The following is a 72089-nucleotide window of genomic DNA, read 5'->3' as shown; positions in this document are numbered from 1 at the left end:
CACTGAGCCGTAGGCATATATGATATGACTCTCCTGCCTTGGCTCCTCCAAAAGGAGGCATTGTGACCTATCAATAGGCCCAACAACTGGGTATGGTGACTCTCCTCTCTTACCTGAGCCCTGTACACAGGGTGACATATTGCTGTGCCCTGCATGAAGATAATGTGTCTTTCCTGCATGAACCTTGGCCACAGAAGGCATTGCGACATACTGCTGGGACCAGTACCCAGGTTATGGGACTTCTCTGCCGTGGCCCTCCCCACAGAGTGGATAGCGACATGTTTTTAGTCCAGCATTCAGGTGACACGATTCTCTTTTCTGGTTTATTCACACAGGCTAAGTTTTGACATATAGTTTTTCCAGCTCACAGGCATTACGATTACACTCATATGAGAACCCAGACAATAGGAATGATTTTGACGCTCTTAGTTAGACTTTAGGCAATAGGTAAAGTCCTGGGTTTCCTACTTTAGAAGGGTCACAGAGATGTATAAAATTTATGCATATCTTATAAATACTTTGTGTGCTACAGAGAATGTAATAATAGGACTCAGCACACAGGTGAGACTGTGACTCTCACAGGCATACCAAGCCAACAATTGGGATTGTCACTTCCAAACATGAAAGAAGCACACTGGTGAGCTTCTGAACCTCACACGCAGATGCAGTCCACAGTGAAAAGTCTGACTGTCATGTGTACATCTGGAAACAAGTTGAACAGTGACTGATTTCTGGACCCAGCTCAGAGACACAGTGATTAGCTGCATACCTGGATCTAGCCAATAGGAGATATGTTGACTCTCATAGGTAGCCTTCAAGCAATGGGCAAGGTCCTGGGCTTTCTACTTGTATGAAGGTCACAGAAGATTACAAAACTCATGCATATTGTATGATCCCTTCTGATGATACAGAGAGTGTCATAACAGATTCCAGCACAAAGTTAAAATTGTGATTCTCATAGGCATACCCAGCAAACAGTGGGGATTGTCACTCCCACACATGGACAGAGACCACGGTGAGGTCCTGAGTATCACATGTGGATGCCGTCCACCGTTGAAATTGTAACTGTCAGCCGGGCACAGTGGCCCAGCACTTTGGGAGGCTGAGGCGGGTGGATCACGAGGTCAGGAGTTCGAGACCAGCCTGGCCAACACAGTGAAACCCCATCTCTACTAAAAATACAAAAATTGGCTGGGCATGGTGGCATGCACCTGTAGTCCCAGCTGCTCGGGAGGCTGAGGCAGGAGAATCACTTGAACCCAGCAGGGGGAGGTTGTGGTGAGCTGAGATCATGCCACTGTGCTCCAGCCTGGGCAACCGGGCGAGACTCCATCTCAAAAAAAAAAAAAAAAAAAAAAAAGAAATTTTGATTGTCATACATGGATCTGGCCACAGGTGGGATGATGACTTCTTTCTGCACCCAACTCACAGGCACAGTGAGAACTCTCACATCTGACCCTAGCCAATAAGAGAGATGTTAGCTCTCATTCCTGGGCTTAGGACAATGGGTAAGATCATGAGTTCATACCAGCATGTAGATCTAATTGTGGATTGTGACTTTGAGGCATACCATAGAAAGCCCTCGAGTGGCACCAAGAGTGTGGTAACAGGGCCCAGTGCACAGGTGAGATAATGACCCTCATATGCACGTCCAGTTCACAGTAAGAATTTTCACCCTCTTAAATAGCCACAGCCCAGTGTTGAAGTCATGAATCTCACACTCAGAGGTAGCTAAAAGTTGGAATTGTGAGTCTCATACATGGATCAGGTCCACAGATGAGATAATGACTCCAGACCAAGATTTATCACACCTCTGAGGCTGTGACTCTACTACCAGGACACAATCTGAAGGTTGAATTGAGACTCTCAGGCACAAATCCAGTCCGATATCTAGATTCTGACTTGCATACTCGGACTGAACACACAGGAGGTGTGGACTGTCCTCCCTAGAGCTGGACATGTTTGGGATTGTGTATCTCATCCCTGGACTTTTCTGCAGGTGTGATTGTGATGTATGCTTTTGCCCATACCCTGAGTGATTTTAGTTTTCTTCGTGGGCTCAGCCCACAAATGAAATTGTGACATATATCAAGGCCAAGGACCAAGGTAACATGACTCTCCTCATCTGCCTGAACCCATTACTTAGAAGTGATTGTTACATATTTCTGAATTCAACACCTAGGTAATGTGACCCTCCCCTTGTGCCAAGGCTTTGATCACAGAGAAGATTGTGACATACCACTGGGCCCAGCACCTAGGTGATGTGCTTGTTCTGACTTAATTCTCCCCACATGGGACATTATGACATATTTCTTAGTCAAACACCTAGGTGAAGACACTCTTCTCTCCTGCCTGGGTCTCAGCTTCAGAAGAACATGTAACATATTGCTGCACCCAGCACCTAGGTGATTTGAGTCTTCTCTGCTGCCTGATCTTTGCCAACAGTGGGGATTGTGAACTATTTGAACTATTGCTTAACCCAGCACCTAATTTTTTTTTTTTTTTTTTGAGACAGAGTTTCACTCTTGTTGCCCAGGCTAGCGTGCAATGGCGCAATCTCGGCTCACTCCAACCTCCACCTCCCAGGTTCAAGGGATTCTCCTGCCTCAGCCTCCTGAGTAGCTGCAATTATAGGCATGTGCCACCACGCCTGGCTATGTTTGGATTTTTTTTTTAGTAGAGACGGGGTTTCTCCATGTTGGTCAGGCTGGTCTCGAGCTCCCGACCTCAGGTGACCTGCCTGCCTTGGCCTCCCAAAGTGCTGGGATTACAGGCATGAGCCACCATGCCTGGCCCAGCACCTAAATTTTGTGACTCACTTCTTTTGCTAAGTCCTGCGAACAGTGGGAATTGCAACATATTATGGGAACCAGCAACTAGGTGATGTGACTCTCCTCTCTTCCCTGGGCCCTGCCCACATTGGGCATTGTTACATATTGCTAGGCTCATCACCTAAGTAATGTTATTGTTCTCGTCTGCTTGGGACCTGCCCACATGAAGGACTGTGGCATATCACTAGGCCCAGAACCCAGCAATGACTCTTCTTCCCTCATCCTGCTCATAATGAGGATTGACATATTCCTGTCCTAGCATCCAGGTGATGTGACTCTTCTGCCTGGTCCCTGTCTATGGGCGGGATTGTGACATACATCTGGGCTCAGCTCACTGGTGCAATGATGACAATCATACCTGAACCCAGCAAATAGGAGAGATATTGATTCTCTTTGCTAGGCTTCAGGCAGTGAGTAAGGTTTGGGTGTGTTTCTTGTACGAAGGTCAGAGAAAATTACAATACTCATGCATATTGTATAAGGCTTTCAGTTGGTGCAGAGAGTGTCATAACAGGGCTCAGCACACAGATGAGACTGTGACTCTCACATGCACACCCAGCCGACAGTTAGGATATTAACTTACACATGTTAAGATCTCAAATCTCACATGTAAATGCAGTTTGCAGTTAAAATTGTGACTTATACGTGGATCCAGCCACAGGTAGGATGGTGACTCACTTCTGAATCCAACTGACAGGCACAGTGATGACTGTCATTCCTGGATGCAGCAAATTAGTGAGAGGTTGACTCTCATATCTGGGCTTAGGGCAACAGGTAAAATCATGGGTTATACCAGCACAAAACTCACAGAGCAGATTGTGACTCTCATGCATATCATATAAAACCTTTGGGTGATACAGAAAATGTCATAATGGTGCCAATCACACAGGGGAGATTGTGATCCTTAAATGCACACCCACCCAAAAATAAGAGTTGCCACTCTCCCACATGGACACAGCTCACCTTTGAGGTTCTGAATCTGACATCCAGAGACAGTTGACAGTTAAAATCGTGACTCTCATACATAGATCCCGTCCACAGGTGGGGTGGTGACGCTTGGACCAGAATTCAGCACACCCATGAGCCTGTTACTCTCACACCAGAACACAGCCCCTAGGTGGGGCTGGGACTCTCATGCATGGATCCAATTTACTATTGAGATGATGAGTCCTGTACTTGCGCGTAACTCACAGGAGGTGTTGACTCTCATACTTAAAGCTGGGACATGTGCAGAATTGTAAATCTAACCACTGGACCTTCTTGCAGGTGTGATTTTTATGTATACATTTGCCGAGCGCTTGAGGAATTCCACTTGCCTGGGTAGGCCAAGCCTACAGGGACATTAATTAAATCAAGCATCTAGGTGACATACTCTCCTTCCTGGGCACTGCCCTCAAGGGAGATTTTGAAATATTTCTGGGCCCAGCACATAAGTAATGGGATTCTTTACTTCCGCCTGGTTCCTGCACACTGGGAGCATTATAACATATCACTGCACCCAACACCTAGGTAATATGACTCTCTTCTCATGTCTGTGCCCTGCCCATTTTAGGGATTGTGACATAGCACTGGGCCTAGCACCCAGATGAAGTAAATATCCTTTTCTGTTTGGATTCTGCATACCGGGGGCATGATAATATAATGCAGTGCCCATCATTAAGGTGATGTGACTTTACTTCATGGGCAATATCCACAGGGAGCATTGTGACATATCTCTGGACCCAGCACCTAGATGATGTGACTCCCTCCTGCCTGGGCCCTGCATATAGGGGGAATTATGACATATTGCTGAGTCTAGCACCTGGGTGATATGACTCTTCTGCCTAAGCCCTGCTCACAGGGGGCATTTTGACATAACTTTGGGTTCATCACCTAGATGAAGTGACTTCTTCTGCCTGTGCTTTGTCCACAGGAAAAGCCTGGACCATATCACTGGGCTGAGCACCCAGATAATGTGACTCTCTTTCCTGGGCCTTGCCCACAGGGGCATTGTGACATTTCACTGAGGCGATGTGACTCTCTTGCCTGGGTCCTGCCCATAGAGGAAATTGTGACATATTCCTGGTCCAGCACCCACGGGATGTGATGATCCCGCCTTATCCCTGCTCCCAGCTAACAGGGATGAGGATGACTCTTGTACCTGGACTCAGATAATAGGAGAGATGGTAACTTTCATAGCTAAGATTAGGGCAACCAGTAAGGTCCTTAGTTTCTAAATTGTATAAAGATCACAAAGCATCACATCACTCACACATACTATATAAAGCACTTGAGTGGTACAGAGAGTATCATAACAGGACTCAGCACACAGTAGAGATTGTGACTCTCATATGCACACCCAGGCCACAGTTATAACTGTCACTCTCTCACATGGACAGAGCCTGTTGGTAAAATTCTAAGCCTGAATTGCAAACACAGTCCACAGTTGGAATTGTGATTCATATGTGAATATGGCCACAGTTCCAATGGTGACTCATTTATGGACTCAGATCACAGGAATGGTGGTAACTCTCATACCTGGATCCAGCCAATAAGAGATGTTCAATCTCATACCTGATTCTAGGGCAATGAGTAAGATCACAGATCCATACAAGCATGAAGGTCTCAGAGCAGATTGCGGCTCTCAGGTGTATATTTTAAAGCCCTCAAGTTGTACAGTGTGTCATAATAGGGCCCAGCACACTGATGAGATTGTGACTCTTGTATGTACACCCAGGTGATGTAAGAATTGTCACCCTGCCACTTGAATACAGCACACTGTTGAAGTCCTAAATCTCATAGCTGGAGGCAGTCAAAATTTGGAATTGTGTCTCAGACAAGAATCCAGTCCACAAGTGAGATAATGACTCTCTGACCTGGGTTTAGCACCCCTGTGAGGCTGTGAGTTCCCTACTGGGATATAGTCTGCTGGTGAGATTGAGGTCTCATGCACATGCCCAGTCCACCATTGAGTTTGTGACTCATGTACGAGGACCCAACACACAGATGTTGAATCTCATACCTAGAGCTGGGACATATACAGGATTGTCAATCTCATCCCTGTACCTTCCCACAAATGTGATTATGACATATGCCTTTGCCCAGGCCCTTAGTAATTTGACTTTCCTGCCTTGGCCCGGGCCAAAACTGGAATTGTGACATATACCTGGGCCAAACACCTAAATGCTGTGACTTTCTTCTTTTGCCTGGGATCTGCAAACGGAAAAGATTGTGACATATTGCTAAGCCCAGCATTTAGATTTTTTCCTCCAGGACATTCCTCCCTGGAATATGGGACATTGTGACATTCCTCCCTGTTCCTACAGGGACATTGTGACATATCCCTGGGAACATTAACTAGATTAAGGGACTCCCCTCTCATCCCTGGGTCATTCCCTCGGGGGGATTATGACATATCACTGAACCCAGAAGCTAGGTGATTTTTTTCGCCTCTACTACCTGGACCCCATCCACAGTATAAATGGTAACATATTGCTGAGCCCAGCAAGCAGATGATGTCACTTTCCTCTCCTGCCTGGAATCTGCTCAGCGGGGGAGAGTTGCATATCGCTGGGCCCAGCACGTAGGTAATGTGACTCTCTCCTGTCTGGGCCCTCCCAACAGTGGGAAATGTGAGATGTCACTGGGCTTATCACCTAGATGATGTAATGCTTCTTCCCTTTATTGACCCACCCACAGTGGGTATTATGACATATTACCATGTTCAACAGCTAAATGATGTGACTCTTTTCTCCTGAGTGAGCCCTACTCATAAGCCTTGAACCCAGATGATTTAACTCTCCTATCTGGGCTTCACCTATGGAGAACACTGTGACATACCTCTGCATCCATCATCTAGGTGATGTGACTCTCCTCTCCTGCCTGGTTCTGGCTCACAGAAGGGAATGTAACATATCTCTGGATCCAGCACCTAGGTAATCTGTCTCTATTTTTTTCTAGGCCCTGTTTTTTTGTGTGTGTGACATGTATTTGGATGTATCACCTAGATGATGTAACTCTCTTTTCATGTCTCAGCAATGCCCAAGGGGAGATTGTGACATGTTGCTGAGCCCAGGACCCAGGTGATGTTACTCTCCTGCCTGGCCTTGCCCACCTACAAAAGGCATTGTGACACATCTTTCTGCTCATCACCCAAGTAATGGGATTCTTTTTACCTGCCAGAGCCCTGTTTTCAGGGAAAATTGTGACATATTACTGTATCCAGCATGTAGGTGAGGTGACTCTTCTGCCTCTGTGTTGCCCATAGGAAGAATTGTGACATATCACTGAACCCAGAACCTATGTGATGTGACTTTTTTCCTGTGCCTTACATACAAAAAAATAGAAAATATCACTGGGCCCCAGACCTAGGTGAGGTGACTCTCCTCTACTACCTGGGCTTTGCCCAAAAGGGGCATCGTGACATATCTCTGGCCCCATCACCTGGGTGAAGTGGCTATCCTCTTCTGAATATGTGCCACCCACAGCTGTGATTGTTACAAAATGCTGGGCCCAGCACTCAAGTGGTTTGACTCTGCTGCATGGGCCCTGCCCACAGAGGGCATTGTGATATATGTGTGGGCCCATCAACTAAAAATATGACTTTCTACATTAGTCTGTTCTCATACTGCGAATAAAGTCATCCTCAAGACTGGGTAATTTATAGAAGAAATAGGTTTAATGGACTCACAGTTCCACATGGCTGAGGAGGCCTCAGAATCATGGTAAAAGACAAAGGAAGAGCAAAAAGGCATCTTACCTGGTGGCAGGCATAAGGGCAGGGGAACTCCCTTTTATAAAACCATTAGATCGCACGAGACTTATTCACTACCCCAAGAAGAATGTAGGAGAACCACCTCCATAATCCAATTATATTTACCTGTCCTTGCTCTTAACATATAGGGATTGTTAAAATTTAAGGTGAGATTTGGGTGGGGACACAGCCAAACCATATCAGTGTTTTCTCCTGCCTGGCCCCTGTCCATAGGGGAGATTTTGACATATCACTGAACCCAGCACCTTGGTGATGTGACTCTCCTGGTCCCTGCCGTAAAAGAGAATGGTGACATGTCACTGGGCTCAGTACCTAGGTGATGTGACTCTCCTCTCCTGTCTGGACTCTGTCCTAAAAGAGAATTGTAAGATATCGCTGAGACTAGCCCTTAGGTCATACAATTTTCAGCTCCCACCAGGGCCCTGTCTACAAGGGGCAAGGTGACATAGTGTGGGGACTATCTCCCAGGTGATGTGACTCTTCTGCATTGGCCTGGCCTAAAGGGGAAATTGTGACATATCTCTGGGCCTACCACCTAGGTGATGTGACCTTCCTCACCTGCTTGTGCTCTGCCCACAGGAAGATTTCCACGTATCTCTGGGCCCGGCACCTAGGTAATGGGACTCTTCTGCCGAAGCACTGCTTACACAAGCCATTGTGATGTATTCCTAGGCCCAAGACACAATGATGATGTGACTTTTCACTTCTGCTTGGACCCTACACAAAGGGGGCACTGTGATATATCATGGGGCTCATCACCTAGATGATGTAATTCTTCTTTTGCTTGGGCCTTGCCCATAAAATAAATAGTGACATATTGCTGGGCATAGCACCTAGGTGATGTGATACATCTGCTCTGGCCTGTACCACAAAGGGCACTGTGACATATTCCTGAATTTAGTGCTCAGGAGATGTGACTCTGGGGCCAGAGCTGAGTCCACAGGTGGATTGTGACATATTCCTTGCCCAGAACCTAGGTGACATGACTCTTTCTTCCACCATGGCCCCTGACTGCAGTGAGGATTTTGACATATTACTGGGCCCTACACACAAATGATGTGACTCTGCTGCCTGAGTTCTGTCAAAGGAGGGATTGTGATCTATCCAATAGGCCAGAACCTACATGACGTGACTTTCCTCTCCTTCCTGAGCCCTGTAAACAGAGTTAATTGTGAAATATTGCTTTGCACAGGACCCGGGTGATGTGGTTCTCTAGGCTAAGCCCTGCCCACAGAGGCATTGTGGCATATGGCTAAGCCCTGCCCACAGAGGCATTGTGGCATATTGCTAAGCTCAGCACTCAAATAATGTAACTTTCTTGCCAGGGCCCTGAACACAGGGGGTTATTGAAATATTCCTAGACCAACATTCAAGCAATGTGACTCTCCTGTCTGGTCTTCCCACAGGTGGGATTATGACATACCTAGGCTTAGTTCACGGGCGTGATGATGACTCTCATATGTGGACCCAACCAATAGAAAAGATTTTGACTCTCATGGCTAGAATTAGGGGAATAGGTAAGGTCTTCTGTTTCCTACTTGTGGTAATGTCACAGAAGATGATGACACTCATGCATATCCTATAACATCCTTGAGTGACACAGAGTGTCCTAACAGGACTCAGCACACAGGTGAGATTGTGCATCCCATAGGCACGCCCAGCGGACAATTAGAATTGTCACTCTCACACATGGACAGAACCCACTGGTGAGGTCCTGAATCTCACATGTGGACATGGTCCACAGTTAGAGTTGTGACTGTCATATGTAAATTTAGCAATGTGTGAGATGATGATTTATTTCTGGATCAAGCTCACAGATGCAATGATGACTCTCATATACTTGGATTTAGCCAATAGAAGAGGTGTTGATTCTTGTAGCTGGGCTTAGGGCAATGGGTAAGGTCCTGAGTCTTCTACTTGCAGAAAGTTCTCAGAAGATTACTACACTCATGCATCTAATATAAAGCCCTTAGTTTCACCAAGAGTTTCATATTAGGTCCCAGTACAAAGTTGAGATTGTGACTCTTCTATGTACACCCAGGTGACAGGATTATCACCCTCACACATGGACGGAGCCCACTGCTGAGGTTCTGAGTCTCACTTGTGGATATAGCTCACAGTTTGCATTGTGACTTTTATATGTGGATCTTGCCACAGGTGGGTGTCTTATTTCTGGACTCAGGTCACAGACACAGTGATGACTCTCATACCTGGACCCAGCAAAGAGGAGAAATGTTGAATCTTGTATTAGGATGTTTGTGTGTGTGTGTCTGTGTGTGTGTGTTTTAGTTCTTTGAGCTTTGGAAATTGATTCTACAGTATCTTATACAGATGCAAATGCATCAGGCTTTTTTTTGTAAAGCTATATATATATATTCCTCCTGTTTATTAAAATATTGTCATTGGTGTTATGTAGATATATTTGTAGATCTCAGAACAGAAAATAATATTGTAAATATTACAGCTTAATAAACGTTTATGGTATATAAATAAAAAATATACATATTTAGAAGGTAGTTATTTACAATTGCTTAGAGCTCACCTGGTCAGCCAAGGCCTGCCTTCTTCAAGACCATGCTGAAATTGCACCTGCTTGGTTACAGTATCTCCTGGGGTGGAATGACCCTCCCTGAGAATGGTCAAAATAAGAAAAAAAATTTTGGCAGATAAATCTTATGTGTAAAGAAACAGAGATGTGGAAAAAAATGTTCAGAAAAGCATAAATAAATCAATTTTGCCCCAGTTATTTTGTATTATTTATTTATTTATTTGAGACAGAATTTCACTCTTGTTGCCCAGGCTGGAGTGCAACGGTGCAATCTTGGCTCACTGCAACCTCTGCCTCCTGGGTTCAAGCAATTCTCCTGTCTCAGTCTCCTGAGTAGCTGGGATTACAGGCATGCACCGCCAACACCCGGCTAATGTTGTATTTTTAGTAGAGACCATGTTGGTCAGGCTGGTCTCGAACTCCTGACCTCAGGTGATCTGCCTGCCTCAGCCTCCCAAAGTGCTGGGATTACAGGCATGAGCCACCGAGCCCGACCTACCCCAGTTATTTTTAAGAAAATAAATGCTTCAAGCTAGGCGTGGTAGCTCATGCCTGTAATCTCAGCACTTTCGGAGGCCAAGGCAGCGGATCACCAGGTCAGGAATATGAGACCAGACTAAATATACAAAAAATTAGCCAAGCATGGTGGCGGGCGCCTGTAATCCCAGCTACTCAGGAGGCTGAGGCAGGAGAATTGCTTGAACCAGGGAGGCAGAGGTTGCAGTGAGCCGAGATCACGCCACTGCACTCCAGCCTGGGTGACAGAGCAAGACTCTGTCTCAAAAAAGAAAAAAAAAAAAAAAGAAAGAAAGAAAAAAGAAAATGCTTCAAAGTCAAATAAAATTCACTTAATTAAAAATTGCAAATATTATGGTGAATGAAATTAAAGGCCTTTGACTTCACAAAGTTTACACTGTAGGGTTTAGAAAATAAAGACAATTAGATAATATATAATCCATCCTGTAGTGCTGGTAGTATAAGTTGGTACTACATTCTGGAAGAGGGCTTGCCAATGCCTACACAAGCTGAAGATATAAATATATTTTAATTATATTTGTGGTAAAATATCTACATAATTGCAGAAATTTATCTTTAAAAATGCACACAAGCGGGCGCGGTGGGTCATGCTTGTAATGCCAGCACTTTGGGAGGCCGAGGTGGCAGATTACCTGAGATCGGGAGGTCGAGACCAGCCTGACCAATATGGAGAAACCCCGTCTCTACTAAAAATACAAAATTAGCCAGGCGTGGTGGCACATGCCTGTAATCCCAGCTACTCGGGAGGCTGAGGCAGGAGAATTGCTTGAACCCGGGAGGCGGAGGTTGGAGTGATCCAAGATCGTGCCACTGCACCCCAGCCTGGGCGACAAGAGGGAAACTCCACCCAAAAAAAAAAAATGCACAAGATGGTCTATAGACGCACTGAAAAATCTGGAAAATTAACAAAGTGTTCATGAACAGTTGAATAAATAAATTGTAGTGTATTTATTGATGTCACATGGTAGATCAATAAATATGCAAACCACAGACAGCAACAGAGATTAATCTCACAATGTTGAACAAAAGAAGCTGGCCAAAAATGAGAACTTATTGTATTAATCTATTTATTTAAAGTTCAAAAACAGACAAATATTATTTATTGTATAAAAAGCCAGGATATAAGTTTCTCTTGGCAGAACAGTGATTGAAAAGGAGAATAGCTGGGTGTGGTGGCTCACGCCTGTAATCCCACCACTTTGGGAGGCCGAGGCGGGCAGATCATGAGGTCAGGAGTTCGAGACCAGCCTGACCAACATGGTGAAACCCCGTCTCTACTAAAAATACAAAAACTAGCCAGGTGTTGTGGTGTGCACCTGTAATCCCAGCTACTCAGGAGGCTGAGGCAGAATTGCTTGATCCTAGGAGGCAGAGGTCGCAGTGAGCCAAGATCACACCACTGCACTCCAGCCTGGGGCAACAGAGCGAGAATTCGTCTCAAAAAAAAAGAAAGAAAAGAAAAGAAAAAAAAAGGAGAATAAAGGAGGGGGAGTGTCCAGGTTGTTCATACTCTTCCACCGCTGGGTGCTGGGTTCATGGTATATATCTTTTGTAAACATTTATCAAGCTGTTCTTTTATAATACATGTACTTTTTAGGTGTGTAAAATTAAAAACAACATTTTTTCTTTTTCTTTTTCTTTTTTTTTTGAGATGGAGTCTCGCTCTGTCACCAGGCTGGAGTGCAGTGGTGCAATCTTGGCTCACTGCAACCTCCGCCTCCCAGGTTCAAGTGATTTTCCTGCTTCAGCCTCCTGAGTAGCTGGGACTACAGGCGCCTGCCACCAACCCGGCTAATTTTTTTAAATTTTTATTTTTTTAGTAGAGACAGGGTTTCACCATGTTGGCCAGGATGGTCTCGATTTCTTGACCTCGTGATCCACCTCCCTTGGCCTCCCAAAGTGCTGGGATTACACGTGTGAGCCACTGTGCCCGGCCTATTTTTCTATTTATCTTTTTTAGTTCTTCCTTAATGAGTTTTTGTCACATAGTTTTCTGGGGAAAAAAAAAAGGTAGTTTTATCTAAATTTTCAAATTTAATAACATAAAATTGTTTAAAATATTATCTTATGTTTAAGTCTTGAATGTATCTATAAATACTCTCTTTTGTCTTTTGTAATGTTTTTATTGTTCTCAATATAACTTTACCTACTTTATTATTACATTCAAAGAACAACACGGATTTAACTGCCATGTTATTATCTCTAAGTAACAGAGGAATCAGAGAGGTTAAGATACTTGCCCAACGTTACACAGGTAGTCTGAGCCTGCTCTTCTAACCGTGGAAGACACTGGTCTAACCCAGGAAACATACATACAATACTACTTCTAAAGGTACATAAAATCACTATTGCTATACAAAGCAACATGGAAAAATAGGAAAATATACATATAAATTAAAAAGCAAGGCACAGATGAAAACTTATGCTACCATATATATACAAAAAAAAGAAACAGGCAACACTAAAATGTATATTGTTCATAAAATTGCATAAAGTGAATAACACAAAATTCAGATAGTGGTCACTTTGGGGTAGCAGGCTTATAGAAGACTTAAGAGGTATATACTTTATGAGAGTGTGTGAGGATTTTATGAAGCCAGACTGAAAGTTTCCTGAGAGAAGAGATCAACACTTTCTTTTTTTGTTGTTGTTTTTTTTAGTCTCGCTCTGTTGCCCAGGCTGGAGTGCAGTGGTGAGATCTCGGCTCACCACCACAACCTCCGCCTCCCAAGTTCAAGTGATTCTCCTTACTCAGCCTCCTGAGTAGCCAGGACTACAGGCGCGTGCCACCATGCCCGGCTAATTTCTGTATTTTTAGTAGAGACAGGGTTTCACTATGTTGGCCAGGCTGGTCTCGAACTTCTGACCTCGTGATCCGCCCGCCTCGGCCTCCCAAAGTGCTGGGATTACAGGCGTGAGCCACAGCACCCGGCCAATGCTTTCTTTTATTAATTTTATCTCCCAAGGCTAGCAAAAAATATAGCACAACGTGTAGCTCAACGCACATTTATCGGTTAAACGAATGAATACATGCCCTTTGTAAACTGTTAAGCCCTATGCAAATCAAGAATTTATTATTATTACTTACTACAGTTTAGTTAATAGACTCAAATAAAAGGTAATCAACGTTAAGATTCAGAAGGCACCATTGAAAAATTAATGTTACCCCAGCATTCTTAGGCAAAATAGTAAATACAGTTTCTAAATTTGTGACCATTATGATTACATTTAAATTTCCATGTGAGGATGGAACATAAAATCTTCCGTCAGGCGAGCATAATATAAGAGAAAAAGACATTAAAAAAAAGAAAAGGAAAAGGAAAAAGAATGAAAACTTGGTTGGGTTAGATCTGCAAGTTCTATTCCATACTTATCATTATTATTATTATTATTTTAAAATAGTTTCCTACACTCCTGGTGCAGAGGGAGGCTGGGGAGCCTGGGTCCTTCTGTCCTCCCCGCAGTGGCAGTAGCTGATCTCTGCTCAAGCGTGAGAAGCGCTAACCTGCGCTGGGCCTGAGGCTGCCCGGCCCAGCCCCTCCTCATTCCCCTGGACTCTTCACAGTGTCTCCAGGCCCCTGCGCCATCCTGAGCGTCCCTCTGATGGAAGCCAAGGTGGCAGCAGGAAGCTGGTAGGAGGAACTGGCCCCGCAGGCCGAGAGGTCTCGTCCAGGAAATGCTCTGGTTGGCCTCCGCTTTCTGCGCACGGAGCTGGGCCTCGACGCAGGGTTGCAGCTAAGGCGTTCCTGGGCTAGGCGACCCCGGGCGTGGGCGCTCCGGCTGCTACTGCGGTTCCTGCTGTGCTCAGCTGGGCCGCGGCTGGAACCAGCGCCGGTCAGAGGCGCAGGAGCAGCCCTCCAGGCGGGAGGAGGCGATAGCCAGGCATGGTTCCTGAAAATCAGGCCCTGCTGACAAATCTCAGACGCCAGGAACAGAAGAACCAGGAGAAACTGCCTAGAGCTTGAGCCAAATGGACGGACTGTTGGAGCGGCTGAGGGTGAAGCTGCCCGAACTCCTCAAAGTGGAGCAGCAAAGCAACCACCAGAGATGGACAAGAAAAATCAAAGTCAAAGAAAATTAGTAGAAATCAAAGGCAGATGCTAAAGCAGTGAGAAACAGTTCACGCCACGATGGAAACGGAGTTGATGAAGGAGTCTGATGAAGTTGTCTGTCTGAGCATATTTTGGACTTTGTATATTAAATGTAACATAAGACAAAAACCCTTCATTTTGTTTTAGAAAATCTAAGATTGGCGTACACAAACAAACTTTACAAATTACTGTAGGGTTCAGCAAACTATATAATGTGAAACTAAATTCTCCATTTTCGATGTCTAAATCTTTTTGTAGAAAAGATCGGTTTCTTTAAAAATGTCTCCACAAATTCAGGCTTATTTTATAAAATGGCAAAATAGTAAACAAATGGGTGGTTTGGCATACTATATGAATACTGGCACTCAAAATACAGAATACTTTAATCAAAATTATTTAGAAAGTAGATTTAAATAATTTGATTTTTCACTACAGTGATACACATTCACAAACATTTAAAAAATCAAATCTGGCTGGGCGCGGTGGCTCACGCCTGTGATCCCAGCACTTTGGGAGGCCGAGGCAGGCAGATCACTTGAGGTCAGGAGTTCGAGACCAGCCTGGCCAACATGGTGAAACCCTGTCTCTACTAAAAACACAAAAATTAGCTGGCCATGGTGGCAGGCACCTATAATCCCAGCTACTCAGGAGTCTGAGGAAGAGAATTGCTTGACCTCAGGAGGTGGAGGTTGCAGTGAGCTGAGACTGCACCACTGCACTCCAGCCTGGGTGACAGAGCGAGACGCTGTCTCAAAAAAAAATGTGTTTCAATATTGTTTAAAGGGACGTAGGTCTACTCTAATCTGCTCAATCTGTTAATCAGTGTCAGGAACCAGATTCCAATTTAGTTTCAGGGTGCCTGAATGACTTTTCTTTGCATAGTCTTTGAATTAAATTTCCATTAATAAGGACAGATTTCAGTACATTTAACCAGCTGCTTTTAGTACCTCCAAAGGTAGTATACAAAGAATTCTCATGTTACTGTCTAAGAAAACAGATTCTACTGTTACCTAAGAAATCAGCTGGAAGGCATTTTTATAACCTTGCACCACATAAAAAAATGCAATGTAGTACTAATAAATGCAGACTACATCACATAAAAAAATGGTAATCAAGAATGTCACTTTCAATATTTAAGTATTTGAAATTTTGGTAAAAAGTGTGGTAAATTATAGCTTTTGGTACACTTTGTGTAGCTTAACATCAGCATAAAGTAGGAAAAAAATCTTTAAAAATGAAAACCAACACCAAATAACTAACATCCACTAGTGCACACATATTGATCTTTGTTTCGAAAAAGTCTGAAGCAGAACATTTGGTGAACTTCATGCAGTTATTTTCACCACATTGGAATACTGATAAAATCATTTATATTTAATTTGAGTAAAACATGTTCACATCTTAAAAACACTGCTTTGTGGCCGGGCATGGTGGCTCACACCTGTAATCCCAGCACTTTGGGAGGCTGAGGCCGGCAGATCACGAGGTCAGGAGTTCAAGACCAGCCTGGCCAACATAGTGAAACCCGTCTCTAATAAAAATGCAAAAATTAGGCGTGGTGGCATGCGCCTGTAGTCCACGCTACTCGGGAGGCTGAGTCAGGAGAATCGCTTGAACCCAGGAGGCGGAGGTTGCAGTGAGCCAAGATCATGACACTGCACTCCAGCCTGTGCAACAGAGTGAGACTCCATATTAAAAAAAAAAAATACTGCTTTGTACTATGAATAATAAATGTAAAGTCTATTTATTTTATTTATTTATTGACGGAATCTTGCTCCGTTGCCCAGGCTGGAGTGCAGTGGCGGCAATCTTGGCTCACTGAAATCTCCGCCTCCCAGGTTCAAGCGATTCCCCTGCCTCAGCCTCCCAAGCAGCTGGGACTACAGGCACACACCACCACACCTGGCTAATTTTAGTATTTTTAGTAGAGACAGGGTTTCAGCATATTGGTCAGGCTGGTGTCAAACTCCTGACCTCCTGATCCACCCGCCTTGGTCTCCCAAAGTGCTGGGATTACAGGTGTGAGCCACCGCGCCCGGCCATAAAGTCTTTATACTCAAGAGAATCCTGATTTTCAACTCAACATATATGGGCAACCCATTCTTCTGGTTTCCTTAAATGGAAGCCTCATTAAGGCTCAAATATGGAGTGAAAGGGACTCAATAACAGCATTTGAAGCAAAAAGGATGAGGTAGGATGGTCAGCTCTAAGGCTCAGGGATTGCCTGGGGGACCCCAATATAATGATGTAACCATGAAGCTTACTGGGTACAAGTAAACATTAAGAGCTGAAAACACCATAGCTTGAAATTGGTGAGATAGAATCTCTGAAATCATAAACAGTTGCACCAAAAAGATTGAGCCAGAATGACAAGTATTTAAGGATTACTAAGGGGGAATGTTTACATGCACGTAAGTTTTTGTTCCAAATCTTATTACAGTAGCAATATGCTTTTCTGTAATGTCAGCTTCCCCAGGCTACAGATGCTATAGACAAGCTACAAGTGCCTAATATGTTGTTTGCAGTCAGTTTCTAAATTTAGAAAACTTGCAATAATTTTTGAATTTCATTGAACTCTGTTTCATGTATAAATCTCACTGAAAGGCATTATTCAGTAGCTATTTTCCTGAGTATTTGGGGGGATTTTCTATTGCTTGATTCCAAACCAACCTTATTTGAATCCTAGTCATTTCTAAAGCCCCAGATGTAATAACAGAAGGACAGCAGAAATGATGCCAAGTTACCCCAAACTGTTCACGTCTAATATATTTGGTTCCCCAAATGAACCAGAAGCCACACAAGCTAAACAACAGTGGATTTGAAATTCAACCTAAATTCAACAGTAACAGTCAAAACCCTATGCAAATATCAGCACAGTCACAATGTAGAAAACCTTAGTCTTTTATTCCAGAGAAAATAAAAAATTCTTACTGTGGCATTTTCTGGAAAGGATAAATACATTAAACATGACAAAATATACCAACTCACATAATCTTTGAAATATGAATATTTATTCTTAAATATTTACTATAATATTTACACAAGACTTTCAGTTAAAAATACTTATAGCTACCATGTGTTAAAACAGCCCTGAGGGAGATAATATTTTTAATTAATAATGAAGATTGAAGCTTCAGAAATGTAAAATAATTTTTCCTGGGCACACAGCTAATTACCCAAATCAAACTCAAATACATTTGATTTTAAAATTTTGATTTTCCTACTGTTGACAATGTTGACATAATAGCTAAATCTTAAGTCTTGGAGTCAGTCGTTGGGAATAAATCAGTACAAGTACTATTGAGGCAGGATGGGTATTCAAGAAAGTGACTACTACAGTATACCACTTTGGCATACTGATAATGTCCTCGGGATGCAGCAACCACGGTGAATGCATGGCGATTGCATATTGTCAACCCAGTAAGCCCCAGCATTTGCATCGTATTTCAACTCATTCAAGCAAAGCTCTCTCATGTAGGGAAATACCCTTGTAGAGAGCATGCACATTTTGATTTTACCTGTCCGTAAAGTGACCTTTTACTCATTATTACTATTATAAATAGTAAAAAACACACCGTGGTTGAGATTTAAGATGCTAACACGTGACATATAAACAAGCGTGTACAGCCACTGTGTATGTGCACCAAGACGACCACCCAGAACATGCTTACCAGTTAACACCTCTTCCCACCTCCTTATGAATAATTATGTAAGATTCCCATAAATGGAGTGCTCCTAGTTCTAGTCTTCTCGTCTCATTCCTGTAAGCTGCCCGCCCTGAATCCCTTCTCGCTCAGGGTGTACTGGGTATTCTGCATCTAACTTTTAAAATAGTCTTTCTCCTTTGCAATAAATTATGCTGCATCTTCTTTGTGGTTTGTCTTGTTTAAATTTTTTGAAACTAAGACAAGAGCCGAGGACTCACCACAGCTATCAACACTATTGTGCTTTGTTTTGTATTCTTTGTTATCAATATTTTCTTCTCTGATATGTCAGTATTCACATTTTCAACAGTCAAAACTGCTAAATTGAAACTTTAATCACAAAATGATTTATCATAAAAGCATGCATATTTCTCAAGTTCCAACTTTATTACACTTTTTATTCAAAAATTTTTAATAATTTGACACATAGTCAAATACATTTATCAATTTTAATATTTTAATAATTTGAATTCAATTTCAAAATGATTTATATTCAAGTTTATTGTTGTATTCATTTTTGGCCAAATTTGGCTTTCCAAACGAAGGTAAAACTAAAGCATGTTTTCAAGTTTCATGAAACTTAAGCTTACTGGCATGAAATGCTCTGTAGTAAAATAAATAAAACCTCATCTTTTATCAAGAATATTTAAATAGTTTTATGTCTGAGCAGTTAAACCTCAAGGACAGAACTCTGGATGATATTGACTGCATATTTAAATTGATAAATTAGAAAATGATCATCAGAGCCTGATAAGTGATGGATACAGCAACATACTACTTGAAAAAAGCATTAAGGGCATGTTTGGCAAAAAGAAGGTTGCATAGGACCTGCACTGTACCCCTCATGTAAAGTGTGCTCTCTAACTTTAGTCTTTATTGTAAACTTTACGACCACCACATACTCACATACAAAGAATAAAAAAAAAAATTTCTTTTTTTCTTGAAAGTCAGTGATTTACATTTTACTCTATTAAATCTGTTCCACATTCCTGTAATAAGGCTGTTGAAGTGAACCCTCTTTCCCCAGAAGGTCACCTGTGTGAATGTGAATAAACTGACACTGGTGAGGACCAGCTCAGCACACTCACTTGAACTTTCGCTCTGCTTTTCAGGGAATGAAAATGCCCTTGAAGAGTAAAAATAAAGTGACTGCTGATTAAGCAGAGTTTCACATGAAAAAAGGTTGGTCAACGGTTTGAAAATTACATTGCATGAATTACAACTTTTAAAATGTAAAATGTCCTCTCCCTTTCCCTCTCCACGGTCTCCCTCTGATGCCACCAAAGTTGTGAAAGCCGAGGCTGGACTGTGCTGCCGCCATCTCGGCTCACTGCAACCTCCCTGCCTGATTCTCCGCTCACTGCAACCTCCCTGCCTGATTCTCCTGCCTCAGCCTGCAGACTACCTGGGATTGCAGGCGCGCGCCGCCACGCCTGACTGGTTTTTGCATTTTTTGGTGGAGACTGGGTTTCGCCGTGTTGGCCGGGCTGGTCTCCAGCTCCTGACCGCGAGTGATCTGCCTGCCTCAGCCTCCCGAGGTGCCGGGATTGCAGACGGAGTCTCGCTCACTCAGTGCTCAATGTTGCCCAGGCTGGAGTGCAGTGGCGTGATCTCGGCTCGCTACAACCTCCACCTCCCAGCCACCTGCCTTGGCCTCCCAAAGTGCCGAGATTGTAGCCTCTGCCCGGCCGCCACCCCGTCTGGGAAGTGAGGAGCGTCTCTGCCTGGCCGCCCATCGTCTGGGATGTGAGGAGCCCCTCTGCCCGGCTGCCCAGTCTGGGAAGTGAGGAGCGCCTCTTCTCGGCCGCCATCCCGTCTGGGAAGTGAGGAGCCTCTCTGCCCGGCCACCCATCGTCTGAGATGTGGGGAGCGCCTCTGCCCCGTCACCCCGTCTGGGATGTGAGGAGCGCCTCTGTCTGGCCGCGACCCCGTCTGGGAACTGAGGAGCGTCTCTGCCCGGCCGCCCCGTCTGAGAAGTGAGGAGCCCCTCCGCCTGGCAGCCGCCCCATCTGGGAAGTAAGGAGCCCCTCCGCCCGGCAGCCGCCCTGTCTGGAAAGTGAGGAGCCCCTCCACCCGGCAGCTGCCCCATCTGGGAAGTGAGGAGCGTCTCTGCCTGGCAGCCGCCCAGTCCAGGAGGTGGGGGGCAGCCCCTGCCCGGCCAGCCGCTCCATCCGGGAGGGAGGTGGGGGGCAGCCCCCGCCCGGCCAGCCGCCCCGCCCCAGAGGGAGGTGGGGGGCAGCCCCCGCCCAGCCAGCTGCCCCATCCCGGAGGGAGGTGGGGGGCACCTCTGCCCAGCCGCCCCATCTGGGAAGTGAGGAGCCCCTCTGCCCGGCCGCCACCCCGTCTGGGAGGTGTACCCGACAGCTCATTGGGAATGGGCCATGATGACGATGGCGGTTTTGTCAAATAGAAAAGGGGGAAATGTGGGGAAAAGAAAGAGAGATCAGATGGTTACTGTGTCTGTGTAGAAAGAAGTAGACATGGGAGATTCCATTTTGTTCTGTACTAAGAAAAATTCTTCTGCCTTGGGATGCTGTTAATCTATAACCTTAAAAAAAAATGTAAAATGCAAAACATAAATACTGCACAACTAAATAGGATAGAAATGACAGAGTTGGCCACAAAGGACAGAAAAGCTGTGTTATAGCAATATAAAAAAAGTATCTACTGTCAGAGGAAGGTAACTTAAAGTATTTGAAAGATGTTTTCTAAGAATCTAAAACTATTTTTAGTTTGTATAAAAAATGTTTAAGCACTTTTAATTTTCAAAAAAATTTAAGTGCATTCTATGTCAGGATTTTCTGAAGAATTTAAATAGAATAGAGTAAAATTATACTTATCAAAAGGTAAACTTTTCTAGTAATAGAGCAGTTTGATTTTCACACCAAAAGAGTAAAATTTTACAAAATTTTATGCCAAACAATTTAATCAGAAACGTCTTTCTCACAACTGGGAGAGATGACACAAAGATACAGCTTTCATGTTGGGTGAGAGAGGAAATGATTACCAGGGGCTAGACAATTGTTGTTTCACTAATCAATGTTTATTTTTATCGCTATTTTGTCTCAAATTATGTTAATAATGCAGTAATAACCTTGATCCAAGAAATTTTTTTTTTCTTTTTTTTTTTTTTTTTGAGATGGAGTCTCACTCTGTCACCCAGGCTGGAGTGCAGTGGTGCGATCTCAGCTCACTGCAACCTCCGCCTCCCGGGTTCAAGCGATTCTCCTGCCTCAGCCTCCCTAGTAACTGGGACTACAGGCGCGTGCTACCACGCTTGGCTAATTTTTTGTATTTTTAGTAGAGACATGGTTGCACCATGTTAGCCAGGATGGTCTCTACCTCCTGACCTCGTGATCCGCCTGCCTCGGCCTCCCAAAGTGCTGGGATTACAGGCGTGAGCCACGGTGCCTGGCCCCCAAGAGCTTTTTAAAAAATTTATTTTTAAAATTAGCCAAAATATTATCCAAAAGAAGGCAGAAAAACAAAGGCATTTAACAGTCAAAATTTGTATTTTAAATTAAAATACTTTTAGAAAGAAAAAAAAAGATATGAAAACAAATGAAGGAGAAGGAAGTAGGTTACTCACAATAGCTAAGATAGAGAATCAACCTAAGTGTTAACCTAAGTGTCAACAGGTGAATGGATGAAGAAAATTTCGTGTATTTACACAATGGAATGCTATTCAGCCCTTAAAAATAAAGAAATCTTGTTATCTGCAACGATACTGATGAACCTGTAGGACATTAGCCTAAGTAAAAAGAGCCAGCACAGCTCTCCATCTCCCTCTCCCTCATTTCCTTCTCCCCACGGTCTCCCTCTCCCCACGGTCTCCCTCTCCCTCCCTCTCCACGGTCTTCCTCTGATGCCGAGTGGAAGCTGGACTGTACTGCCGCCATCTCAGCTCACTGCAACCTCCCTGCCTGATTCTCCTGCCTCAGCCTGCAGACTGCCTGGGATTGCAGGCGCACGCCGCCACGCCTGACTGGTTTTCGTATTTTTTTGGTGGAGACGGGGGTTCACTGTGTTGGCCGGGCTGGTCTCCAGCACCTAACCTCAAGTGATCTGCCAGCCTCGGCCTCCCGAGGTGCCGGGATTGCAGACGGAGTCTCGCTCACTCAGTGCTCAATGTTGCCCAGGCTGGAGTGCAGTGGCGTGATCTCGGCTCGCTACAACCTCCACCTCCCAGCCGCCTGCCTTGGACTCCCAAAGTGCTGAGATTGCAGCCTCTGCCCGGCCGCCACCCCATCTGGGAACTGAGGAGCGTCTCTACCTGGCCGCCCATCGTCTGGGATGTGAGGAGCCCCTCTGCCCGGCTGCCCAGTCTGGGAAGTGAGGAGCGCCTCTTCCCAGCCGCCATCCCATCTAGGAAGTGAGGAGCGTCCCCGCCCGGCCGCCCATTGTCTGAGATGTGGGGAGCGCCTCTGCCCCGCCACCCCATCTGGGATGTATGGAGCGCCTCTGCCTAGCCGCGACCCCATCTGGGAGGTGAGGAGCATCTCTGCCCGGCCGCCCCATCTGAGAAGTGAGGAGCCCCTCCGCCCAGCAGCCACCCCATCTGGGAAGTGAGGAGCGTCTCTGCCCGGCAGCCGCCCCGTCCGGGAGGTGGGGGGCAGCCCCCGCCCGGCCAGCCGCCCCGTCCGGGAGGGAGGTGGGGGCCAGTCCCCACCCGGCCAGCCGCCCCATCCAGGAGGGAGGTGGGGGCGCCTCCGCCCGGCCAGCTGCCCCATCCGGGAGGTGGGGGGTGCCTCTGCCCGGCCACCCCTTCTGGGAAGTGAGGAGCCCCTCTGCCTGGCTGCCACCCCGTCTGGGAGGTGTACCCAACAGCTCATTGAGAACGGGCCATGATGACGATGGCGGTTTTGTCGAATAGAAAAGGGGGAAAGGTGGGGAAAAGATAGAGAAATCAGATTGTTGCTGTGTCTGTGTAGAAAGAAGTAGACATAGGAGACTCCATTTTGTTCTGTACTAAGAAAAATTCTTCTGCCTTGGGATGCTGTTAATCTATAACCTTACCCCCACCCCGTGCTCTCTGAAACATGTGCTGTGTCCACTCAGGGTTAAATGGATTAAGGGCGGTGCAAGATGTGCTTTGTTAAACAGATGCTTGAAGGCAGCATGCTCGTTAAGAGTCATCACCACTCCCTAATCTCAAGTACCCAGGGACACAAACACTGCGGAAGGCGGCAGGGCCCTCTGCCTAGGAAAACCAGAGACCCTTGTTCACTTGTTTATCTGCTGACCTTCCCTCCACTATTGTCCTATGACCCTGCCAAATCCCCCTCTGTGAGAAACACCCAAGAATGATCAATAAATACTAAAAAAAAAAAAAAAAAAAAAAAAAAACCAGCACAAAGAAAAAAGAAAATAAAAACATACCACATGATCTCATTTTTTTTCTTTCTCAAAAAAGTTTCACTTTTTATTTAGCTGCAAAGCTAAATAAAATGAGTGAGAAGACTCTGCTTGTGCCTTCAACACTTTCACAACGATTTTCTGCTCCTCGATAAGGAAAGCACGCTTGATCCTGCCACGAACACATTTAGCATGGAACCACCATAGGCCCTGCTGACATGTTTCTTTGTTTTGGACAATTTCATAAGAACTTTAAGTCTTACAGCACGAACCCCTCGAAGTCTGCCTGGGCACACGCCACAAGCAGATTTTGATGCTTTTCCAACCTTCTTGGTATAAAGGTATTCTATTACCAGGGGTTCGGAACAGCCTACTTTTGTTAGAGGCTGTATTGTAGGAAAGCCTACATTGGTATGTCAAACGCTGGACCATTCTGAGTGCCTGCAGACAATGTCTCGGAAGAGCCACATGATCTCATGTCTAGGTAGAGTAGAAAAACAATTCTAACTCGGCCGGGTGTGGTGACTCACCTGTAATCCCAGCACTTTGGGAGGCTGAGGCAGGTGGATCACCTGAGATCAGGAGTTTGAGAACAGCCTGGGCAACATGGTGAAACCCCATCTCTACTAAAAATACAAAAATTAGCTGGGCGGGGTGGTGGGCGCCTGTAATCCCAGCTACTTGGGAGACTGAGGCAGGAGAATCACTTGAACCTGGGAGGTAGAGGTTGCAGTGAGCCAAGATTGCACTACTGCACTCCAGCCTGGACAAGAGTGAGACTCCGTCTCAAAAAAAAAAAAAAAAAAAAAAAAGGCACAGTGGCTCAAGCCTGTAATCCCAGCACTTTGGGAGGCTAAGTGGGTGGATCACCTGAGGCTGGGAGTTCAAGACCAGCCTGACCAACATGGAGAAACCCAGTCTCTACTAAAAATACAAAATTAGCCGGGTGTGGTGGCACGTGACTATAATTTCAGCTACTTGGGAGGCTGAGGCAGGGGAATCGCTTGAACCCAGGAAGCAGAAGTTGCCATGGGCTGAGATCGCCCCATTGTACGCCAGCCTGGGTGACAAGAACGAAACTCTTTCTCAACAACAACAAAAAAAAAAAAAAAAAAAAAAGGCTGGGGGTGGAGATATTGGTCAAAGGTAATAGGTCTTTCCTGTATCTCTTACTTTAATAAATTATTCTTTTCAGTTTTGATTCACCAGGGAATTGTGTCATATCCTGAAGCATCAAAACTGAAGGACTGAAAGCAATGCAAGTTGTATACTAAAATTTCAGAGGCTTAGCAAAATAATGTATTTTATGGTCACACAACCATTTTTTTCTCATTAAGAGGACTTCTATGTGATCTTTCAGGGATCATATCTTCTTTCATCCTTCTGCATCTTTCTCTTTCTTCAGCCAATGGATGAAAAAACAGATGAAGAGAAGACACATTTGGTTCTTACTTACACTTCACTTCCACTCACTATTAGTCAGTGTGGATAGAGCTGAGAATAGCAGTTTCCTGGCAGGACAGCCACTTGTCAGCAATAAACAACACACTGAAAGAAAAGTACAAATCTTTCATCAAAAGCTAATGGATTTTTAAGCAAAATAAGCATATGCATCAATAATAAAATGCTTGTGGTAAAATAAAGATGAATTTTGTTGATTTCTATTGAGTTCCGGTAATATTTGGACCAATAGCTAGCAAATATACAGCAAAAAAAGGAATATTGTTTGAAATAAGAATATTGTGAATCAAGTTATCCTGTCAGTAGAAGTAAAAATATTACGGCCTCATACTAATAATTTCATCTGTAGCTGTACAACATCAAATGCTTTTTATTAAAAACTGTATTTAATATAAATATTCCATTTATATCACCCTCGTTCACTATTTCAATGCCGTCTCCACTTTATATCAGTGGAAACAGGCCGGCCTGCTCAAGGAGAGCACGTGGTGCCATTGCTATGTTAATGATGAAGAGCACTTGTTTGGATGGTGCTCTCATGCCAAACACTGTTATTTAGCTCAAAGTACTGGTTTTCTATTTTTCTCTAAATTTACGAATAAAATAAAATTCTTAGCTAAAAAGACTCATCTCATTGAAATATGTTTTATGAAATTTGGTTGACATTTAAGTGCTGCTGATTTACCTGGAATATTGAAATTTTTATGAATCCAAATTGAGTATTACATGCAATCTTTTACTAAAAGCCTTTGTGAGGCAGAGTAGTATTCATTTCTTTTTTTTTGGGGGGGGGGACAGAGTCTCACTCTGTCGCCAGGCTGGAGTGAAGCAGCGCGATCTCGGCTCACTGCAACTTCTGCCTCCCGGGTTCAACCGATTCTCTTGCCTCAGTCTCCCAAGTAGCTGGGAATACGGGCACGTGTCACCATACCCAGCTAATTTTTGTATTTTTAGTAGAGGCGGGGTTTCACCTTGTTGTCTAGTATGGTCTCCATCTCTTGACCTTGTGAGCCGCCCACCTAGGACTCCCAAAGTGCTAGGATTACAGGCGTGAGCCACCACACCAAACTGATTCATAAAATTTTTATAATATGAAATAAATTTGTTGATTATGTTCCCGGTAATAAACTGAATACAGCATTCTCAGCTCCTAGTATTCACCCTGAGTCACTCGGGAAATTGTATCTCTGTAAAGGGGCAGAAGAAGGTGCTGAGTGGAGGGGCACCACATTGCCCATAAATGCTTTCCACACGCACCTGTTAGGATCTTGACTTAATTGGGCTGTCGTTTGCGTGGCTAGATACTTAGTGAATCTGGTCATACTATTTTTTGGCAGCTAATGACAAATTGTTACCTATTTTGTTCAATTATTTGCTTAGCTGAAAAATACAACTTTTATCAATTTACTCTGACAGACTAGATTTGAAATCTTCAATCTTTTAATGTTAATGCAAACTAGAGAAGAGCACTGTGTATATATGTAGAATGCATTTTTCTGCCTATCAAAATTCTTTTTGTACTGCCTGTGAAACCCTAAGAAGCCACTAAAGAATACAGCCTTTAAATCCTTTAGCCAGAATTTTAGATTTTAAATGGTCAAGAACTTAATGATTGAACAAAACCAAAATTGTCTTTGCTACTTGTTAATAATCTAGCCACTTCAGAAAGCATGGCAATTATGCCAAACCATTGAAAAGATGTGATTTTGATAAATTCTATCCCATTTCAAATGTTTTTTTCTAATTGTTACTTTTATCGTGTTAAACTATCTGCATAGTTTATGCATTCAAGACATATTAATATTAAAGTGTTTAAAGTTTAATACATGACAACATAGAATCCTCTAAAATGAGCAGAAGTTCATTATTAATAAATTCATTATGTTTTCGAGGTTTTTCAATTGTGAAAACAAATAATGAGATATGCTTTTTCATGATAAGCTCAATTCTAGGAAGTTACCCACTGGTCTCCGTGTTATTTTTGTAATGTGTAGTGTAACACTGGGCCACCAGAATGGTGCAGATATGCTGATTTAATGAGAATAAAAATGAGTTCAGCCTCCTTGGCTGACTATTGCTATCCCAGAGGCTGATCATTCACTACAACTTAGTAAATGCTGCTCCATCATGCCAGTGAGCCCTTTCAACCAGGTTGCCCTTTTCCTCCCATTGATTTGCTCATGTTGTGGTCTCCTCTCTTTATCTTAAGCTATCCCAGATGAGAGGTGATTATTTTTGCATGAAGAAGACCCCCTTTTTTATCTCTGTCATGGGATCCTCCCTATTGGAAGCAACATGTGGAAGGCAGGAATGATGACAATATACAAACGTGTTTCCTGCCATGTGGCCACCAAGAGCAGCTTACAACCTGTTCCACCTAGAAGTCACTTACTTCCAGGCCAGCAAGGGTGTTTTTCTACAATGTGTCTTTTTATTTTTTGGGGAGGATAGAGTCTCGCTCTGTCGCCCAGGCTGGAGTACAGTGGTGTGATCTTGGCTCACTACAACCTCTGCCTCCCAGGTTCAAGTGATTCTCCCATCTCAGCCTCCTGAGGAGCTGGGATTACAGGCGCATGCCACAACGCCCGGCTAACTGGTTAATTTTTGTATTTTTAGTAGAGATGGGTTTCACCACGTTGATCAGGCTGGTCTCGAACTCCTGACCTCAAGTGATCCACCCGTCTCGGCCTCCCAAAGTGCTGGGATTACAGGCGTGAACCACCATGCCCGGCCCGTGTCTTTCTCTTAAAAGCACCTCTGATTAAGTTTAGCCCTTTCAGGATAATCTCCCTTTTGATGAACACAAAGTCAATACATCAGCAACCTAATTTCATGAGTGATTTCCCACGACAGTAAGTCATGTTTTCTTTACACGCCAAAGGAGAGGATTACACAGCAGGTGTGCAACAGATTGGGAATCCTGGCGATCATCTTAGAATTTTGTCTACCCACCTGAATAGACTGTTAAAATAGTCTTATAGTTTCTTTTTTTTATCTAAGTAAACAAAAGATATCATTTGCAAATAATAATTAACTACCTTCCCATTTTATTACAAATATTAACATACTTTTTCTGGCTTATTTTTTTCAAGTATCATTTTATACATTTACACACATATACAACAATGAAAATTATTCAATTATTCAATGTGTTAATTTTTATTAAAAATGATTGTTAGGCTGGGTGCAGTGGCTCACGCCTGTAATGCCAGCACTTTGGGCACTTTGGGAGGCCAAGGCGGGTGGATCACCTGAGGTCAGGAGTTCGGGACCAGCCTGGCCAAAATGGCGTAACCTCGTCTCTACTAAAAAATACAAAAATTAGCCAGGGAAGGTGGCAGGCACCTGTAGTCCCAGCTACTTGGGATGAGGAGGCAGGAGAATCGCTTGAACCCAGGAGGCGGAGGTTGCAGTGAGTTGAGATTGCGTCACTGCACTACAGCCTGGGTGACAGAGTGAGACTCCGTCTCAAAAAATAAAAAAAATTTAAAAATTAAAAAATTGGTATAAATACACAATGGAATACTATTCAGCCTTAAAAAGCGATAAATCCAGTCCTTTAAAACAATATAGATAAATTTGGAAGACATTATGCTAGGTGAAATAAGACTGACACAAGAAGACAAACACTGCATGATCTCATTTATATGTAGAATCTAATAAATTCTAACTCAAAAGAGTAGGAAGTGGAATAATGGTTACCGGAGGCTGGGTGTGGTGGGAAGGAAATAGGAAGTTGTTGATCAAAGGGTACAAGGTTTTAAATAGAAAGGATAAGTAGACTTCGAGATCTATTGCATAGCAGGATGACGACAGTCAACTATAAAGTACTGTATATTTCTTTTTTTCTTTCTTTTTTTTTTTTTTTGAGATGGACTTTCACTCTTGTTGCCCAGACTGGAGTGCAATGGCGTGATCTCGGTTCTCTGCAACCTCCGCCTACCGGGTTCAAGCGATTCTCCTGCCTGGGCCTCCTGAGTAGCTGGGATTACAGGCATGCGCCATCACACCACGCCAGGCTAATTTTTTATTTTTAGTAGGGATAGGGTTTCTCCACGTTGGTCAGGCTGAGTCTCGAACTCCCGACCTCAGGTGATCTGCCCGCCCACCTTGGCCTTCCAAAGTGCTGGGATTATAGGCGTGAGCCACAGCACGGCGCCTGGCCAAGTACTGTATTTCAAAAATAACTAAGAGTAAATTTCAAATGTATCACCACAAAAAAATGGTAAGCAAGTTGATAGATGTTATTAAACTAGACTTAATCATATTATATGCGTATATTGAAACATCACATTGTACCCCATGAATTATACAACTCTGATTTGCCAATCAAAAATACTATTAATACTGGTTTTTATTAATGACAGAAACTTCAAGAAATTGGGCCGGAGAAAAAAGTGTACATTCATCTTAAAATTTCAGAAAACATATACATATTTTATTTCTAATGGCTTGCTCAGTTAGTGATGTAAGCTAGTAAACTTTTATGAATAGTCTGAACCAACACTCAGAAATAAAGTACGTTGATTTTTAATGTTCAAAATAATATAATACCTTAAAAGACAGACTCTAAACAACTGTTTGGAGTAAAACCTCTCTAAATTTGTAAATACATTTCTTTCACTTGTTAGAGAAAAAAAGCTATCTAAATATATGTATTTAAAATACATTTAGGCTGAGTGCAGTGGCTCATGCCTGTAATCCCAGCACTTTGAGAGGCCGAGGCAGGTGGATAGCCTGAGGTCAGGAGTTCGAGACCAGCCTGGCCAACATGGTGAAACCCTGTCTCTATTAAAAACACAAAAATTAGCCAAGTGTGTTGGCAGGCACCTGTAATCCCAGCTACTTGGGAGGCTGAGGCAGGAGAATTACTTGAACCCAGGAGGCAGAGGTTGCAGTGAGCCGAGATTGTGCCACTGCACTCCAGCCTGGGCAACAAAACGAGACTCCATCATCGAAAAAAAAAAGAAAGAAAGAAAGAAAGAAAGAAAGAAAGAAAGAAAGAAAGAAAGAAAGAAAGAAAGAAAGAGAGAGTACTCATTACTAAGCTTAACACACTTTGGTAAATGGATACTAACAATGGTTTTCCTCTCATGATTTCTAAGAGCCACCAATTTTACTTTTGAAATATATTGAATTTTTTATATTAAAAGGATGAGCCTATTATTATATACAATATTTGTGGTATCCATGTACCTTATTATATATTGAGTGGTCTACAGTTTCTGAAAGTTTCAGAAAGAGTGTAATAACTTTTTTTGATTGAATAAGAATATTAAGTCCTCTCAGTGAATAGATTGAAATTACTGATTTAGTCACTTATAAAGTGGCATTAAATGCTATTTAATAAAACGTGAAGTTTTTTAAAACTCATTTTAACAACTTATTTCTATTGCTATTTCACTTTTATTAGAAAGAAATATTAACATTTACATTACTTATGGGGCTATGAATTTTATTCAAATCTAAACATAGTGCTAATTTTAGGAGATCTGTATGATTAGGATTATGGAAAGCCTTTCCTTTATTTACATGTAGAAGATAAAGAATTGCTTTCCAGTAAACACAAAGAAGCAAATTTGATCCACAACTAAAAGCTATTAAAATATTAATACTATCATCCAGATGAAACTTCTAGGTATCTGCATGTTCAAGTTGTTTAACATAACAATTCAGAAACTACTTTTTATAAATTATAATTAACTAAAAATATAAAATTCTCAATTTTTTTTCAGTTTTGAAATACTGTCATTATTTCCAGTTGACATAACATTAAATTTCAGAGCTGTGGCTGTTGAAACTAGAAAGTCATGGTTGACTCTGCTTTACTTGCTGCCTTCTTATTTCACACAAACACAGCAGCCCAAAGATCAGAAATGTTACACCTTTACTGTAAACACAGGAGTACCTTTCTAGGGAGAATATATGTGTGAGCATGTTAACTTGAAATTCATGGCATCTTTTGTTGACATACAGATTTCTATATGAAAAATAATGGGCTGGGCACAGTGGCTCATGCCTGTAACCCCAGCACTTTGGGAGGCTGCGGTGGGTGGATCACCTGAAGTCAGGAGTTTGAGACCAGCCTGACCAACATGGTGAAACCCTGTCTCCACTAAAAATACAAAATTAGCAGGGCCCAGTGGTGGGCACCTGTAATCCCAGCTCCTCAGGAGGCTGAGGCAGGAGAATCACTTGAACCCGGGAGGCGGAGGTTGCAGTGAGCTTGAGATTGCGCCATTGCACTCCAGCCTGGCGACAAGAGTGAAACTCCATCTCAAAAAAAGAATAATAAATTAGTTTTTTCTAATTCTATAAAAAATGGCACTGAGCGTTTGATAGAAATAGCACTTAATCTGTAGGTTACTTTTGGTAGCATGGACATTTTAATTATATTGTTTTTTGAAGTCCATGAGTACATAATGCTTTTTTATTTGCATTGTCTCTAATTTCTTTCAGCATTGTTTTACGCTTCTTGTAGAAATATTTTACTTCCTTGATTGAATGTATTTCTATTATTTTTGTGTGTATGTGGCTATTGTAAATAGGACTGTGTTCTTGATTTTGTTCTCAGTTTGAATATTATTGGTGGACAGAAATGCTACTTATTTGTGTTTGATTTTGTATCCTGAAATTTTGCTGAAGCCATTTTTTAGGCTTAGCAGACATTTGGTGAAATCTTTAAAGTTTTCTACATAGAGAATTATATCATCAGTGAAGATAATTTGACTTCCTCTTTTCCTATTTGGATGCCTTTTATTTCTTTATCTTGTTGCACTGCTCTGGCTAAAACTTTCAGAACTATGTTGAATAAGACTGTTTAAGTCTATATTCTTGTCTAATTTTTATTCTTATGAAGAATAAATCCAACTTTTGCCTGTTCAGTATGTTGGATGAAGATTTGTCACAGATGGCTCTTATTAATTTGAGGTATGTTTCATCAATGTCATTTGTTAAGAATATTTTCATATTTTAACGTTAAATTTTCTTTAATGCTTTTTCTGCATCTGTTGTGTTAATCATGTAATTTTTTGCTTTTAAGTATCTTTACATGGTGAATTGCACTTAATTACTTGCATATGACAAAACATCTTTGCACACATGAAATGAACCTCACATGACTGTGCCAAAATAAACTTTGGATTTGCTTATAAACTCAGTTTACTTGTATTTCATGAAGGATTTTTGCTTCAGTGGTTCACCAGGAATACTGGTTTCTAGTTTTCTTTTGTTGGGTCTTTACTAGATTTTGGTAACAAAATGACACCGGTTTCATATAATGAGTTAGGGCAGAACCCCACCTTGATATTTTGGAATACGTTCAGTAAGACTAGTACCAGATCATCTTTTTATATGTGGTAAAATTTGGCTATGATTTTATATGATATAGGGCTCTTTATGGTTGGTAAGGTTTTTAAAATTAATTTTCATATTATTATACATTTTATACATGTTTGGTCTGTTCAAAACTTCTGTTTCTTCATGGTTTGATCTTGGAAAGTTGTGTGTATCCAGGAGTTACCTATTTTCTCTAAATTTTCTAGTCTGCATGCATAGAGATGTTCATAGTGGTCTCTGAAGATATTTTGTATTTATGTAGAATTAGTTGTGATTCTTGCATCTCTAGCGTTTAAATACATGGAGAATAAAAGCTTGACAAAATTCAACATTCCCTCATGATAAATCTCTGAAAAATTTAGGTACAGGACAAAGGCACCTCAAGGCAATAAATGTCAAATATAACAAAAAATGCACAGGTATTAACATACTGAATAGGGAAATGCTGTAAGATTTTACTCTAAGAGCTAAAACAAGTCAAGGATGTGCACTTTCTTCAGTCTTACTAAACATAGTACTAAATGTCCAAGACAGAGAAATTAAAGAATAAAATCAAAGGCATCCAGATTGGAAAAAAAGGAGTTAAATTATCATTGTATGATAATCTTTTATCTCAGGCTGGGTGCTGTGGCTCACACCTGTAATTCCAGCACTTTGGGAGGCCGAGGCAGGTGCATCACCTAAGGTCAGGAGTTCGAGACCAACCTGGCCAACATGGTGAAACCCATCTCTACTGAAAATGCAAAAATTAGCTGGGTGTGGTGGCGCATGCGTGTAATCCCAGCTACACAGGAGGCTGAGGCAGGAGAATTGCTTGAATGCGGCAGGCAGAGGTTGCAGTGAGCCGAGATCGCACCATTGCACTCTAGCCTACGTGACAAGAGCAAAACTCCATCTCAAAAAATAATAATAAATAATAAAAAATAATCTTTTATCCCTATACATAATCCTAAGAAAAGCCTAAGACTTTACCAAAAACTATTAAAACTAATAAATTTATTAAACATGTGGAATACAAAACCAATATCCAAATGTCAGTAGCATTTCTATGAACTATCTCAAAATAAATTTAAAAAACAATTCCATCTACAGTAACTGTACTAACTATACTTTGAAATAAATTTAATCAAAATTTTGAAGCACTTTACATTATACTCTAAAAACATTCAAGAAATTAATACATGAATTAAAAAGTTAATCATTAATGAATTGCCATTATTAATATTGTTAAATATTTGTATTACACAAAATAACCTAAAGATATAATGCAACCTCAATGAAAATATCAGTGACATACTTAATAAAAATTCTTAAAAAATACATCTACAATGTATATTGTACCACAAAAGACCCTCAATAGCCAAAGCAATCTAACAGAAAAAAGTGAATCTATCACCCTACCTGACTTTGAAATATACTACAAAAGTACAGTAACAAAAACAGTATGGTGCTTGAATAAAAACAGACACTAGGCCAACGGAGCAAAAAAAAGATTCCAGAAATATAGCCATGTACTTACAGCTAACTGATTTTAAATAAAGGTGACAATTTCGTAGGAAAAAGACAGAAAATTATGTTGAGAATACTTTATGGCCAAATGCAGAGCAATAAAAGGAGACCCTAACTCACACCACATGTAAAAATCCACTCAAAATAAATTAGATATTTAAATGTAAGGCCTGAAACTCTGAAACTACCATTACTACTACAAAAACAAACAAACAAACAACAACAACAACAACAACAACAACAAAAACCAGAGAGAAGGCCCCATTAACATTTAAACTCAAAATCCCAGGGAACAAAAGGAAAAAAATAAATGAGTCAGAATACTTCAAATTAAAATGCTGCTGCATAGAATACAATCAACAGAATAACTAAAAAATGGGACAAGGCATTAATATCAAAAATATATAAGAAAATTAAATGACTATACAACATAAAACAAATAACTATTGAAAATGAGCTGGCCAGGCACAGTGGCTCACGCCTGTAATCCCAGCACTTCGGGAGGCTCAGGCGGGCAGATCACAAGGTCAGGAGTTCGAGAACAGCCTGGCCAACATGGTGAAACCTCATCTCTACTAAAAAACAAAAAATTAGCCAGGCGTGGTGGCAGGTGCCTGTACTCCCAGCTACTCGGGAGGCTGAGGGATCACGCCACTACACTCCAGCCTGGGTAACAGAGCAAGACTCCATCTCAAAAAAAAAAAAAGCAAAAAGCATATTTTTCAAGAAAATACATACATATAGCAAATAGATATATTTAAAAATGCTGAATGTCTTTTTTTTTTTTTTTTTTGAGATGGAGTCTCATTCTGTCACCCAGGCTGGAGTGTAGTGGCACGATCTCGTCTCACTGCAACCTCCACCTCATGGGTTCAAGCGATTCTCCTGCCTCAGCCTACTGAGTAGCTGGGATTACAGACGTGCGTCACCATACCCAGCTAATTGTTGTATTTTTAGTAGAGACAGGGTTTCACCATGTTGGCCAGGCTGGTCTCGAATTCCTGACCTCAGGTGATCCGCCCGCTTTGGCCTCGCAAAGTGCTGAGATTACAGGTGTAAGCCACTGCGCCCAGCCGAATGTCAATTCTTATTAGGGAAAGCAAGCCAAAAAAGACTATGAGATATCAACTCACTCATTAGAATGACGCTTACTAAAAATGAAAAAAAAAAGGGCCGGATGCAATGGCTCATGCCTGTAATCCCAGCATTTTGGGAGGCCAAGGCAGGTGGATCACCTGAGATCAAGAGTTCGAGACCAACCTGGCCAACATGGCAAAACCCCATCTCTACTAAAAATACAAAATTAGCCGGGCATGATGGCAGGGACCTGTAATCCCAGCTGCTTGGGAGGCTGAGGCAGGAGAATTGCTTGAACCCGGGAAGCGGAGGTTGTAAGTGAGCCAAGATCGCACCACTGCACTCCAGCCTGGGTGACACAGTGAAACGGTCTCAAAAATAAATAAATAAAAGAAAAAAGTGTTAGTTGGTAAGGATGTCAACAAAAGAAAATGCTTACACACTGTTGGTTTGAATGTAAATGAGGACAGCCATTATGAATAACAAAATAGAGATTACTCAAAAAAACTTAAAATCAAACTACTATATAATACAGCAATTGCACTGTTGGGTATGTATTCAAAACAAAATCAGAATGAAGAAATATTCACACTTCTATGTTGCTTTCAGCACTCTTCCCAACAGCCAAATTATGCAATCAACAGTTCAACATCTAATAAGTAAATAAAGACAATATGGCATATATACACAATGGAATACTATTTATATTTAAAAGAAAATTCTATTTTCAATCACATGGATTAACCTGAAGGACATTATATTAGTTGAAATAAGCCAGTTACAAAATGATTAGTATCTCATTTCACTTACACATGGATTCAAAAAAACTTAATCTCATTGATGTGGAGAACAAAACGGTGACCACTAGATGCCAAGGTATTTTAAAAAATGGAGGAATTCGAAAGATATCTGCCAAATAATACATATAGTTGGATAGGAGGAATAAGTTCAAGATTGTTCGGCATTGCGACTATAGTTTATAATATTGCATTTGTTATGTTTGAAAAAATGCTAAGACAATGTTATGTAATCTCACCATCAAAATGTTAACTATTTGAGATAAAGCATTAATTACATAAAGCTAATAAGCATCTGACCACCTGTATATACTTCAAAATGCTGTTTTACAGAATAAATACACATTTTCTCTTTCAAGTTAGAGAATACATTTCTAAAACCTTATAGAAAGATAACAGTATTTCAAATAATGTCTGTGTCTTTGTCATAAACTTGGCTGAATAGTATAAAAAATAGTTTTTGTGCTGTTTTATCATGTGTCAGTCATAACCACAGGAATTTTGATACTTGACAGCATGGTTTTTGTGGGTTTTTTTTGTTTGTTTTGAGACAGAGTTTTGCTCTTGTAGCCCAGGCTGGAATACAATGGCACCATCTCTGCTCACTGCAATCTCCGCCTCTCAGGTGCAAGCGATTCTCCTGCCCCAGCTTCCCGTGTAGCTGGGATTACAGGAGTGTGCCGTTACACCCAGCTAATTTTTGTATTTTCATTGGAGATGCGTTTTTGCCATGTTTGGCCAGGCTGGTCTTGAACTCCTGACCTCAGGTGATCCACCCTCCTCGGCCTCCCAAAGTGCTCGGATTACAAGCGTGAGCCACCGCGCCCAGGCTTGACAGCATGTTTTAAACCCAGCACAGTGCATGGGAGGAGCCAGTGTACTTTAGTGCTTTATTTTAAGCTTGGGGCAGCTACTAGGGAGGCTGAGGCGGAAGAATCGCTTGAATCTGGAAGATGTAGGTTGCAGTGAGCCCAGATTGTGCCACCGCACTCCAGCCTGGGTGACAGAGTGAGACTGTCTTAAAAAAAAAAAAAAAAGAAAAAATTAAATTTAATATGGTTTACTTACCATAAACTCTCTTAAAATTTTAACTTCTATGATATATTTTCTAGCAAATTTTATATTTGTCACACTTTGGGTAAAAATCTAGTAAGATTTTCTTTTTACAAACAATACTTTTTCTTTTTACAAAGAAAGAAGCACCATGCTAACCGATTTAATCCTCTCTCCTGTGGACAGTGTATGCCTTTTACCTTAATTAACTGATCTGAAAGTTATATTGATAAGCAAACTCTCCAGTTGAAACCAATTTTTCAGTGCATTAAAAAATATCACAGTTCTCATCAAAACCCACAAAACACCGTATGAAATGACATGGCATGAAGAAAACAGTGGGAAAACTGTAGCCATAACACAGAAGAAGAAGGGCTATGATGCATACATGGGTGGAATACACATAAAAAGACAAACAAAACTTAAGATAATTAGAAAATAAATGAAGCAGAACTTCTTTTTAAATTCAGCAAAATTCAGCTTTGCAGCCTGAAAAAAAAGTACTCGCCACATGAAGAATCAATTGTTTACCTTTGATATTTTCTACCTCTGAACATGAAGTTGCAAGTTTCACAGGAGTATTTATGCCTTATTATGGAGCATCTGTTATACAGCAAGCACCGTCATGTTTGTTTGCTACATTTAGGTATAAAAACATTTTCATGACTTATGAAGCTTCCCTAGTACTTACCTGAACAAATTGGCCCAGTCAATGAATAAATTTACTTATATCCATTATAAAAAGTGAAAAAAACAGTAACTTAAGAAAAGTAGGCTTATATAGGGTTCTCCAATTAAAAGAACAAAATGGAATGTTCCAACTAAATAAAATATAATTTAACAAACTAATTTTAGAATTACAGGTAAAAATTATTTTGTGTGCATGACTAAATTTCTTTTTCTTTCTTTTTTTTTTTTTGAGATGGAGTCTTCCTCTGTTGCCCAGGCTGGAGTGCAGAGGTGCAATCTCAGCTCACTACAACCTGTCTCCCGGGTTAAAGCTATTCTCCTGCCTCAGCCTCCCAGTAGCTGGGATTACAGGTGCGCGCCACCATGCCCAGCTAATTTTTGTATTTTTAGTAGAGAGGAGGGTTCACCATGTTGGCCAAGTTGATCTTGAACTCCTGACCTCAAGTGATCCACCCACCTTGGCCTCCCAAAGTGTTGGGATTATAGGCGTGAGCCACCGCGCCCGGTCCATGACTCAATTGCATTAAAATCATTCATATAATCACAGAGCAGCTCACATAATGAAAACTTCATAAACCATAAAACAAAAAATTTATATAAGAAACAAGATATTATGGGTCTAGCATGAGTACCAGGCAAGTAAAAACAGAGAATTTGCATGGCAAGATTCTGAATCATAAGCCATAAGATTGTACAGTAATAAATTCAGAACAAAGCAGAGAGCAGAAATTTGCATTCACATTTTTGAAGATTTTTGTTTTCTAGAAAATTGGACACTTGGCCGGGCATGGTGGCTCACGCCTGTAATCCTAGTACTTTCGGAGGCTGAGGTGGGTGGATCACCTGAGGTCAGGAGTTCAAGACTAGCCTGACCAATATGATGAAACCCTGTCTGTACTAAAAATACAAAAATTATCCAGGTGTGGTGGCCTGCGCCTGTAGTCCTAGCTACTCAGGAGACTGAGACAGGAAAATTGCTTGATCCTGCGAAGCAGAGGTTGCAGCGAGCCGATATCACACCACTGCACTCCAGCCTAGGCAACAGGGCAAAACTCTGTCAAAAAAAAAAATCAAAAAGAAAATTAGACACCTTATTAAAATAATTTTCTTACACCTAAGGTTTATATTTAGACTAACAGATGTGTAAATTTAACTCTATGTAAATCAAAACTAAAAGTCTGTATGTGTTTGCAAGCAGAGAGGCCACATATTCAAAGAAAAATATATAAGAAATTTTTAAAAGTATTTATTCAGGACTCAAAAATGTGTAAATTTTGTTTATACTTGTATATAATTTTTATTATTATAAAAATAAACCTGTAGTCAATAACAATTTAATTATACATTTGAAATTATCTAAAACTGTAGAACTGAATTGTTCGTAATACAAAAAATAAATTCTAGAGGTGGTGGATACGTCATTTATCCTAATGTGATTATTAATATAAATTATATATTGTATGCCTATCAGAATATGCCATATATAACATAAATATTATGTGCCCACAAAAATTAACAAAAGTAAATTTAAATGGGAAAAAAATAAAAATTTTACCTACAGAAACAATATTCCTTAACTTTTTTGCAGTTTAAAGCCACTGGCAAAAAAGATTACTAGAGATGTTAGTCCATTATTTTACCAAATAGTGTATTGTTACGATCTTTTACCTACACCCTTGAGTAAGGTGGACTAGGTTAAATTAAGTGGAATAATGTGACTTGATTGAATGCACAATATTTAATGTTAAAAATGTTCAATTAAGAAATTTTCACACATAATATAAAATTTTTAACATGTATTGCATTTTGTTTCATAAAAGTACAATTAGTAAAATAATATATTATTTTAATTTTAACTAAAACTAAAAATATTCGTCTCTCAATATAATGCAGAATATTACTCTGAACACCTACCTCATGCATCACTCAATACTGTAAGTGAACCACAAAGAACCTCTTTACTTAAGATTTTCATCATGCATCTTACATTTTAATGTCCTTACTCTTTCATTGAAGAGGTCATAAATGCTCACCTAAAAAAAAATATCTCTCATATCTTTGATGCAGCAACAATTGGTCATACACTTTCACAGATGAATACAATAGGGAAAGAGAAACAGCATGGGCTGGGCCCAGTGGCTAACACCTATAATCCCAGCACTTTGGGAGGCCAAGCTGGGCGGACCACCTGAGGTCACGAGTTTGAGACCAGCCTGGCCAACATGGCAAAACCCCGGCTCTACTAAAAATATAAAACTTAGCTGGGCGTGGTGGTGTGTGCCTGTAATCCCAGCTACTCAGAAGGCTGAGGCAGGAGAATCACTTGAACGCTGGAGACGGCAGTGAGCCGAGAAAGCGCCACTGCACTCCAGCCTGGGTGACAGAGTGGGGCTCTGTCTTAAAAGAAAAAAAAAAAAAGAAAGAAATTAATTTATTTAGCATGAAGTAATTTGAGTTAATTACAACATTATTTACATGAAGTAATTTGAGTTAATTACTTTTTAAAAAATCTGTAAGCTTTCCAAAAAAAGTATACTTGTAATTATAACTCTCCAAAAAATCTTCTACTCTTTTAAAGTTATATACAAATAATTTTTCTCCCAACTTTAGTTTTGGATTATTTTCTAAACTCAGAACTCTGATTTAGTGTAAAATCTGAAGTGTCAGTGCCTTATATATTTCTAATGTAAATTCTCTGATATTTACATAGACTTAATTTTGGATTAAATTTTTTTTTCCTATTTACTGCATCTGCAAAAATATATTTTACTATGAACTCTCTGGAGTTTTCTAACCTGTAGTTTTTGAATAAATGTTTTTTTCTAAATTTATTACATTTACAGGGTTTTTATTCAATATAAATTCACTGATGTTGAACAAAGTTTGAGTAATTGCTTCAGGGTTTGCCTCTAATACAAAATGAATACAACAAGATCTGTGTTACAAGTAAAGTTACTACAACTCTCTTTATATTTGTAATGTTTGTCTTCAAAATAAATCCTCTTCAGCACTTTAAAGGCTTACATTTTCTCAAGAGTCTTTTGACAGTAATTGCACTTTTAATGCTATTAAGTATAAATTCTCTGATGTTAAGATGTGAGCAGATATTAATCACTTTTTTACTTTCTGTATATTTGTACATTTGTTCTCAAGTATAAAGGCTTTCCTATGCAATAAGGTGTGAGCATTGTTTAAGTCTTGCCACACTGTTCACACTTGTGATGTTTTCTCCAGTATGAATTACCTTACCTACAAACAAGTGTGATAACCATTTAAAGGCTTTGTCACATTATTCATATTTCTATGTTTTCTCACCAGCACAATTTCTTTTACGTTTGGAAATGTTTGAGATGTTGTCACAAGCATTGTCACAACTTTCAGGTTTGTAGAATTTCTCTCCAGTATGAATCATCTTATGTCTGTTAAGAATAGAGGAGTTGTTAAAGGCTTTGCCACATTCTTCACACTTGTAGGGTTTCTCTCCAGTATGAATTATCTTATGTGTAGTAAGGTGTGAGGACTGGTTAAAGCCTTTGCCACATTCTCCACATTTGTAGGGTTTCTCTCCAGTATGAATTACCTTATGTTTAGAAAGAGTTGAGGACTGGTTAAAAGCTTTGCCACATTCTTCACATTTGTAGGGTTTCTCTCCAGTATGAATTCTCTTATGTGTAGTAAGGTGTGAGAACCAGCTAAAGGCTTTGCTACATACTTCACATTTGTAGAATTTGTCTCCAGAATGAATCCTCTTATGTGTAGTAAGGGTTGAGGATTGTTTAAAAGCTTTGCCACATTCTTCACATTTGTAGGGTTTCTCTCCAGAATGAATTCTCTTATGTGTAGTAAGGTGTGAGAACCGGCTAAACGCCTTGCCACATTCTTCACATTTGTAGAATTTCTCTCCAGTATGAATTATCTTATGTGTAGTAAGGGTTGAGGATTGGTTAAAAGATTTGCCACATTCTTCACATTTGTAAGGTTTCTCTCCAGCATGAATTATCTTATGTGCAGTAAGGGTTGAGGACTGGCTAAAAGCTTTGCCACATTCTTCACATTTGTACGGTTTCTCTCCAGTATGAATTCTCTTATGTGTAGTAAGGTTTGCAGATTGGTTAAAAGCTTTGCCACAGTCCTCACATATGTAGGGTTTCTTTCCAGTATGAATTATCTTATGTGTAGTAAGGTGTGAAAGCCGGTTAAAGGATTTTCCACACTGTTCGCATTTGTAAGGTTTCTTTCCAGTATGAATTCTCTTATGTGTAGAAAGGTTTGAGGCCTCATTATACGCCTTCCCACATTCTTTACATTTGTAGGGTTTCTCTCCAGTATGAATTCTTTTATGTTGAGCTAAGTGTGAAAGCATGCAAAATGACTTTTCACATTCTTTACATTTGAAAGGTTTCTTTCCAGTATGTCTTATCTTATATCTGTTTGAATTTGAAAATTTATGAAAGACTTTCACATATTTGTCACATTGTAATATTTTGCTCTGGGTAGTTCTCAAACACTGGTTAAGTCCATTGTAACATTCTTCGTGCACCTTACACTCATCCATGCTTTTATGGTATTTTCCTAACTGTAAATTTTCATGTCCACATTTTTTATATCTTTTCAGTGTCACTTTTTGGAAACAATTTTTTATGCCCTGCTTTGGCCAAAAGTCTTGGGCAAAATAAGAACATACAACTGCAAGAAATAAAAATAATCAATTACTCCACTTACTACATACAGATGAATATACTTTACAAATCTAACCTATAAAATTATACAAACTACATCACAAGTAGCAAAATATTACAGGCTCTAACTTTTTCAAAGACATATAATGTAACAAAAACATACAGACCAAATTACATTTGTGAAAAATTAAAGTAAGTTAAGTGTGCAGTGCCCCAGGTGAGCCCAATGCAAACAGCCACATAGAAGAAAAGTCAGTTCCATTTACCCAACACAGATGTTCCTGTTTCCCAATAAAACATAGTGACTTTAGAAATAAATTGCCAATTCCTGGTTTCCTTTTTAAAAGACAAGTAAAATACTGGCTTATACATCTTTATTTCTGAATGGTAGGGGCTTTTACAGACACTGGTTCCTGTCCCTCATTACATAAAGTTCTGAAAGAAATAGAGGTATTCTTTCAAATGACAGTTTGAGTCTGCTGAAATGAAAGATAAGTTTTACAGCAGCAGAAAGACTGTGATATCATAGACAGGAAACAATTATAGCAAGTGATTATTGGTTATTAAGAAGAACTATGAATAGGCTGAGCGTGGTGGCTCACACCTGTAAACCTAGCACTTTGGGAGGCCGAGGTGGGTGGATCACCTGAGGTCAGGAGTTCGAGACCAGCCTGGCCAACATGGTGAAACACTGTCTCTACTAAAAATACAAAATTAGCTGAGCATGGGGTCAAATGCCTGTAATCCCAGCTACGTGGGAGGCTGAGACAAGAGGACCACTTGAACTCGGGAGGTGGAGACTGCAGTGAGCTGAGACCATGCCACTGCCCTCCAGCCTGGGTGACAGGAGCAAAACTGTGTCTCAGAAAAAAAAAAAAAAAAAGAAGAAGAAGAAAGAAACATGAATAATAAACTGCTTTAACTAAAAACTAAACACAAAATTTTAGACAAGGCACATCCTAAGAACATGTTTGAGAGACTCTCAGAATCTCTAGCCAAGATAATTATTTTCAGACTATGTCAGAAAAAACTACATTTTAAAGACTGTGACAGGTAGCTTTTTTTAATGTCCAAATCTCAATCAAAGATTACAATGTATACAAAACAAGGCAATATAGTCTCATCAAAAATATTATATAAATTTCAGAAAGAAACCATAAAAAAGATGTACACATTAATTTTAAACACTGATAATAAATTGAATAATATTCAATGAGTGAAACAGGAACACGGCCCAGTGTAGAAAATCACAAAAATGGGCTGGGCGTGGTGGCTCACGCCTGTAATCCCAGCATTTTGGGAGGCTGAGGTGGGTGGATCATGAGGTCAGGAGATCGAGACCATCCTGGCCAACACAGTGAAAACCCGTCTCTATTAAAAAAAAAAAAAATACAAAAAAATTAGCCAGGCGTGGTGGCAGGCGCCTGTAGTCCCAGCTACTCGGGAGGCTGAGGCAGGAGAACTGCATGAACCTGGGAGGCGGGGCTTGCAGTGAGCCAAGATCGCGCCACTGCACTCCAGCCTAGGCAACACAGCGAGACTCTGTCTCAAACGAAAAAAAAAAAAAAAAAAAAAGAAAGAAAATCAGAAAAATGAGAATAAAAACGAAAGTATCTACAATTTTTTTTTAATTTGGAGGTAAAAAAAACAGAAAAATAAATAACTGGAAAATCCTAAAAGTAGGAAAAAAATGATGTAAAAATGAGGAAGTTCAACAAACAAATTAGGATACACACAAAGATATTTATAACAAATACATTTATAAGCACATTTTCAAAAATCACAGACAAGAAGAAAGTCTTGGAAGCTGCAAGATAAAAGCAATGTGTCATTTACAAACATAGTCTTATAACCAGTAAATTATCAACAAGAATTTTGCAGGCCAGAAAGAAACTGTGTGACACAGTCTAAGTCCTGAAAAAAAAAAAAAAAAATCTACCAAGTGAGAATAATACCATCAACAAATCTGCCCTACCAAATAAAAAGAAAAAACCTTCCAAAAAAAACCAAATTATGAAAAAGTATATTATTAGCACTGCATATGCCCTACATATAAAAGACACTGAAAGCAGTTCTTTAAACTGAAAGTAAAAGAATTCGAGAAAACACCACATAATCAAATAAAAATACATTATTTTCTGGGAAAGATATGCACATACACAAAAATAGAATCTTGTGGCATTATCATAATGGTGCAGAAAACATTTTAATCTATTCTCTAAAATTTGAAAAATAAAAGCACAGAAATTAAACATCTGTTAATGAATATACAATGTAAAAACATAATTGGCAACATCAATGACAAATTTCAGGGCAGATGTAATGAGGAAGAATTTTTTATTCAACTGAAGTTTATTTTATACCAAATTAAAAATATACTGTTGTTTCTTATAGAGGTTATATGTAACCCCCAAGGCACCACACACACACAAAAAATCTGTATAGATACACAACAGTGAATTAGAAATAAGTAAAAGCATATCAATACAAAAATCAAAAAGACACAGAGAAAATGAGAAACAAAGATGCAAGAATCAAATAAAATAATTAAAACAGTAAGTCTCAGAAAATTATTTAAATATATATAAAATTAACTTTCAAATCAAGAGACATACTTTCAATAAATAGATTTAAAATTTTAAAAACCAAGATCCAACTTTTTTTTCTACAAAAGTCAGTTGAGATCTAATGATAAAAAACCACTGAAAGGGGGACAATGCAAGAATACATTTCATGCAAGTATTAATCAAATGAGAGCAGAAGAAATCAAAATAATATTATGCAACCTACATCTTAGTCAAAAACTGTCATATTTTATAAAATGTATTTGAAGTCAAAACTCCAAGGAGACAAAAAAGGACATAAAACTTATAGATTTAGGCTGGGCACGGTGGCTCACACCTGTAATCCCAGCACTTTGGGAGGCCGAGGCAGGTGGATCACTTGAGGTCAGGAGTTCGAGACTGGCCTGGCCAACATAGTGAAACCCCATCTCTACTAAAAATACAAAAATTATATGGGCATGGTGGTGGGCACCTATAATACTAGCTACTTGGGAGGCTAAGGCAGGAGAATCACTTGAACCCAGGAGGCAAAGGTTGCAGTGAGCCGAGATCATACCACTGCACTCCAGCCTGGGACACAGAATGAGACTCTGTCTCAAAAAAAAAAAAAAAAAAAAAATAGATTTATTCACTGGGAACCTATAACAAATTTGTATATATGTACGTGTGTGTGTGTGTGTGTGTGTGTGTGTATCTCACATTAGGGCTTCAAATATAAAGCAAATATTGACAGAATAACAGAGACACAGAGAGAGCAACATAATTATAGTAGGATATTTCAATACTGCACTTTCTGTAATAAAAATAAAATAAGAATATTAGTAAGGGAATAGAGGACTTGCAGGCAACAATTATTCCTAACAGAGGTATAAAAAACACTCCTCAACATCAGGACACACATGGTTCTCAATAGCTAACACAACACTTTCCTTGATAGATCACTTCTTATGCCAAAAAAAGTCATCTTACCAAATTTTTTAAAACTGAAATTTTATAAATTACTTTCTATCACCAAAATGAAATGAGTATACAACAATTAAGAAAATAAAAAACCTGAAAAATTAACACATATATGGAAATTAAACAATATACTCTTGAGCGTGCTCTTGTGAAAGGCTGAAAAAGGCAACATTGTAAAGATGTCCATCCTGCTCAATGCAATCTACAGATTTAATGCAATGTTTTTCAAATTTCTCACTGCATTTTTGATGAAAGAAAAACAGCAATCCCTCAAGTATATAGAATCTCTACAAAGTGCCCAAAAATATTAAAAACAAAATAAAACAATGTTGGAGGCATTACAGTTCCTGATTTCAAAACACATTACAAACCTACAGAATTAAAACAATTTGGTATGAGTATAAAGGTGAAAAAGTAGACTAATAAAATAGAATGCAGCACATATATAAACTCTCACATATATGGTCACATGAAGAGTCATTTGCATACCCACAATTATTTTAGCATTGTTACTAAAAGCCAATAGGTAAAAGCAATGCAAATTTCTGTCACCAAATCGTTCAATAGATATAATTTGAAATATAAAAATACCAAAGAATTACTCAATTTGCAAAAAAGCAGGACATATTCTAACAACTAACAGAAATTGTATGAGATCTATAAAGCAGTTATACTCTTAGAAACAGAAAACAGAATGGTGTTTCAAAAGTGCCAGGAAATGGGAAAAACTGGTAGTTGTCTAATGTGTATTGTAAAATTTCTAGAAGTCTTTTCTAAAACAATGTAAATATACTTAACATGTCTGAAACGTACAGTGTTTTTGAGTCAGGGTCCTACTCTGTGACCCAAGCTGGGGTGCATGGCACAATTATGGCTCACTGCAGCCTCAAACTTCCATGTTCAAGTAATCCTCCCTCCTCAATCTCCCAAGTAGATAGGACCACACCACCATGTCTGGCTATTTTTAAAAATGTTTTATAGAGATGAGGTCTCCACATATCTCCCAGGATGTTCTCAAGCTTTTGGGCTCAAGTAGTCTTCCTGCCTTGGCCTCCCAAAATCTGGGGATTACAAATGTGAACCACCACGACTAGCCATGAAATGTACACTTAAATAGATTTAAGATGGTAAATTTTAGGTTATGTGTTTGTACAATTATTTTTTAAAAGAATAACTGAAGAAGATACAGAATTATAAATCTCTCCAAAAATTACCTTCAAGTCACAAAAGTGCTTCTCTCACACAAAGGAAATATATGTTTATTATAACAAGGTGAAAATAAGACTATTTCCATGACTACTCATTTAGACAAGATAAAGACACCATTAAAAATCAGCTAAGAAAAAATATATACAAGATTAGCCATAACCAAAATTGGGGTCATATTTATAGATTAAAAACACATACCCATATAATCAGATTTTAACAGACAATATGGCTGATTTATCTCTTAAACTCCACACTGACTTAGGTATACAAACAGAATTGCAAATTGTCTAAAATTATAAAACCAAAAAACACAATAAACTTATATTAAGAAACTAACACTGAAAAAAACACACTGAAATGGAACTACAAAATAATAATAAAAGAAATGTTTACTCATAAAATCTGGTATGCAACATTGATGTAGCATTAATAAAGAATTCGTGTAGATAGCTGTAATATTTTACTGTAACTGTGTACTCATTGAAGGTGGCTATTTTGAATCACTGGCATCCATTGTAATGCAGTATAATTTCAGATAAAATGTAGTATAATCATAAACAAGATTCTAATGACAAACTGATAAATAAGCATTTTAATAAATAAGATCATTTTTAAGTTGTAAATATATGCTATTCTTACACAAAAAACTGCTGTAATCCAAATTTAGAAGCAAAGAATAGCCTTACATTGCTAAATAAAGAAAAAAATTATCTATTTTGCAGAATATGGTCAGAGCCTCTGATACATAAAACAAATATTTGGGAACAAATTATGTCATATTTTAGATATAGGGTGACGAAAGTGAGTAAAAAATCCTGTAATCTTTTTTTGCCTGCCTATATTTCCTTTTTGCCTGCCTACTAATTATCTAATTCACTTCAGGCATAACATGTAAATTTTAGTATATTGTCCTAAATGTCTAAATCTAAAATTACAGACAAAATAGAAAGTAAAAATGTACAGGGAGAGCGACATCATTAAGATGGAAAAATAAAAGGTGCTCTATTTGTTTACTTTCTCACAGCAAGAAAATTCGTCAGCCATCCCTGACAAAAATGCCTTTATGAGAGAAACAGGAATCATGGCTCAAACCTGTAATGACAGCTATATAGTACCTTAAGTCAGAGAATGGTTTAGGACAGAATTTCTTTCTTTTTTTTTTTTTTTTTGAGACGGAGTCTCACTCTTTTGCCCAGGCTGGAGGGCAGTGGCACGATCTCGGCTCACTGCAAGCTCCGCCTCCCAGGTTCACGCCATTCTCCTGCCTCAGTCTCCCGAGTAGCTGGGACTACAGGTGCCTGCCACCGCACCCGGCTGATTTTTTGTATTTTTAGTAGAGACAGGGTTTCACCGTGTTAGCCAGGATGGTCTCGATCTCCTGACCTCGTGATCCGCCCACCTCGGCCTCCCAAAGTGCTGGGATTACAGGCGTGAGCCACCGCGCCCGGCCCGCTTTAGGACAGAATTTCAAGACCAACCTGGGTTAGGTAGCAAGACCCCATCTCCAAAATAAGTGCCCTTAAAAGAACTTTGAGATCCAGGGAGGGAGCTGTGAAACTCTGCTAATGCCCAAGATTGAGGAATATTCTCTTCAGAAGGCAGGCTTTCATTCAGGTGGCAAACTACAGGACCTCTGTTCTTGGCTACAGACCAGAAACTGGCCCACCGAACTTGGTCCCACTGAGAATTCTGAACTTACCCGGCAATCATCCCAAACTCCTCCCAGCCACAGTCTGGGAGAGGTCTTGCCCTTTCAGAGGCCTGGAGAGAGACACCCCTTTATAGCCACGCAGCAGGCCTGCAGACCTTGGCCATTACTGTGGTCCCTGAAGCAGTTCCATGACTCAGTTTTATCACCCTGAGCCACAGTTCATGGCAAGTTCTGCCTATGTAGAAACCCACACAGTGACCTTGGGAAATCCTCTCTGGTACTCAGTGAAAGCCAAACTCATTTACATCCTAATATAAAGCCTACCATATGCAGATCCAAGGGCAGAAACCTGCCCTAGTGTCCGCCCTACAGAGAAAAGTCCTGAAGTATATTCACTCTGTCCAAAACTAAAATGGGAATTACAACTACTCAAGCCCCTTGTAACAAGCCAACTAAAGGTGGACCCTAGCGCAGACCCAGCAGCCTTGTGACCAAGCTACACCCCCTCTCCACTACAAACCCATAGAGCATCCCAGGACCCTGGGGTCTCAACTAAAGATCTTTACTTTCTGAAACCAATTTATAAAAACTTGAAGAGGTGTTTGCTCCTTCAAATTCACAGACACCAATGCAAAAGTACATTATGCCCATTCTCAATGCTTCTATTTTAACATAGCACTGAAGTATGTGGAATTAAAAATTAGCAAAAAAATTTTTTAAGTCATTGAAATTGAAGACAAGTAAAAAGTTGCTTTTCGTAGATCATTTGATCTCATATATAAAAAACCATAAACAGTACATTAAAACCTAATTAAAGTAATAATTATACTCAATAAATTAGCAAAATAGAAAATTCACATACAAGTATAAGTTATGGTTCCACACACTTTAAACAAACTATCTGATAAAACAGAGAAAGAAAGCAATCTTATTTACAATAGCACTAAAATAATAAATTTCTGAGAACAAATTTAACCAAGGAGCTTAAATATCTTTCAAATCAAATATATATCAATTAAAAAAATTGGGCCGGGCGCGGAGGCTCATGCCTGTAATTCCAGCACTTTGGGAGGCCGAGGTGGGTGGATCACGAGGTCAGGAGATCGAGACCATCCTGGGTAACACGGTGAAACCCTGTCCCTACTAAAAATACAAAAAATTAGCCAGGCATGGTGGCAGGCGCCTGTAGTCCCAGCTAATCGGGAGGCTGAGGCAGGAGAATGGCGTGAACCCGCGAGGCAGAGCTTGCAGTGAGCCAAGATCGTGCCACTGCACTCCAGCCTGGGCGGCAGAGCAGCAAGACTCCATCTCAAAAACAAACAAACAAAAAAAAAACTGGAGACGACAAAAATAAATTTAAAAACATTTCATGTCTATTGATTGAAAGAACATTATTAAAGTGCCATATTATCTACAGTGATCTCTAGATTAAATAAACTCCCTATCAAAATTCCAGTTTTTTTTACAGAATAGAAAATATAATTCTAAAATTCACATAAAACTACAATAAACTTTGAATAGCCAAAGCAATCTTGAAAAAAAAGGACAAAGCAGAAGAACATCATAATTTATAATTTCAAACTATACTTCAAAGCTGTAATAAGACAGAATTGTGCAGAAAAATTAGCAATAAAGAAACCAATGGAACAGAAACCACTACTCTCACACATTTCAGACATGATGTTAAAAGAGAACTTAAAAAACAGTTTAACATAGAGTTTCTCAAAATTATGCAGATTATCTATGTGTTTTCAAAAACAATGAAAAAGCAGTCAGATTTTACAGTCTCTTATGTGCCATGAAGAGGGCTGTCTTGGCTGTCACTGTAAACTTGAAGATCACCAAAGGGAAAGTAAAATCTTTAGAGATTTTAAAAATATAAGACAGAAGATGCTTCTATGTGAAAGCAAAATTTAAAAAATTCAGGCTTCCCAGAAACTATTTTCTTTGGAACACAGATTTCAAATCATTTTAAGGACTGGCTTTCTTTTTTCTACCTTGCAGCTCTCATCTGTGTCATCTGTTGTATTCACTTTCACTCTCACCTACCTGGGGGTTCAGCTACCATCTCATGTCTCTTCACATTCCAGGGTTCTTTTCCTTGCTCCAGACAGGTGATCAGGTCTGGCTTGGAGGCAGCAATACCTGTTTTATTACAAATAACATGAATCTTGCTCATATTCTCCAATTACCAATTTAGTAGTGTGTTCAGTAAAAAGGATGTAATAGAATATTCTAGTAAATTAATCCCAAAATACTAATATACAACAAAAAATTTTAAATATTTAGGAAATATTTTAATTTTGTAAGTTCTTAATTTTACTACCTGATACTACTAAATCAAAAACTGGTAGTGGCAATTAGATTTTAAGATGTGGGCAACAGTATGTTATGCCACTAAATTTCTAAAATTAACACTAATCTAGAGTGAAGAACACAGATCAGCTCAGGAGTGTGGAAAGTTCAGGTCAAAATGAAACATCTTGAAATTCTTTTCTACATAGACAAATCTTGAAGTTTTTTTTTTTTTTTTTAAACAGAGATCTGAAAGTATAAATTACCAAAAATCATTCTATAAAAAAGAGAAATAAACTTTACAGGGTATATTAGGGAATTGTGTACTGAAGTTATCCTCACCCAGGAAGACCAGGTTTCTGTAGTTCTCTAACATCACATTCCTATATAAATTCTGCTGTGCAGTGTCCAGACAATGCCACTCCTCCAGAGAGAATTCTATGGCCACATCCCTAAATGTCAACACTCCCTGAAAAACATACAAACACATACACATGTTTACCAAGTGGCCATGAACAGAATTTTTAATTTGACTCAAGGTAAAACAAGAGTAAAGAGAACTGGTTCTTACTTAGAGGAGTGACTGAAAATATTTAATAAATAACTTTCAACACAGAAATATTCTCTAATGTATTCTCTAACTCTGAGAAAAAAGAGTGGCGTAAGAGCCACAACATCAATATATAGATGATACTTTTCTGGATGATGAAGTATAAAACTGAGGGCATAAACACTAACATGTACATTTTTGAGTGCTATATTTACGTCATACAGAATAAGTTGTGTAAATTTTTCAGATGGAAAAGACATATTCAGTTAGAAAATACTGCTCAAATATTAATGTGTACAATAAGCTGGAGATCTTGTTAATGCAGATTATTTTCTCAGAAAATCTGGAAAAAAATCTGAGTTTCTGAATCTCTAACAAGCTCACCAGTAATGCCAATGTTTTTGGCCCAAGAAAACTATTTTGTCAAACATCCAGTAAGTGGAAAAGCCTGTGTGTTTTTCAGTTTTTCTGGCCTGTAAACAAAGATGAGAGCTTTCATTTTCCAAAGACAGATAAATGCAAAGAAAGCCTAAGAAAGGTCAGCTGCCAGATTAAATGTGATTGTTTATGCACATCTGCTGAATAAGGATATTCAGTAATGAAAAGAAAAATAATTAACTCTATAGAAAAAAAATCTGTCACAGAGTTCATTAATCAAGTGAGTTATTAACATCAACTGCAAGAAGACAAATGTGCTGATGCACACAGAAGGACACGGCATCACTGCTATGATATTGCCCAGCCAAAAGTAAATTATAGTCTGAATTTAATCATAAAGAAACACTGGTTTTATGTAAAGTTCCAGATACCAATATCTGCCATGTTCTGTAAATTTTAATAGTGATTTTAAGTCGTCTTTCTTTCACACCCTAAAGAGCAAATATCTCCTAATTATTATTATTATTTTTAAACTTTCTGCGTAATAAATGCCATCCCATTTAAATAAGCATTTTCTTAATCTTATTTGCATACAGCTAATGGAGAACAGAGATGGAACCTCAAAATTACATGCTCTCCATCTTTACTAAGGACCCCAGCTTTTCCCCAATAGGAATCTTGAGTATCCACACCTTCCCATGTTCCATAGCCACGAAGGAAACATTCTTAATATTGCAGTTCATAAATTCATGGTGAGAATTCTTGATGACATGTAAGAAGCCATGATGTTGAGAATGTAGAGAAGACTCTGGTATGCAGGAAAGAAATATTTTTCAGAGACCTTTGACTATTATAAGAACTAAAAAGTAGTTAAACTCATTAGGAAGAAAAAGCACAGGTAGAAAAGTAAAGCTTTACAAGTACTGAACACATGGCATTCCAGGAGGCAGAGTGGACACAGTTCTTCATCTGAGACATGTTTAGCTTAAAAAAAAAAAAAGCCATTTTTTAGGGGCAGGGCAAAGATGGCCAACTAGAAGCAGCTGCGATCAGAGACTCCCACCGAAAAGAACCATAATGGCCTGTGAATCCTGCACTTGCACCTGAGGTATCCAGGTTCTCTCATCAGAACTGACTAGGCAGCTGGCATGACCCACGGAGAGGAAGAAAGAGCAGAGTGGTGCAGCAACCCACCTGAGAGCCACATGGGGCAGGGGAGCCCCCACCCCCCAGCCAAGGGAGGCGGTGAATGAATGTGCTACTTAGCCGACAAAACCATGCCTTTTCCATGGAACTGTGCAACCCATAGACTGAAAGATTTCACTCGTGAACCCATGCCACTGGGGCCTAGGATCCCAACCCCAGAGCTGTGCAGATTCTCAACAGCCTCTCAGCTAAAATCTGCTTAAGCCTGCTGAGTTCCCAGGGGAGGGGTGACCAGCACCACAGCTATAGCTGCCTGCTGTCTAAGCCATTTGAGCTCCCTGGGGGAGGGGCAGCAACCAGCACTGGGACTGACAGCTGCCTAACACACTAGGCTCCCTGGGCAGGGGAAGGGTGGCAGTCATCTCTATAGCTCCTGGCCATCCTTTTCCCCTGCTGGAGCCAGGGATGCTGGACGGCTTGGTCCCAAGAGGTGTCCCCCACAGCCTAACACACTGGCTGTGCCAGACTGCAGCTACAGCACCTCTTCAGACCTGACCCTGACACATCCCTCCTCACTGTGTGGGGCCACTCTGCAGGAACTCCAACAACTCCAGCCAGGGGCTCAGGGACAGAACTCTGATCTCCCTGGGCCTGAGTCCCTAGGGGGAGAGGTGACTGCAGTTTCTGTGGACCAGTGGACTTAGCTTTTCCCCCCGCCAGTTCTGAGGAATCCAAGCAGCCCAGAGGAGTGAGTTTAACCCCAGTGAAGCATATCCCCTCCACCAAGGGACAATAAAAGTGCTTCATTAAATGGGTTCTGTTCCTCGTGCCACCCAACTGGGTGAGATACTCCAACTGGGGTTGTCAGACACCCTATACAGCTGTGTTCCTACTGGCATCAGATTGGTGTTCCTTAAGGTCAGAGATCTCAGAGGAAGGAGCAGGCACCCATCTTTGCTGTTCTCCAATCTCCTTAATATCTCCAGGTTCAGGAGTGAACCAGATAAATAGGGCCTGAAGTGAACCCCCAGCAAACCACAGCAACCATACAGAAGAGGGATCTGACCATTGAAAGAAAAACAAACAGAAATGAACAACAGCAACAAAAAAGTCCCCACAAGAACCCCATCAAAGATCGAAACTAGACAAACTCATGAAGATGAGAATCAATGACAAAAACACTGAGAACCGAAAAGGCAAGGGTGCCTCTTCTTCTCCAAATGATGGCAATACCTCTCCAGCAAGGGTGCAGAACTGGATAGAGAATGAGATAGACAAATTGACAGATGCAGGCTTCAGAAGATGGGCAATAACAAACTCCACTGAGCTAAAGGAGCATGTTCTAACCGAATGCAAAAAACCTAAGAACCTTGATAAAAAGTTAGAGAGAGGAGCCGCTAACTAGAATAACCAGTTTAGAGAGGAACATAAATGACCTGACGGAGCTAAGAAACACAGCATGAGAACTTCATGAAGCATACACAAGTATCAATAGCCAAATTGACAAAGTAGAAGAAAAAATATCAGAGTTTGAAGACCACCTTGCTGAAATAAGGCATGCAGACAAGATTAGAGAAAAAAAGACTGAACAACAATGAACAAAGCCTCCGAGAAATATGGGACTACATAAAAAGGCCAAACCTACAATTGACTGGAATACCTGAAGGAAAGGGGGAGAATGGAAACAAGCTGGAAAACACACTTCAGGATATCATCCAGGAGAACTTCCCCAATTTAGCAAGACAAGCTAACATTCAAATTCAGGAAATACCAAGAACACCACTAAGATATTCCACAAGAAGATCAACCCCAAGAAACATAATCATCAGATTCTCCAAGGTTGAAATGACAAAAAAATGTTAAGGGTAGTCAGACAGAAAGGCCAGGTCACCTACAAAATAAGTCCATCAGACTAACAGTGGACCTCTCAGCAGAAATCCTACAAGCCAGAAGACAATGGAGGCCAATATTCAACATTCTTAAAGAAAAGAATTTTGAACCCAGATTTTTATATCAAGCCAAACTAAGCTGCATGAGTAGAAAAAGAAATAAAATCCTTTCCAGACAAGCAAATGCTGAGGGATTTTGTCTCCACCAGGCCTGGCTTGCAAGAGCTCCTGAAGAAAGCACTAAATATGGAAAAGAAAAACTGGTACCAGCCACTGCAAAAACACACCATGAAGACCAATGACACTATAAAGAAACAGCATCAACTAGTGTGCAAAATAACCAGATGCCATCATGATGACAGGATCAACTTCACCCAGAACAATACTAACCTTAAATGTAAATGGGCTAAATGCCCCAATTAAAAGACACAGACTGGCAAATTGGATAAAGAGTCAAGACCCATCAGCGTGCTGTATTCAGGAGACCCATCTCATGTGTAAAGACACACATAGGGATGAAGCAAAATTTACCAAGCAAATGGAAAGCAGAAATAAGCAGGGGATGGAATCCTAGTCTCTGACAAAACAGACTTTAAACCAACAAAGATTTAAAAAAGACAAAGAAGGGCATTATTTAATGGTAAAGGAGTCAATTCAACAAGAAGAGCTAACTCTCCTAAATACATAAGCACCCAATGCAGGAGAACTCAGACTCATAAAGCAAGCTCTTAGAGACCTACAAAGAGACTTAGACACCCACACAATCACAGTGGGAGACTTTAACACCTCACTGTCAATATTAGACAGATAACAAGACAAAAAATTAACTAGGATATTCAGGACTTGAACTCAGCTCTGGATCAAGTGGACCTAATAGGCATCTACAGAACTCACCACCCCAAATCAACAGAATATACATTCTTCTCAGTGCCACATGGCACTTTTCTAAAATCAACCACATAATTGGAAGTAAAACTCTCCTCAGCCAATGCAACAGGACTGAAATGGTAACAAACAGTCTCTCAGACCACAACACAGTCAAATTAGAACTCAGGATTAGGAAACTTACTCAAAAGCACACATTTACATAAAAAATGAACAACCTGCTCCTGAATGACTCCTGGGTAAATAATAAGGCAGAAATCAAAAGTTCTTTGAAACCAGTGACAACAAAATCACAACATACTAGAATCTCTGGGACAGAGTTAAAAGGGGAATTTATAGCACCAAATGCCCACATAAGAAAGCTAGAAAAATCTCAAATCGACACCCTAACATCACAATTAAAAGAGCTAAGTCGGGGAACGGTGACTCATGCCTGTAATCCCAGCATTTTGGGAGGCCGAGGCAGGCAAATCACCCGAAATCAGGAGAGCAAGACCAGCCTCTGGCCAATATGTCAAAACCCCATCTCTACTAAAAAATAGCAAAATTAGCCAGGTGTGGTGGTGGGCACCTATAATCCCAGCTACTCAGGAGGTTGAGGCAGGGAGAATTGCTTGAACCCAGGAGGCGGAGGTTGCAGTAAGCCAAGATCATGCCACTGGACTCCAGCCTGGGTGACAGAGTGAGTCTCCATCTCAAAAAAAAAAAAAAAAAAAAAAACTAAAAGAGCCAGAAAGCAAGAGCAAACAAATCCAATTCCAAAAGCTAGCAGAGGACAAGATATAGCTAAGATGAGAGCAGAACTGAAGGAGATAGACATGAAAAACCCTCAAAAAAAAAAAAAAAAAAATCAATGAATCCAGGAGCTGTTTTTTGAAAAAATTAACAAAATAGGGCCAGGCGTGGTGGCTCACCCCTGTAATCCCAGCACTTTGGGAGGCTGAGATTGGGGGGGATCACCTGAGGTTAGGAGTTCGAGACCAGCCTGGCCAACATGGTGAAATCCCATCTCTAATAAAAATTAAAAAAAAAAAATTAGCTGGGTGTAGTGGCGGGCACCTGTAATCTAGGCTACTTGGGATGCTGGGGCAGGACAATCACTTGAACCCAGGAGGCGGAGGTTGCAGTAAGCCAGGACTGCACCATTACACTCCAGCCTGGGCAACAAGAACGAAACTCTGTCTAAAAAAAAAAAAAAAACCAAAAAAAAAACCAACAAAAAAAAACTGGCAAACCGAATCCAGCAGCACATCAAAAAACATCCACCAGGCCGGACGCAGTGGCTCACACCTGAAATCCCACCACTTTGGGAGGCCGAGGCAGGCAGATCACCTGAGGTCAGGAGTTCGAGCCCAGCCTGACCAACATGGAGAAACTTCGTCTCTACTAAAAGTACAAAAAATTAGCCAGGTGTGGTGGTGCATACCTGTAATCTCAGCTACTTAAGAGGCTGAGGCAGGAGAATCACTTGAACCCAGGAGGCGGAGGTTGCGGTGAGCCGAGATTACACCATTGCACTGGGCAACAAGAGAGAAACTCTGTCTCAAAAAAGCAAAAACAAAAACAAAAACTTATTCACCATGATCAAGTCAGCTTCATCCCTGGGATTCAGGGCTGGTTCAACATATGCAAATCAATAAACATAATTCATGACATAAACAGAACTAAAGACAAAAATCACATGATTATCTCAATAGATGCAGAAACGGCCTTTGGTAAAATTCAACTTTCTTTCATGTTAAGAACTCTCAATAAATTAGGTGTTAATGGAACATATCTCAAAATAATAGGAGCTGTTTATGACAAACCCACAGCCCATATCATATTGAATGGGAAAAAGCTGGAAGCATTCTCTTTGAAAACCAGTACAAGACAAGGATGTCCTTTCTCACCATTCCTATTGAATATAGTATTAGAAGTTATGGCCAGGGCAATCAGGAAAGAGAAAGAAATAAAGAGTATTCAAATAGAGTAAGAGGAAGTCAAATTCTCTCTGTTTTCACATGACGTTATTCTATATTTAGAAAATTCCATCATCTCAGCCCAAAAACTCCTTAAGCTGATAAGTAACTTCAGCAAAGTCTCAGGATACAAAATCAATGTGCAAAAATCACAGGCATTCCTATAAGCCAACAACAGACAATCAGAGAGCCAAATCATAAATAAACATCACAACTGCTACAAAAAGAATAAAATATCTAAAAATACAGCTAACAAGGAATGTGAAGGACCTCTTCAAGGAGAACTACAAACCACTCCTCAAGGAAGTAAGAGAGCACACAATCAAATGGAAAAACATCCCATCCTTATGGATAGAAGGAATCAACATCATGAAAATGGCCATACTGCTCAAAGTAATTTATGGGCTCAATGTTATTCCCATCAAACTACCATTCACATTCTTCACAGAATTAGAAAAAAAGACTTTAAATTTCATATGGAACCAAAAAAGAGCCCATATAGCCAAGACAATCCTAAGCAAAAAGAACAAAGATAGAGGCATCACACTACCTGACTTCAAGCTATACTACAAGACTACAGTAAGCAAAACAACATGGTACTGGTCCAAAAACAGACATATAGACCAATGGAACAGAAAAGAAACCTCAGAAATAACACCACACGTCTACAACCATCTGATATTCAACAAACCTGACAAAAACAAGCAATGGGGAAAGGATTTTCTATTCAATAAATGGTCCTGAGAAAACTGGCTAGCCATATGCAGAAAACTGAAACTGGACCTCTTCCTTACACCTTATACAAAAATTTACTCAAGATGGATTAAAGACTTAAATGTAAAACTGAAAACCATAAAAACCCTAGAAGAAAATCTAGGCAATACCATTCAGGACATAGGCATCGGCAAAGACTTCATGACAAAAATGCCAAAAGTAATTGCAACTAAACCCAAAATTGACAAATAAGAGCTAATTAAACTAAAGAGCTTCTGCACAGAAAAGGAAACTATCAGCAGAGTGAACAGGCAACCTACAGAATGGGAGAAAAATTTTACAATCTACCCATCTGACAAAGATCTAATATTCAGAATTTACAAGAAACTTTTAAAAATTTACAAGAAAAAAAACAATTCCATCAAAAAGTGAGCAAAGGCCGGGTATGGTGGCTCATGCCTGTACTCCCAGCACTTTGGGAGGCCAAGGTGGGTGGATCGTTTGAGGTATGGAGTTCGAGACCAGCCTGGCCAATATGGTGAAACCCCATCTCTACTAAAAATACAAAAATTAGCTGGGCGTGGTGGTGGGTATCTGTAGTCCCAGGTTCTCGGGAGGCTGGGGCAGCAGAATCACTTGAACCCAGGAGGTGTAGGCTGTAGTGAGCAGAGATCGTGCCACTGTACTCCAGCCTGGGAGACAGAGCAAGACTCCATCTCAAAAAAAAAAAAGTGGGCAAAAGATGAACAAACACTTCTCAGAAGGCATTTATGCAGCCAACACACATGAAAAGAATCTCAACATCACTGATCATTAGAGAAATGCAAATCAAAACCACAATGAGATACCATCTCACACCAGTCAGAATGGTGATTATTAAAAAGTCAGAAACAATAGATGCTGGTGAGGCTGTGAAGAAATAGGAATGCTTTTACACTGTTGGTGAGAATGTGTATTAGTTCAACCATCGTTGAAGACAGTGTGGTGATTCCTCAAGGATCTAGAACCAGAAATACCATTTGACCTAGCAATCCCATTACTGGTTATATACTCAAAGGAATATAAATCATTCTATTATAAAGACACATGCACACGTATGTTTATTGCAGCACTATTTACAACAGCAAAGACATGGAAACAACCCAAATGCCCATCAATGACAGAATGGATAGATAAAATGTGGTACATACACACCATGGAATACTATGCAGCCGTACAAAGAAATGAGATCATGTCCTTTGTAGGAACATGGATTAAGCTGGAAGTCATCATCCTCAGCAAACTAACACAGGGATAGAAAACCAAAAACCGCATGTTCTCACTCATAAGTCGTAGGTGAACAATGAGAACACATGGACACAGGGAGGGGAATAACACACACCAGGGCCTGTTGTGGAGTGGGGGGCAAGGGGAGGGCACCTAGAAGATGGGTCAATACATGCAGCAAACCACTGTGGCACACATATACCTATGTAATAAACCTGCACATTCTGCACATGTATCCTGGAACTTAAAGTAAAATAAAAATAAAATAAGTATTCAATATTTCATCATTAAGAATGCCATTTTTTCTCTTTCTCCTTCTTTTCTAGGATTCCTTCTCAGATAAGATTCTCTGGACAAATTACACCGCATCTTGAGACTATGCCTTGAAAAGTGTCAGCACCACATGTTTACCTGCTACCACCACACCCACAGGCAGAAGACCCAAAACAGAAAAAACTCCACCCATTTCTGTACTTTATAACAGAAGAGATTCAGCAACAATGAGCTGCTCTACAGATATAAAAATACAAGTTTCTCCTTTCCTGTCTTCAGGTGCCCTCCCCTGCCAGCAATTTCTGCTACAGTAACAAAAATATGAGCCACACTGCCCTGTCCCTATGAAACCCAAAGAAAAGAGGCTCTAGGACTACCCTTTAGTGCACAGATGAAACTTAACTCTCATAAACGTATCTTGAACCCCCTATACTTGATTCTGGCCACAACTTAGAGTCACATGAGGCAGTTAATTAAAATAACATGAATGCTTCCACCCAGAACATTAAACAGAACCTGTGGGAAGGGCACCAGTAAAGGGAGTTCTGCAAACTGGCCATGTGATTGTAATTAGCAGCCTGGGCTTACAATCACTGAACTAAGCATTGCCTCTCAAGTTTTATTGAGCTTATAAATCACTTGGTAATGTTGGTCTCAATCTATGTAATGTGATTCTGCAGGTATGGAAAGGTCCATGAATGGGTGTTTTAAATAAGTCCCCTGTCAATGCTGATGATGCTCCCCCTAGGCTCATTATTAGCATTAGTTAGAGAAAGCAGGCACAGCACAGAGTCCCTTATACTTGGCACTCTTGTCACAACACAATTACTTCTGGAACAAATTGAAGACAACTAATCTCCATCTTAAAGTATCATAATCTTTGTTGGCTTTTTAAAGTTTACAGAGAAAACAGAAAGCAGCAATATCCGACTGACTCTGCACTTATTTATTTATTTATTTATTTATTTTTTGAGGATAGAGTCTCACTCTGTTGCCCAGGCTGGAGTGCAGTGGCGAGATGTGCGCTTACTGCAACCTCTGCCTCCCAGGTTCAAGCGATTCTCCAGCCTCAGCCTCCTGAGTAGCTGGAACTACAGGCATGCGCCACCATGCCTGGCTAATTTTGTTGTTGTTGTTGTATTTTTAGTAGAGACAGATTTCACTATGTTGGTCAGGCTGGTCTCAAACTCCTGACCTCAAATGATCAGCCCGCCTCGGCCTCCCAAAGCACTGGGATTACAGGCGTGAGCCACCACGGCCGGACCTTGCTTTTGCACTGTAAGTACTTCAGCCTGCAAATAAGTACCTTGGATAATCAAGTTTCTGTCAAAGGAACTTAACTCTGTATCTTTTAGTCTTTATCATTCTGTATTGCTAAATTTAATTCTACCTTTGTGTCCAACTTTCAAGTGCTCTTAAAATGAGCTTTACTCTGAATAAATCTGTGTGTACTTTTAATGACTGAAAATTAAAAAAATAAACCTCTGCCAAAGCAAACACAAAGCAATGAATCTCAGGTTACAAATAGAGACAATCCTGAGTCAAAAAGAATGAAAAGGCCGTGCGCGGTCGCTTACACCTGTACTCCCAGCACTTTAGGAGGCCAAGGCAGGTGGATCACGAGGTCAGGAGATGGAGACCATCCTGGCTAACATGGTGAAACCCCGTCTCTACTAAAAGTATAAAAAATTAGCCAGGCGTGGTGGTGGGTGCCTATAGTCCCAGCTACGCAGGAGGCTGAGGCAGCAGAATGGCGTGAACCCGGGAGGCAGAGCTTGCAGTGAGCCAAGATCATGCCATTGCACTCCAGCCTGGGCAACAGTGCGAGACTCCATCTCAAAAAAAAAAAAAGACAAAAGGTTTATTTAGCTGTTAATATAATTTATGTATATTTCAAAAAAGCAGAGAAAAATACCTACATATAATCTAAATGCTTTAATAAAACAGAGATGAACAAAATATCCTCCCTTATTTTCACGTATGTAAATAAAGCCTCTTATTTTTAATTTACATTCTCTCCTAAAACAACCAGGTCACTGGACACGTTCTTGAACTCTGGGACATCTGGATTGTGAATTTGAAAGAATGTTTATGGTAAAAAAGCAGAAGAGAGAAAGATGTTATAATAAACTGATGGGGGCGTGGCCGGGCACGCTGGCTCACGCCTGTAATCCCAGCACTTTGGCAGGCTGAGGCGGGCGGATCACGAGGTCAGGAGATCGAGACCATCCTGGCTAACACGGTGAAACCCCGTCTGTACTAAAAACACAAAAAATTAGCCGGGCATGGTGGCAGGCGCCTGTAGTCCTAGCTACTCGGGAGGCTGAGGCAGGAGAATGGCGTGAACCCGGGAGGCAGAGCTTGCAGTGAGCCGAGATCGCCCCACTGCACTCCAGCCTGGGCAACAGAGCAAGACTCCGTCTCAAAAAATAAAAAATAAATAAATAAATAAATTGATGGGGGCACATAAATAAATCAAGTTGTTAGAGACCTATGAAGAGAATGAGATACTGACACAATAATAGTGGGAGACTATAACACCCGTGGGCACTAATAGTCACATTATTGAGGCAGAAAATTAACAAAGATATTAAGACCTAAACTCAACACTTGACTAAACAGTCCTAATAGATTTCTACAGAACTCTCCATCTAAAAACAACATAGTATACAGTCTTCTCATCATCACGTGGCACATACTCTAAAATTGACCACACAGTCAGAAGCAAAACAATCCTCAGCAAATTTAAAAATTCCAAAATTATATGAACCACACACAGAGGCCACAGCTTGATAAAAATGTAATTCAATACAAAGAAAATCACTTGAATCATACAAGTACATGCAAATTAAACAACCTGCACTTGAATTACTTTTGGGTAAATAATGAAATTAAGGCAGGAACCAAGAAGTTCTCTGAAAAAAATGAGAACAAAGATACAACATACCTGAATTTTTGCAACACAGCTAAGGCAGTGTTAGGAGAAAAAAATTATAGCATTAAATGCTTACATTGAAAAGTTAGAAAGACTTCAGTTTAACAACCTGACATCATAAATAAAACACTGAGAGAAGCAAGAGCAAATCAACCCCTAAGCTAGCAGAAGAAATAACCAAAATCATTTCTGAATGGAAGAAGATTTTGACATGAAAAACTATACAAAAGATCAAGTACAAGAGTAAAATTTTTAAAAACATAAAAATAAAACCAACCACCATTAAGATTAATGAAGAAAAAGGAAAAGATCCAAATAAACACAATTAAATATGACAAAAGAGACATTACCACTGACCCCACAAAAATATATTGAAGTCTACTATGAACACCTCTATGCACACAAACTTGAAAATCTAGAATGGAAAAATTCTTGAATAAATATATCCTCTCAAGACTGAACAAAAAATAAATCAAAGCCCTTAATAGATAAATAACAAGCTTGAAAACTGAATTAGTAATAAATAGCCTACCAACCAAAATAGGCTAGGACCAGATAGATTCACAGCTGAATTCTAGTAGATGGACAAAGGACAGCTGGTACCACTTCTACTGAAACTATTCCAAACAACTAAAAACAGCACCATTCTGATACCAAAACCTGACAGAGATAAAACAAAAGAAGAAAACTTTAGACCAATATTCTTGATGAACATTGATGCAAAAATTCTCAACAAAATATTGGCAAACCAAATTGAGCAGGACATCAAAAATCTAACCAACTATGATCAAGTAGAGTTTATTTTGGGGATGCAAGGTTAATTCAACATATATGAGGTGGGGCGTGGTGGCTCACGCCTGTAATCCCAGCACTTTGGCAAGCCAAAGCAGGCAGATCACCCAAGGTCAGGAGTTCGAGACCAGCCTGGCCAACATGGTGAAACCCTGTCTCTACTAAAAATACAAAAATTAGCCGGGCGTGGTAGCAAGCACCTGTAATTCAGCTGCTTGGGAGGCTGAGGCAGGAGAATCGCTTGAACCCGGGAGGCAGACGTTGCAGTGAGCTGAGATCGCGCCATTGCACTCCAGCCTAGGCAAGAGAGTGAGACTTCATCTCAAAGAAAAAAAAAATCACACGTGAATTAATAAATGTGATTCATCACATAATAAGAACTAAAGACAGAAAGCACAAAAGTATGTCAATAGATGCAGAAAAGGCTTTCAATAAAATTTAACATTTTTATGTTAAAAAGCTTCAAAATAATGAGTTATCTATCACAAACCCACAGCCAACATACTGAATATACATAACCTGGAATCATTTTTCTTTGAAAACAGGCACAAGACAAGCATGCCTCCTCTCAACACTCCTATTCAACATAAAATTGGAAGTCCTGGCTAGAGCAATTAGGCAAGATAAAAAAAAAAAAGGCATACAAACAGGAAGAAAGGAAGTCAAACTTATTTCTTTTTACAGATGACATAATGCTGTATCTGAAAAACCCTATAATCATCACAGAAAAGCTTTTCTTTTCTTTTCTTTTTCTTTTTTTTTTTTTGAGACCAAGTTTTGCTCTTGTTGCCCAGGCTGGGGTGCGGTGGCGCGATCTTGGCTCACTGCAACCTCCGCCTCCCAGGTTCAAGCAATTCTCCTGCCTCAGCCTTCCTGAGTAGCTGGGATTAAAGGTATGCGCCACCACGCCCGGCTAATTTTGTTTTTTTAGTAGAGACGGGGTTTCTCCATGTTGGTCAGGCTGGTCTCGAACTTCCAACCTCAGATGATCTGCCCGCCTTGGCCTCCCAAAGTGCTGGGATTACAGGTGTGAGCCACCGCGCCAGGCCTAGGAAAGCTTTTCAAACTGACAAAAAACTTCAGTAAAATTTCAGAATACAAAATAAATGTACAAAAATTAGTAGCATCCCTGTAAATCAAAAACATGCATGCCAAAAGCCAAATCAAAAACAGAACCCCTTCACAATCACTACAAAGAGAATAAAATATCTAGAAATACAGCTAACTAGGGAGGTGAAAGATCTTTATGACAACACTGTGAAAACACTGCTTGAAGTCAGAGATGACACAAACAAATGGAAAACCATTTTGTGCTCATGGATAAAGAAGATCAATATTGGCCAGGCGCAGTGGCTCACGCCTGTAGTCCCAGCACTTTGGGAGGCTGAGGCAGGTGGATCACGAGGTCAGGAGTTGAAGACCAGCCTGGCCAACACGGTGAAACCCCATCTCTACTAAAAATACAAAAATTAGCCAGGCGTGGTGGCAGGCATCTGTAATTTCAGCTACTCGGGAGGCTGAGGGAGAGAATTGCTTGAACCCGGGAGGCAGAGATTGCAGTGAGCCGAAATCGCACCACTGCACTCCAGCTTGGGCGACAGAGCAAGACTCCGTCTCAAACAAACAAACAAACAAACAAAAAAAGATCAATATTATTGAAATAGTCATACTGCCAAAGACATTACAGATTTAATGCTATTTTTATCAAACTACCAAAAATATTTCTTAACAGAACTAAAAAACAAAACAAAAAAATTTTAAAACTTATATGGAACCAAAAAAGGGCCCAAATAGCCAAGGCAATCATAAGCAAAAAGAACAAAGCTGAAGTCATTACATTACCTGAATTCAAACTATACTACAGGGCTACAGTAAACAAAGCAACATGGTACTGGTACAAAAACAAACTCATAGACCAATACAACAGAATAGAGAGCCCATAATACAACACACCTACAACCATCTGGTCTTTGGCAAAGCTAACAACAGGAATCTGGAAAGAAATCCCTATTTAATAAATGGTACTGGAATAACTAGCTAGGACTATGTAGAAGATTGAAAATGGACCCTTTCATTACACCACATACAAAAATCAACTCAAGATAAATTACAGATTTAAATGTAAAATTTCAAATTATTTTAAAAAATGCATGAGATAACTTAGGAATTACCATTCTAGAAATAGAAGCCGGCAAAAATTTTAAAATAAAGATACCAAAAGCAATTGCAACAAAAGCAGTAATTGACAAATTGAAGCTAATTAAGCTAAAAAGCTTCTTCACAGCAAAGGAAACCATCAATACAGTAAACAAAAAACACACAGAATAAAAGAAAATATTTGCAAACTATGCTTTTGACAAAGGTCCAATACCCATAATTTATAAGAAACTTAAACAAGTTACAGGAAAAAAAAAGACCTAAAAAGTAGACAAAAAACATGAAAAGGGTGTTTTTTTCAAAGACATACATGTGGTTAACAAGCATAAAAAAAATGCTCATCACTAATCATTAGGGAAATTCAAAGAAAAACCACAATGAAATATCATCTCATCCAGTGAGAATGGCTAGTATTAGAAAGTCAAAAGATAACAGATGCTGGCAAGGTTACAGAGAAACGGGAATGCTTATACACTACCCATGGGAGTGTAAATTAGTTCAACCACTATAAAAAGTAGTGTGACGATTCCTCACAGAACTAAAAACAGAATTACCTTTTGACCCAGCAACCTCATAATTGGGCATATAACCAGTAAAATATAAATTATTCTATTATAAAGACATACGCATGTTCACTGCAGTCCCTGTCATTCATGAAAGCAAAGACATGGAATCAACCTAAATGCTTATCAATTGTATACTGGATAAAGAAAATATGGTATGGCTGGGCATGGTGGCTCACATCTGTAATCTCAGCATTTTGGGAGGCTGAGGCAGGTAAATTGCCTGAGCTCAAAAGTTTGAGGCCACCCAGGGCAACATGTCAAGACCCTGTCTCTACAAAAAATACCAAAAAAATTAGCCAGGCCTGGTGGTGTGTGCCTGTAGTCCCAGCTACTTGGGGGGCTAAAGTAGAAGAAGATTGCTTGAGCCTGGGAGGTTGAGGCTGCAGTAAGCTGAGATCATGCCACTGCACTCCAGTCTGGACAACAGAGTGAGACCCTGTCTTCAAAAATAAAATAAAATAAAATAAAATAAAAGGTTTAGGCCGGGTGCAATGGCTCACGCCTGTAATCCCAGCACTTTGGGAGACCAAGACAGGCAGATCACAAGGTCAGGAATTCGAGACCAGCCTGACCAACATGGTGAAACCCCATCTCTACTAAAAAAATAAAAATAAATAAATAAAAACACAAAAAATTACCCGGGCGTGGTGGCAAGAGCCTGTAATCCCAGCTACTTGGGAGGCTGAGGCAGGAGAATTGCTTGAACCCAGGAGGCAGAGATTGCAGTGTGTCAAACCGCACCACTTCACTTCAGCCTGGGCAACAGAGCTAGACTCTGTCTCAAAAAAAAAAAAAGGTTTAATAAAAATAAAACATGGGGTCAGGGTGTGGTGGCTCACACCTGTAATCCCAGCACTTTGGGAGGCTGAGGTGAGTGGATTCACCTGAGGTCGGGAGGTCAAGACGAGCCTGACCAACATGGAGAAACACTGTCTCTACTAAAAGTACAAAATTAGCTAGGAGAGGTGGCGCATGCCTGTAATCCCAGCTACTCGGGAGGCTGAGGCAGGAGAATCCCTTGAACCTGGGAGACGGAGGTTGCAGTGAGCCGAAATGGCACTATTGCACTCCAGCCTGGGCAACAAGAGCAAAACTCCGTCTCAAAAAAAAAAAAAAAAAAATTGCCCGGGCACGGTGGCTCACACCTGTAATCCCAGCACTTTGGGAGGCCGAGGCAGGCAGATCACCTGAGGTTGGGAGTTCAAGACCAGCCTGACCAACATGGAGAAACCCCATCTCTACTAAAAATACAAAATTAGCTGGAAGTGGTGGTGCATGCCTGTAATCCCAGCTACTTGGGAGGGTGAGGCAGGAGAATCACTTGAACCTGGGAGGCGGAGGTTGCCGTGAGCCAAGATCGCGCCATCGCACTCCAGCCTGGGCAACAAGAGCGAAACTTCATCTCAAAAAAAAAAAAATATTTAAGTAAGAGCTGAATAATAAGAACACGTAAACACAAAGAGGGAACAACAGACACTGAGGCCTAGTTGAGGTTGGAGAATGGGAGGACAAAGAGGATCAGAAAAAGTACCTGTTTGGTGCTATGCTTATTACCTCAGTGACGAAATAATCTGCACACCAAACCCCCATGACACAATTTTAGCTGTATAACAAACCTGCATGTGTACCCCTGAACCAAAAATAAAAGTTAAAAGAGATTCATCTTTTCCCCAGGGTATCCACTTGAGAGGCTACACTCCATACCTCAGGTTTTCCTACGAAAGAAAATGACTTAGGAGCTGATATTCACTAGATACTCTAGCAGACATAGCCATAGCGGTTATCTTGGTTGATTCAGAGACAGTACTGAAAGCCAGGACCAAGAATAAACGACAGGGTTGCTAAGCACAAATCACCCCATAATGTTTGCAAAATAAAAACATCTTGACACCAAAACATTCTCATAAGATCTTTATGCCTAGGGAAGACAAAAGAAAAAGAGGCACAGAGATTTTTTACAATTCACTATCGGGATATTCCTTGCTTTCTTCTCATGGGAAATATTTACAAACAGAAAACATATCTTTTTAAATATGCCATCTAATGCTTTGTCAAAAAGTGATTAATTAAAATACAGTATGAAAAATGTACACTAAAGGACAAATAATAATGTAAATTAGGGAAAAGAAGTTGGCATTTGAGATTTTCAGAAGGAACTGAAAATTCAGTATTTTACTGCAAGCCAGAGTTAAGCTGGAGAAATGGGGTGTGGGGGGTTGACTTGAGAACCTGCTTGGGACCCATGTGAAACATGCAAGGGAAAATCAGTCCCACGTGGCGGCAAATAGACTGACGTGGCTCTAATCTTTGGATTCCTAATTTTAAAAAATCAAACTCAAATGCATTTTTTTTCTTTAGAAATTACTACATTGGGGGAAACAAAATTCAGGCTTAACCAACGATAAACTGCCAAGTAAGCTCTGATTACACAACCAGGAAATTTGTAGGCTCAAGGTGAAAATTAAGAAACTACGTAAATATACCTAACCGATTATTGAATTTGGGTATTTTCATCTGCATCTTTCCTTCAAGATCCTCCCATGGAGCGACCACAAACTACAACCCATAGCTGGGTGCTCTATAACTTTTGAACCACACTCCTTGCTTAAATTTTTAAGTATTTTCGCGATAACTCCCATAAATTTTTAATAGAAGAAAAGAGGAACTAGGAACCCCATAAACCAAACCAAAGCTCTTCCCATTCGTGAACCCGCACCCCGAGTCAGGATTCTCCCCTGACCACCCTCCCGTGGTCCCTGCACAATCTGGGAGAGACGCGGCGCTGCGGGTACAGAGCTGCCCAGAGAGGGCTCCAGGCCAGGGCACCGTCACTGCGCAGGGAAGAGACAGGACGCCCGGGGGTCCGGCTGCCAGCGCAGCCGCCAATCTGATGGCTGAAGGGGACTGAGGCTGGGCTGGGCAAGGCGAACTTGGGGCGCAAATTGTGGAGCCGACTGCGGGGAGGCCTGAGTCCCGCCACAGCCTCTTGCCACCGGTTCCAACCAGCCCCTTCCCCTCTCTCGGGTTGTCGGACCCGGCACTCTCACCATTTCTAGGCTTCCAGGGGGTCCTAGCGTCTTAGCTGTGGATCTCCCAATACCTGCAGGTCACAGGGCCACAGAGGATGGGCCTCTAGGAGCAGAGGACGCAGAACAGCGAACACTAGACCAGGTACTCCGACTGCAGCGAGAGACAAAGACCCCGCCACATCCCGGAAGCCGCCCTTTCCGCTCCAGCTGCGTGCCTGACTGGACAGTTCCCAGGCCAGCGTCGCTGAATGGATAACGTTTAAGACACCCCCGCCCTCAGGCCCTGAGTGACAGAAGATGTAACCAAACGCTGGGCTGAATGAGGACAGAGTGACAGCCGAAGGTGCAGCCTTTTGAGGCAGGGCTTCCTGCCTGAGCCGAGCCAAGCACACCGCAGAAGGTGTTTGCCTTAAACGTTGTGTATAAGGTCTCATATATTTGTAAATAATATACTATATGGCTGCTCACACATGAAAAGAATAGGATAACAATTATTTTTAAATTTAGGCTTTTTTGTGTGTGAGACAGAGCCTAACTCTGTCGCCCAGGCTGGAGCGCGGTGGCGCGATCTCAGCTCGCTGCGACCACCGCGCCCGGCTAATTTTTTTGTATTTTTAGTAGAAGCGGGGTTTCGCCATTTTGCCCAGGCTGGTCTTGAACTCCTGACCTCAGGTGATCCATCCTCCTTAGCCTCCTAAAGTGCTGGGATTACAGGCGTGAGCCACCGACCCCAGCCTAAGTTTCGGCTTTTATAACCTTCCTGACTTCTGGTCCTTTGAGCAGGCAGCCTGAGATTGTTTTGTTATGTTTTGTTTTGTTTTGTTTTGTTTTGTTTTGTTTTTTGTTGAGATAGAGACTTGCTCTGTCGCCCAGGCTGGAGTGCATTGCAATGGCGCGATCTCGGCTCACTGCAACCTCTGCCTCCCGGGTTCCAGCGATTCTCCTGCCTCAGCCTCCCGAATAGCTGGGATTACAGGCACGCGCCACCACGCCCGGCTAATTTTTTTGTATTTTTAGTAGAGACGGGGTTTCACCATGTTGGCCAGGCTGGTCTCGAACTCCTGACTTCAGGTGATCCACCCGCTTCGGCCTCGCAAAGTGCTGGGATTACAGGCCTGAGCCACAGCACCCAGCCGGAAGACATTTCATTCTGCTGCAATTTAGCAAAATATTTGAGTACATCTCGAAGTTGTCTTTTGATTTTTTTTTTTTTTTTAAGACATGGTCTCACTTTGTTTCCCACGCTGAAATGCAGTGGTGTGATCTCAGCTCACTGCAACCTCAGCATCCTGGCTTCAAGCGATTCTGGTGTCTCAGCCTCTCCAGTAGCTGAGAATACAGGCGTGCACCACCATGCCCGGCTGATTTTTCAATTTTTAGTAGAGACGGGGTTTTGCCATGTTTGCCAGGCTGGTCTCAAACTCCTAACCTCAGGTGATCCACTCGCCTCGGCCTCCCAAAGTGCTGAGATTATAGGTGTGAGCCACCCTGCCTGGCCTGCATTTTGATTTTTAAAATGGCAGAGCTGCTGTTGAAGATTTCAAAGTCAGAAGCAGCCATGGGGCAAAGCTCCAGAAGCACACATGGAAATCACACACAGTGAATGCATCCCTCACCCTGAACCAATTGTTTTCACCCGAGTCTGCATGTAAAAATCACTTCGGAGGTCTTTTAAAATCCCCCAAACACAAGTTGCCACATACCAATTAAATCAGAATTCCTGCAATGGAACCTGGGCAATAGTGTAAATATCTCTAGGTGATGACAGAGCGCAGCCAAGGTCAAATGCCAGTGCTGTAAACCAGTACTTTTAGGTGACTAGTTGCAAATTTTTTCTCAAATGAATGAAAAAATGTTTGCCGCTAAGTCATGGCTTTGTCTTACCAATATTACCAAATTATTGTTCTATGCACAACCAACGTCGCTATTGGTTTTGTTCCTGAACCAACCCAGTTGTATATATACTGAGTGCACACAAGGCCCTGACATTGGCCAATGTAGGTGCCCTGACATTGGTGATCGTTACTGTAAGGGAAAAATTTTCTAGAATAAAGGTTGCATTCCCCTAAAATTAAAAACATGCCATGTACCGAATTGGGGCTAAAATAAAAAGACATATGGTCTCATTCAAGAGTTAGGGCTTGGCTGGGCACGGTGCCTAACGCCTGTAATACCAGTGCTTTGGGAGGCCAAGGCAGGCGGATCATGAGATCAGGAGATTGAGACCATCCTGGCTAACACGATGAACCCCCGTCTCTACTAAAAATACAAAAAAAGTTAGCCGGGCATGGTGGCACGTGCCTGTAGTCCCAGCTGCTCGGGAAGCTGAGGCAGGAGAATCGCTTGAACCCGGGAGGCGGAGGTTGCAGTGAGCCAAGATCGTGCCACTGCACTCCAGCCTGGGCGACAGAGCAGAGCGAGATTCTGTCTCAAACAAACAAACAAA

General features: G+C 40.7%; 1 protein-coding gene and 1 pseudogene across 1 annotated transcript; both read right to left on the bottom strand.

Moving 5' to 3' along the window:
- Positions 1 to 19590: 19590 nt before the first annotated feature.
- Positions 19591 to 51460, bottom strand: LOC129394841 (large ribosomal subunit protein eL34-like; annotated as a pseudogene).
- LOC100972001 (zinc finger protein 98-like) lies at positions 33836 to 71464 on the bottom strand. The gene is made up of 4 exons (XM_055104408.2): positions 69662 to 71464; positions 51445 to 51571; positions 50857 to 50952; positions 33836 to 42430 (listed from the first exon to the last, which is right to left on the bottom strand). Exons 1-4 carry the CDS (start codon positions 69662 to 69664, stop codon positions 41046 to 41048), a joined length of 1611 nt encoding a protein of 536 aa, XP_054960383.1. The 5' UTR covers positions 69665 to 71464; the 3' UTR covers positions 33836 to 41045.
- Between the last annotated feature and the right edge of the window lie 625 nt (positions 71465 to 72089).

This window comes from Pan paniscus, chromosome 20 (assembly GCF_029289425.2).
Source record: "Pan paniscus chromosome 20, NHGRI_mPanPan1-v2.0_pri, whole genome shotgun sequence".
Lineage (NCBI taxonomy): Eukaryota > Metazoa > Chordata > Mammalia > Primates > Hominidae > Pan > Pan paniscus.
This window is presented reverse-complemented; position numbering and strand designations above follow the sequence as displayed.

What these genes read in the sequence shown, in the direction of transcription:
- LOC100972001 (XM_055104408.2), bottom strand. An exon ending in CAGAAACCTGGTCTTCCTGG is followed by an intron (nt 50,953 to 51,444) that starts GTGAGGATAACT and finishes GTAATAAAACAG; the next exon opens with GTATTGCTGCCTCCAAGCCA. An exon ending in GATGGTAGCTGAACCCCCAG is followed by an intron (nt 42,431 to 50,856) that starts GTAGGTGAGAGT and finishes TATTTCTTGCAG; the next exon opens with TTGTATGTTCTTATTTTGCC.